Source organism: Aegilops tauschii, chromosome 7 (assembly GCF_002575655.3).
Source record: "Aegilops tauschii subsp. strangulata cultivar AL8/78 chromosome 7, Aet v6.0, whole genome shotgun sequence".
Taxonomy (NCBI): domain Eukaryota; kingdom Viridiplantae; phylum Streptophyta; class Magnoliopsida; order Poales; family Poaceae; genus Aegilops; species Aegilops tauschii.
The window spans coordinates 392,070,707-392,142,795 of record NC_053041.3 but is presented as its reverse complement, the minus strand read 5'-3'; positions in this window follow the sequence as shown (position 1 = coordinate 392,142,795).

Sequence of the window (72,089 nt, the reverse complement as noted above, 5' to 3'; positions counted from 1 at the left end):
TCGATATGTGCCCCACAACTAATTTAGAACTCAAGTTTGAACATCAATTTGGACCTGACTTGGAGTCTAAGAGATGAACACGACAATAAAGTAGCAGGTAATATTAAGCAATGCATAACATAAGAAGAAACAAAAGAGTGCGACCTCTCTTGTGGACCCGTGTACTCCTCAGGTTGATCTACTGAGTCGGTGATGGTGATGCTGTTGCGGTGGGTGTCGGCGACAGGGAAGGAGATCTGAGGCGGCGAAAGACGGTCAGGGGTCGTGATGTCTGGTTTGGTGGATGCTTTTGTCGATGGAGTAGCTCAGGTGAGGTGGACGACGTCGCGGCAGGATCAAGACAAACCACACAAAGTTTTCTTCGACACCTACCTATAACTGAAGTAATTCTGTAAGGGCTCATTAGGCTTGCATGATTCTAAAAATGCAGGGATAGGAGGAAAAACACTGGAATAGGATAGGAATGCACATGGGGAATAGAGCATATGTGAACACAGAATTTCTGTCAACTTGGGTGTTTGGTTCACAGGAAAAGGAGGAGCAGAGGAATGATACGTCTCCATCGTATCTACTTTTCCAAACACTTTTGCCCTTGTTTTGGACTCTGACTTGCATGATTTGAATGGAACTAACCCGGACTGACGCTGTTTTCAGCAGAATTGCCATGGTGTTATTTTTGTGCAGAAATAAAAGTTCTCGGAATGACCTGAAACTTCATGGAGAATATTTTTGGAATTAATAAAAAATACTGGCAAAAGAATCAAGGCCAGGGGCCCCACACCCTGTCCACGAGGGTGGGGGCGCGCCTACCCCCCTGGGCGTGCCCTCTACCTCGTGGGCCCCCTGGTGCTCCACCGACCTCAACTCCAACTCTATATATTCACGTTCGGGGAGAAAAAAATCAGAGAGAAGGATTCATCACGTTTTACGATACGGAGTCGCCGCCAAGTCCTAATCTCTCTCGGGAGGGCTGATCTGGAGTCCGTTCGGGGCTTCGGAGAGGGGAATCCGTCGCCATCGTCAACCTTCCTCCATCACCAATTTCATGATGCTCACCGCCGTGCGTGAGTAATTCCATCGTAGGCTTGCTGGATGGTGATGGGTTGGATGAGATTTACCATGTAATCAAGTTAGTTTTGTTAGGGTTTGATCCCTAGTATCCACTATGTTCTGAGATTGATGTTGCTATGACTTTGCTATGCTTAATGCTTGTCACTAGGGCCGAGTGCCATGATTTTAGATCTGAACCTATTATGTTTTCATGAATATATGTGAGTTCTTGATCCTATATTGCAAGTCTATAGTCACCTACTATGTGTTATGATCCGGCAACCCCGAAGTGACAATAATCGGGACCACTCCCGGTGATGACCTTAGTTTGAGGAGTTCATGTATTCACTAAGTGTTAATGCTTTGGTCCGGTACTCTATTAAAAGGAGGCCTTAATATCCCTTAGTTTCCAATAGGACCCCGCTGCCACGGGAGGGTAGGACAAAAGATGTCATGCAAGTTCTTTTCCATAAGCACGTATGACTATATTTGGAATACATGCCTACATTACATTGATGAATTGGAGCTAGTTCTGTGTCACCCTATGTTATAACTATTGCATGAGGAATCGCATTCGGCATAATTCTCCATCACCGATCCAATGCCTACGAGCTTTTCACATATTGCTCTTTGCTTAGTTACATTACCATTGCCACTATTACAATTGCTACAAAACTATTAATGTTACTTTTATCGCCATTACCGTTACTTCCATACTACTTTGCTACTAAATACTTTGCTGCAGATATTAAGTTATCCAGGTGTGGTTGAATTGAAAACTCAATTGCTAATACTTGAGAATATTCTTTGGCTCCCCTTGTGTCGAATCAATAAATTTGGGTTGAATACTCTACCCTCGAAAACTGTTGCGATCCCCTATACTTGTGGGTTATCAAGACTATTTTCTGGCGCCGTTGCCGGGGAGCATAGCTCTATTCTTTGAGTCACTTGGGATTTATATCTGTTGGTCACTATGTGGAACTTGAAAGACGAAAGAACTAAGATTTTTCCCTCAACTTTGAGGGGAGGTAAGGAACTGCCATCTAGCTCTGCACTTGATTCACCTTCTGTTTTGAGTAAGCTTGTGACACCTAAACCTGCTTCTGCTATTAATTCTGATATGTAGCATGTTATTGATGATGCCACTTCTGCTTTGCATGATACTTATGATGAAACTACTTCTATGCTTAATACTACTGTGCCACTAGGTGAATTTCTTGATGAACAACTTGCTAGGGCTAGAGAGAATGAAATTCTTGAAACTGATAATATTGATCAAAGTGATGATGAAGATTCTCCCCCTAGATATGAATTGCCTGTTGTGCCCGAGGGTTATGTTATGGACGAAGAAACTGCTAGAGACTTTCTTGCTTGCAATGATAGGAATGATCTTAAGAAATTATTAGTTAAGCTGAAAGAAAGATCTTTGAATGCTAGAATGAAATATGACCCTGCTTTTGCTACTTCACCTATCTGTGTTACTGATAAGGATTATGATTTCTCCGTTGATCCTGAGATAATTACTTTGGTTGAATCTGATCCTTTTTATGGCTATGAATCTGAAACTGTTGTGGCACATCTTACTAAATTAAATGATATAGCCACCCTATTCACTAATGATGAGAAAACTCGCTACTACTATATCCTTAAATTATTTCCATTCTCATTAAAGGGTGATGCTAAAACATGGTTTAATTCTCTTGATCCTGGTTGTGTGCGTAGTCCCCAGGATATGATTTATTACTTCTCTGCTAAATATTTCCCCGCTCATAAGAAACAAACTGCTTTAAGGGAAATATATAATTTTGTGCAAATTAAAGAAGAGAGTCTCCCACAAGCTTGGGGGAGGCTTCTCCAATTACTTAATGCTTTGCCTGATCATCCTCTCAAGAAAAATGAAATACTTGATATCTTTATAATGGACTAACCGATGCTTCCAGAGACCACCTGGATAGTTGTGCTGGTTGTGTTTTCAGGGAAAGAACAGTTGATCAAGCTGAATTGCTATTGAATAATATGTTGACTAATGAAAATAATTGGATACTTCCTGAACCAACTCCTAAGCCAACTCCGAAGAAAAGGGGTATTCTATTTCTCAGTCCTGAAGATATGCAACAGGCAAAGAAATCTATGAAAGAAAAAGGTATTAAAACTGAAGATGTTAAGAATTTATCGCCTATTGAAGAAATACATGGTCTTAATTTGCCGCCTGTTGAAGAAATACATGGTCTTGATAACCCGACACAGGTTGTAAAGGTAAATTCTCTCTATAGATTTGATGAAGGTGATATTCCCCGTTATAAGTCTGCTAGCCAATGCTTAGATGACTTTGATAATTTTATTGTTAAACAAGAGAACTTCAATGTTTATGTTGGTAGACAATTGAAACCTAATGCTTATATGATTGAACACTTGAGTGATTATATGTCTAGAGTTAAAGGTGAACTTAAACTCATTAGTAAACATGCTTCTATGGTTACCACTCAAGTAGAACAAGTGCTTAAAGCTCAGAATGATTTGCTCAATGAATTAAATAATAAGAAGAATGATAATGTTGTTAGAGTTATGACTAGAGGGGGTAAAATGACTCAGGAACCTTTGTATCCTGATGGTCACCCTAAGAGAATTGAGCAAGATTCTCAGAGAACTAATGTTGATGCACCTAGTCCTTCTAAAAAGAAGAAAAAGAAAAATGATAGGACTTTGCATGCTTCTACTGAACCTGTTGTAGACACACCTGAGAATCCCAATGATATTTCTATCTTTGATGCTGAAACACAATCTGGTGATGAACATGAACCTAGTGATAATGTTAATGATAATGTTCATGTTGATGCTCAACCTAGTAATGACAATGATGTAGAAATTGAACCTGCTGTTGATCTTGATAACCCACAATCAAAGAATCAATGTTATGATAAGAGAGACTTCGTTGCTAGGAAGCATGGTAAAGAAAGAGAACTATGGGTTCAGAAACCCATGCCCTTTCCTCTTAAACCATCCAAGAAAAAGGATGATGAGGATTTTGAGCGCTTTCCTGAAATGATTAGACCTATCTTCTTGCGTATGTGTTTGACTGATATGCTTAAAATGAATCCTTATGCTAAGTACATGAAAGATATTGTCACAAATAAAAGAAAGATACCGGAAGCTGAAATTTCCACCATGCTTGCTAATTATACTTTTAAAGGTGGAATACCTAAGAAACTAGGAGATCCAGGAGTACCAACTATACCATGCTCCATTAAAAGAAACAATGTTAAAACTGCTTTATGTGATCTTGGAGCCGGTGTTAGTGTTATGCATGTCTCTTTATATCGTAGACTTGATTTGAATAAGTTGACACCTACTGAAATATCTTTGCAAATGGTTGATAAATCAACTGATATACCTGTCGGTATTTGTGAGGATGTGCCTGTTGTGGTTGCAAATGTTACTATTTTAACGGACTTTGTTATTCTTGATATTCCCGAGGAAGATAGTATGTAAATTATCCTTGGTAGACCCTTTTTGAATACTGCAAGGGCTGTTATTGATTGCAACAAAGGCAATGTCACTTTTCATGTTAATGGTAATGAGCATACGGTACACTTTCCAAGGAAACAACCCCAAGTCCACAGTATCAGTTCTATTGGAAAATTTTCAATGATTACTATTGGAGGTTTTGAATTTCCTCTTCCTACTGTCAAGAAGAAATATGATATTCTTATTGTTGGGGGTGTGCATATCCCTGTTGAGGTAACCTAGTGCTATTCGAAATTTCTCCGGTTTCATGTTATTCGAAAAGAGTTTGTTAACAAGACTTGATAAACCTTGTTAGTGGATTCCTTTTGATGAGCATGAGATGGATGAAGTTAGAAAGCAAAACCTTTTGTACCCTCCTTTTACTTTCTGTTATTTAGATTAAATAAAGCAAAAATAGTATTATTCTGTCTGTTTTCTGAATTTTCTGTGCAATAAAAAATACCCCGAAAATAAAAGTTCTCCAAATGCCCTGAAAATGAAATATGATTTTTTCTAGAATATTTGAGAATATTTGGCACTGAGAACACATCAGGGGGAGCAAGCACCTGGCCACGAGGGTCCAGGGCGCGCCCACCCCCCTGGGCGCGCCCCCTGCCTCGTGGGCCCCTAGTGGCCCCCCTCCACTTATTCCAGCCACCACACACTCCTTCCTCCCAAAAAAATCACCAACCAGCTCAAGCACGAGTTCTAGCTCATTTTGCTGCCATTTTCGATCTCCTAGCTCAAAGCTCCACTCACAAAACTGCTTTGGGGGGTTGTTCTTCGGTATGTGACTCCTCCAATGGTCCGATTAGTTTTTGTTCTAGTGCTTTATTCATTGCAATTTTTTGCTGCCTAGGTGACCCTGTTCTTGAGCTTGCATGTCAAATTTATATGGTCCCAAGTAGTTCTAATGCATGATATAGTCTCTAGGCACTTGTGGGAGTAGTTGCTATCAATTTTGTTGAGTTTGGTTCACTTTTATTTTGAGTTACTAAAATTTTCAGAGGAAGAAATATGTTTAGGAAATTGTACCAAGGTGGTTCTTCAAGGAAGCAAGGACCCAGGCCCGCAATACGTGAGCCGGACCATGAACCACCAAGAGAAGCTCAAGCATTGTGAATGGCCGTTAGAAGATTTCATGGTTCGAGCAGGAATTAAGGAGGAATTTGACGCATATGTGCGTAATGCTGAACTTGAGGGCTTCATGCTAGATAAGTGCCCTCAATATTATTACCTAACTGATTCCTTTGTGAGAAGGTTCAAATTCTCATCTTCACGTAATTCTCACACTGTCCTATTTGATCTCTATGGTAAATCTTATACTATGGACTTAGAAGATTTTAATACTGCTTGTAAACTTCCACAATGGGGTAGTGCTAGTGAACCTCGCAAATCTGAGTTTAAAGATTTTCTTGCTAGTATTACTGTGGGGGAATCTAGAGAGATAACACAAGCCACCATAGGGAGCATTGATTTTCCTGCTATACATTATTTTGCTCTCTTTATAGGTAGATGCATAAACGGTAAGGATGAGGCATGTCACATGTGTGTTCCTGACCTTAGTGTTCTCAAGACTGCTATTTTAGGAGATAAACAATATACCTTGGGGGCCATTGTCGCACGAAGGTTGCATAGTAATGGTTTAAGTGGAGACTTGTTTGGTGGTATTTATGCAACCCGTGTAGCTAATTTTCTTGAGATACCCATACATGAAAATGATATGGAATTACCACCCACTTATCTAGATTATGATGCTATGGTTCGCCATCAATTTATTGAGAGGAATGAACAGCCTCTCCAGTACCGACTAATGTTTGACAGGCGCCGCACTTTCCATGTTGCTCTCCCTGCTCCTACTTTCTTTGACTTTCAGGCAAAAGGGAGATATATTATAACCAGGGAGGAGGCGAAGGAGTATAAGAGAAGGACGGAGGCAGCCCGCCTCCAAGCTGCAACTCACGAGGCAATAGCTGTTGCATCTCTGTACGACCCCATCTACAACTTTGATCCATGGGCATAGACCAACTTAGGCCAAAAGCCTAAGCTTGGGGGAGTACGTATTTCTCACTGACATTACATTCATGTTCACACACTCATTCTGGTTGTCGGTGCTCATACTTTTTCACTGTAATATCCATGCTAGTTTATTTCCTTTTTGCTTTCTTCTTGTGTGTTTGATAAACCTTAAGAAAAACCAAAAAAAATAGTTGCAACTTTTAGCTAGTTTACTTTCCATGTTTGTACTAGTAATAACTAAAAAGAAAACCCAAAAAGATTTCTCGTTCTTCTTTTGCCTGTTGGGAGCTTTCCCGTGTAAATAGTTTTATTTTATTTCTTTTCTTTGGGGGTCGAGAGGAGAAGACCATGAACAAAATGTTGTAGTGGCTCTTATATGCATTATTGTTGATTTAACAAAGAGCCCATGTTACCTTGTCTTCTCCTTTGTATTGAATATTTGCAGATTCCAACTTAGTTCAATGCACGTGCACTATTATTATTATCACACCGTTCGGTTGTGCAAGTGAAAGGCAATAATGACGATATATGATGGATTGATTGAGATGAGAAAAGCTGGTATGAACTCGACCTCTCGTGTTTTTGTAAATATGATTAGTTCATCGTTCCTGATTCAGCATATTATGAATGAAACATGTTTGCAATGACAATTAGAGATTATAGTTGCTTATGCCATGCTTAATTTGCTAGGAGTTTATAATGGTTTACCTTGCGTGCCAACATGCTATTAAAATGGTTGTGATGTGGTATGATGGGGTGGTATCCTCCTTTGAACGATTCGAGTGACTTGACTTGGCACATGTTCACGCATGTAGTTGAAACAAAATCAACATAGCCTCCATGATATTTATGTTCATGGCGGATTATATCCTACTCATGCTTGCACTCAATGTTAATTAATTTTAATGCATGTTCATGACTATTGTCGCTCTCCAGTTGGTCGCTTCCCAGTCTTTTTCTAGCCTGCACTTGTACTAAGCGGGAATACTGCTTGTGCATCCACTTCCATAAACCCCAAAGTTATTCCATATGAGTCCACTATACCCTCCTATATGAGGTATCTACCTACCGTTCCAAGTAAATTTGTATGTGCCAAACTCTAAACCTTCAAATGAAATTCTGTTTTGCGTGCTCGAATATCTCATGTATCAACTAGGGTTGTCTGTATCTTCCATGCTAGGCGGGTTATTCTCAAGAGGAGTGGACTCCGCTCCTCACTCACGAGAAAATGGCTGGTCACCGGGATGCCCAGTCCCATGCTCTAAGCAAATCAAATCGAAATAATTGCAAACAAAACTCCCCCAGGACTGTTGCTAGTTGGAGGCACTCGTTGTTTCGAGCCAGCCATGGATTGATGCTTGTTGGTGGTGGGGGAGTATAAACTTTACCATTCTGCTTGGGAACCGCCCATAATGTGTGTAGCATGGAAGATATCGAGATCTCTCGGTTGTTATGTTGACAATGAAAGTATGCCGCTCAAAATATTATTTATCTCTATTTCAAAATCGAGCTCTAGCACGTCTACAAATCCCTGCTTCCCTCTGTGAAGGGCCTATCTATTTACTTTTATGCTGAGTCATCACCCTCTTAATGAAAAGCACCAGCTGGAGAGCACCGCTGTCATTTGCGTCCATTACTATTAGTTTATATTGGGTATGACTATGACTGGATCTCTTTTACCATGAATTACAATGTTTAGTCAGTCCTTGATCTTCATAGGTGCTCTGCATTTATGTTTTGCGGTCTCAGAAAGGGCTAGCGAGATACCATCTTGTTATATCATATCATGATTGTTTTGAGAAAGTGTTGTCATCCGAGATTTATTATTATTGCTCGCTAGTTGATTATGCCATTGATATGAGTAAATATGAGACCTAAATGTTATTGTGAATATGGTTAGTTCATAATCTTTGCTGAAAACTTGAATGCTGGTTTTACATATTTGCAACAACAAGAGCAAACAGAGTTTGTAAAAAATTTCTTTATCACTTTCAGTTTATCAACTGAATTGCTTGAGGACAAGCAAAGGTTTAAGCTTGGGGGAGTTGATACGTCTCCATCGTATCTACTTTTCCAAACACTTTTGCCCTTGTTTTGGACTCTAACTTGCATGATTTGAATGGAACTAACCCGGACTGACGCTGTTTTCAACAGAATTGCCATGGTGTTATTTTTGTGCAGAAATAAAAGTTCTCAGAATGGCCTGAAACTTCACGGAGAATATTTTTGGAATTAATAAAAAATACTGGCGAGAGAATCAAGGCTAGGGGGCCCACCCCTTGTCCACGAGGGTGGGGGGCGCGCCCCCTGCCTCGTGGGCCCCCTGGTGCTCCACCGACCTCAACTCCAACTCTATATATTCACGTTCGGGGAGAAAAAAATCAGAGAGAAGGATTCATCACGTTTTACGATACGGAGCCACCTCCAAGCCCTAATCTCTCTCGGGAGAGCTGATCTGGAGTCCGTTCGGGGCTCCGAAGAGGGGAATCCGTCGCCATCGTCATCATCAACCTTCCTCCATCACCAATTTCATGATGCTCACCGCCGTGCGTGAGTAATTCCATCGTAGGCTTGCTGGACGGTGATGGGTTGGATGAGATTTACCATGTAATCGAGTTAGTTTTGTTAGGGTTTGATCCCTAGTATCCACTATGTTCTGAGATTGATGTTGCTATGACTTTGCCATGCTTAATGCTTCTCACTAGGGCCCGATTGCCATGATTTCAGATCTGAACCTATTATGTTTTCATGAATATATGTGAGTTCTTGATCCTATCTTGCAAGCCTATAGTCACCTACTATGTGTTATGAGCCGGCAACCCCGAAGTGACAATAATCGGGACCACTCCCGGTGATGACCGTAGTTTGACGAGTTCATGTATTCACTAAGTGTTAATGCTTTGGTCCGGTACTCTATTAAAAGGAGGCCTTAATATCCCTTAGTTTCCAATAGGACCCCGCTGCCACGGGAGGGTAGGACAAAAGATGTCATGCAAGTTCTTTTCCATAAGCACGTATGACTATATTCGGAATACATGCCTACATTACATTGATGAATCGGAGCTAGTTCTGTGTCACCCTATGTTATAACTATTGCATGAGGAATCGCATCCGGCATAATTCTCTATCACCGATCCAATGCCTACGAGCTTTTCACATATTGCTCTTTGCTTAGTTACTTAACCGTTGCCACTGTTACAATTGCTACAAAACTATTACTGTTACTTTTATCGCCGTTACCGTTACTTCCATACTACTTTGCTACTAAATACTTTGCTGCAGATATTAAGTTATCCAGGTGTGGTTGAATTGACAACTCAACTGCTAATACTTGAGAATATTCTTTGGCCCCCCTTGTGTCGAATCAATAAATTTGGGTTGAATACTCTACCCTCGAAAACTGTTGCGATCCCCTATACTTGTGGGTTATCAAGGAATGCAAAGAAACATGGCCAAAATAATGTGAAACCATATGAAAGCGTGTACAGTTAGAATGTTATTCTGCCACTAATGCACTTGGTCTTGTTTTCATGCATAGGATTTTGAAAAGTAGGTCCAGGTGGATGTTTTGCTCCATTCCTTTCAACAAAATGCATGAATAATTGAATAGTAGAGTGCCATAGGAAAATTTCCTATTGCTATGTTTTTCCGTTGAACCACAATAGCCCTAATGGATCGACATGAATTTAGAGTAATAAGTGAAGCGACAAGTGTACAACCTCTTTGCCATAGCCGTGTCGACCTCAGCATCATTGGGTTGATCGCTGAAGAAGTTGAGGCAGAGGTGGCTGTCGGAGTTGTGGAGGAAGATCTGAGGAATCTGTAGACGGCGTCCAGGGCGCTGCTCTGTTGTGATGGATCATTCCGTCCTTGGAGCAGCACCGGTGAGCCGTAAGACGTCAAGGCTGAAGCAGCACAAGACAGACATTGTTAATCTCAAGTGGGATTCTAATAGCATCTCCAATAGATGATATAAAATGCATTACCAAAAAGTGATAGATGTAAAATTTACATCACCAAAAACCACCTGACTACAACAGATGAGGTAAAAACTGTTGACTCTGAATTTAACTGTCGAAACTGAAATTTACTGTGGAATCTGAATGTTACTGTCGAAACTGAACGCAATGGTAGCAGAGAGGCACTTCACATGGGATAGTTTAGGGAGGGCCTGTAGTTCATCTTCAACCTGCACCCCCCTGAGCCGCCAGCCACCCGGCCGAACCCCGCACCACCTCGCCGCCCCGAAACAACTCCCCACCATCGCATCGCCGCCCCGAAACAACTCCCCACCGCCGGTCCGCCTCGCCGCCCCGAAACAACTCCCCACCGTCAGTCCCCCGCCGCCCCGGCCAACCCTCTAGCCCCCCACCCCCACCCCCACCCCTCTGCCAAGCTTTTTCTCAGGCAATCCCCACGCCACCACCCCACCATCGCCCCCCCACCGCCGGCGAGCAGCACCCCACCCAGAAGCCTAAGATAGATAGTGGGGTACCTCTATGGCGAGCCCCCCTCCCCGCCCCTGTGGTTTTTCCTTAACTCCGGCGAGACCCACGACCCCCTGAAAATCGACTGATCCAAAAGATGATTCAGTCGACTGAAGTGTAGCTAAATCAGAGCAGAGCAGCAACACGAGCGAGGGGGAGGGCAGCAACACAAGCGAGGGGGAGAGCAGCAGCGCGAGCGAGAGCCGGAGCAGCAGCAGCAACGCGAGCAAGCGAGCGAGAGCCGGAGCAGCAGCATCAGCGCGAGCGAGAGTCGGAGCAGCAGCAGATGGGCGAGCGAGCGAGAGCCAAAGCAGCAGCAGCGCGAGCGACCGAGCGACAGCCAGAGCAGCAGCAGCAGATCTGGCTGGTATGGACGCCGCCGCCGAAGGGCTTCGCACTGGGGAGAGCCGCCGTGGAGATGTCGCCCGCGGCGCCAGCTTCGAGGTAGCCGCTCCATGGGGGTGCGGGATGGAGCACCGTCGGCGCCAGGAGGTCGAGTTAAGGAGAAGGTGTGATGCAATGAGTGTACAACCTCTTTGGTGGCGCTGAGTAGGCCTCGGCTTCGTCCGAGGAGTCGGTGAGGATGCTGCGGTTCTGGTGGAGTAGGTTAAGACGACGCTGTGGGGATGGAGCAGCCGCGATAGACGAGGCGATCGTCGGAGCAGCTCCTTGGAGGTGGAGGACAGGGCGGCTGCACCGGCGGGACGATGGGATGGACGATGGATCCTCATCCAGGGAGGCGGATGAGGGACGTCGAGCTGTTGCGGTGGACGACGTCGTCGGGAAAGAGGCTCCGGCTGGGCAGCGGTGAGGTGGCGGACGGAGGAGGGTGGGGTTTCGCGGCTGGAGCGCAGATGTTATGGCGGCCAGATTTTGAATGGCGAAAAGGAGGCGATGGGAGGGGGAACCATGACTTAGGGACGCGCTTGTCCAAAATGTAGGGTGTGTTACAAAAGTACCCCCACCGATTTGAACTAGTGGCCCATTCGGCTCAGGGTTAGAAGGGGGATTTCGCGTGTCGGGATTTGGCAGCTGGAGGGAGTTTTCGCGCGCGTTGTAATTTCGGGATAGCAAGGCGCGGGTTGTGAAGGCGCCAGTTTTGGGAGCACGATATCTGAATTTTCGGGATATAACAAGGCACGGGTTGAATTTTATGGACAAGCCTAACGTGTAATATTGTATGTGTACGTACCAAATCAATTCGCACTTCCCTCAACGAAAAAAATTAAAAAAATAAAAACTATTCACACCACACAAAGAGAGAGAGTCTTGTCCTGTTTTACTATACAAATGCTATTCAAAGCTACACAAAGAGAGAGTATGAATCCATGTTATGTCCAATTAAATTTTTTCGCTGGCTATATAATGCATGTAACCTACTCATACCAACATTTTAGTGCATTCCAAATGTTTATACTACCGCTGCAATTCGAACTGAATTTGAATTTGTTTCTGTATTTCAATAAGAATCTACAATCATGATTGTTGCCAACTTCAACCATCATTCGTGTATTACCTTAACAACACACCACATGATTACTATAGAGATAGATATGAACTATGTGTACTATATGAACTCAAATTCAATCTTTTGAATACACTAGATGTTGATTCCAAATAATAGTACATTTGATGTACTAACTATATATTCATAATCTAAACCATGTTCCATACGTACACCGTGTTTATCACACAAAGTATAGTGCCCCGCCCCCTACATTATGACAAGTATTTAGCCCTGAGCTGCAAAAGCCACACATTAGCCCAAATTATAATCAATGTTCTACATTATGATATCTTCTTCAAGTATCCGTATCCACTTTTTTATAATGAATTATGATCTATGTTCGTCTTTAACACCTTCACAATCCTCTTCTCTTTGTAGCTAGCTAGCGCTAATTTTCTATCGTGCATGCACACGCCCGCCCCCCTCTCACCCTCCCTCAGCGTCCCCTCCATCGCGCACGTTCGTTATTTCTCTTTAGGTCGTTCACCCGCAGTGTGTGTAGGCCCCCCGACTCCTTCTTTCCGACACACACCAGTCGATATACCTCTCTAGCCAAGTGTGCCTACCACAAACACATACTTCTGCTCTTCTCTTCTCACCGTCCATGCCCCCTATGTCCAATACGGTTCCACGCAGGTGCACACTCCCGCCCCTCTTTTCATCGATCTCATAATCGCACACTCCTCCCCCCTCGACATAGTAGGCCTCTCGCACCACCTCCTAGCCGCACCCCTCTCCCCCTGTCTCTCTCTCCGGACCTTATTTGCTTCTAACACATGCATGCATGTATACGTACTGATCTCCCTACATATAGCTAGGTCGACTATAATTCTTTTGCCCACGCACCGATAGACTTACCTCACTAGTTATGTCTCTCCCTTTCTCGGACACAGGATAGTTGATCTTCCTATGTAGTTACGTATGCTTGCCACAACCATATCGTCTCCCGGTCCCTCATAATCCTTGCATGAGTCCCGACCCATCTCTCACACGCACGTGCATACACAGACAGACATCCCCACCCTCTCTTATTGATATTGCACTTGTACCCTCTGTTTGTCTAGCAGGCCTCTCCCACCATTTGTGAGACGCCACTCCACCACCAACCCTCCGACACTCTACCTTTGTCTTTCTCCCAACCTTATTCCTCTGCTACACATATCCATGGATGTCAATCGATCTCCCTCTATACATAGCTAGGTCTCTCTCCTTCTCCACACATATACTAGTCGATCTACCTCTCTATAGTTAGGTCTACCCCCTCCCCCCCCCCCCCCCGCCGATAGTCGAACGTTGTAGGTAGGTATCCATGCCATAGAGAAAAACTGCACCTCTGCCCTCTCAAATTCTAGTAGGCCGGCCGCCCTGTATCTTTGACGTGGGCAAACACAAATTCGATGGCACTCTTTATCGATCGCACAACCACACACTTCATCCCTATTTTTGATTCTATCGATATCTCATGCCGATGATCCCTCCACTCTCTTCTCGTGGATCGCTCCCTCTATATATGATATATCCATGACTCTGTTTCACACACATTGCATATGTTACATTTTTTTGAGATATCATCGACACATTGCCTCGGTTTCGCACAAACCATCTCTCTCACACCCACCCACGTACATACCTGCACCTAAAGAAGAGGTGCACGCAGGACGCACGTACTCACGTCTCGTTCCCGGCCACACCCACGCGGGTGCACGGTGGAGTTCGTTTCTGTACGAAAAGGCAGCCCACGTGATAATTTGACGCGTGTAGCGGTTGTTTACTCAAAGGAGGGTTGGGTACCACGCCTAGACAGAACAAAGTTCGACTTGAAGCATTTGTATTAAATAAAGTTATATATTCCTCCTCAATGGCACGTTGTAAGAATATAAAACGATTGCCGTGGGGAAAATGGAAAAATCCACTCCACTATATACAACGGAGCCTGCCTGCCGGGGTTTGTCTCTTGTCACACCATCTCACACAAGGCGGCGGTGGCCTCTCTCTCTCATCGTTGGTCAGTGATCTGGCCACATCCCGTCCGCCGGCGGAAAGAGAGGATGTGCATCGTTTCTCCGTTCGACGGTGTTGAGGCAGCACGTCCCGATCTGCGGTACCCGCCGTTCTCTCTGACCAAGCTCCGGCGTGGTAGGGCCTTCGCCACTTGCTCGCTGTCGTAGTATGGGCAGATCCCGACCGCCGGCGCCCTCCTAGTAACATCCCGACGACCCTCAGGTACAGCTTCCTCCGGCCTTGCTCCACCGCCCATCTTCCCACGTTGCTGCATGTGGATCTTCTTTAGTTTTTTTGCTTAAAACGTATCTCGGCCGGCGTACTTTCCATCTTGCAATCTCGTCCTCAAACCATTTTTGATAAACCACCATGCTGCTATCTTTCCCTTATTACATGGAATATGCTTCTTTTTGTCGGCGTATGTGTCTTCAACTCGTGTTATTCGCCAGTAATTGTTTCCTTTCTACCTCTTTTTTTGCAAACAGGGCTAGCCATTTCACCTCGTTGCTATTGCGACCTTTTGGTGAACTGCACAAATCACTTTTTTTTCTTAAGAGTGTTTTGTGCAGTTCTGCCAAAATGTCGCATGGGCAACGTTTTTACATTTCTGTGGGACTGCAGAAAGGGAGATTGGTTTTGCTATTCTCCTCATCCAACTCCTACGTAATCTTCTCCAACAAGTAGTTAGTCCTAAAGAGAGATCGCAGACGTGATCGGCTTCTATTTGTGTGTGTTATGTTTCATCATCTAGTTCCACTATTATTGTAATCACACTGACTGGATATCTTTGAAAATAGGGACGGTCAGCTCGATTTTAGTGGAGCTGCACAAAATGATCGGATTGTGGTGTCCTCCATACACCCCCTTTTTGGCTACAGCGCTGGGTGAAACTAGATGCCAAGCAATGAACACTGTGCCCAGGAAATGGACCCATGCCTACGAACAACATCGATCAATTTTATATTTTTCTTTATTTGTACACCTTCTCACAACTTTGTCTTCAGTTGTGATGTGAATATTGGCGCTGATCTGCGAACCATTGAGATGCATTAGCGGCCATGATAGTTTCATTTGTATTTGATGGAATGTTGTAACGAGATAATCTTGAGGCAAGAGGACACATGAATCCTAAGTTGAAACCTTTTTTTTTCTGTGGGAACCAAAGTTGTAACCTTCATATCATCACAGTACAGTTTCATTAAAATTATGCGTACATATAAACAAATCCTGAAGGATTGATAGCAATGCCCGAAACAATTCAACTTTGTTTCGCCGACATGTGGGACATCCTTCATCCGGCTCCACCTGCCGTGCAGCAATATTGAGTGCACAACTGCAGGGAAAGATTCACCCTGGTCGTTGCGCCGCATTAGTAATGACTAGTGAGCAGTCAAATCACAGAGCCCCACCTTCGCCACAGTAAGTTGCTCGGACGAAGCAACCATCATTTCTCTGTTCCTTGAATCCGCTGGTACTCCCATATTCCCAGAGTAATAAGTTGCTCGGGCGAAGCAACCATCACTTCACCTTTCCCACAGTAAGTACCTCCTTGGGCCCACTGAAAAATCACTTTTCTCTCTCCATCAAGTGCATTTATTCTCAATCTAACCCTGTCACCGAAACACCTCTTTGGCTACAGTTAGTTCAGGGTTAGTCATGAGTTAGTCTAACCTCTAGCTAAGTTAGAGTATCCAAACAGGAGCAGTATAGGACATGCAAGTTGCTCAAAGCATACAGTCAAATTCGTACGTGAAAGGATCTTTTTTCTTTTTGAAAACAGAACTGAAAGGATCTTCGAATGATATAATTTTCAAATTATATAAAGTCTTATCAATAGTCAAAGGCATCCTCGAAGAATACATTAGGCCCTACTCCCTCTGTCTAGGTGTATAAGTCACCTTACGAAAACCAAATAATCCCAAAATACTTAGGCGCGGTGCATTAAATCCCACCTCGTTTCTTGTTTCTTGACATATCCACCAATAAGAGATGTGGGGTGTGCATGTTTTCAATGACTTAGACTACCAAACACGACATGCAATGGTTAGTTCATTGCATGCAATGCTATTAATTAGCAAATAAATATTAATTTCTCTTGTTTTCCCCTCTTCCTTGGTCACGGTGCACAATCTAAGATGACTTATTCACTAGACGGAGGGAGTATATTAAATCTTACCAATGGTCAAAACCAAGTGTTACTACTACACCAAACAAGTTCAAAACGAGAAACTGGACCCACCCACGGCACGGCACGCCTGTCTCGTTTGGTCCGTCGGTAAAAGCGCTTCCTCTTCTTGGCATAACAATAGAGTACAGTAATTTTTTTAGAATGCTCTTGGCACGTCGCTAACATGTGATGAGTTAACCGACCTCAATAGACGGCAAAAACGCTAGCCCGCCGCACTTTGAGAGAGACGAGGAGTGCGGAGCGATACGGGCTGGTGGATTACTAGAGCTAGGTGTCGCACGGAGGCCAAGAAATATGGCGATAGCGTGGGTTGGCCACGTACAGTATGATGTAACTACACTGGGCTGCCGTGTTTCGTAAACTTCCGGTCTACTGTGGAGATGATTGGTTGATTTTATATCGCTAAATAATATAAAATACTATGAGTGCAGACGCTCCACCACGAGGTTCCTTGCTCCTTCTCGGTCGTCGGGAATCTATGTTCTTCCACTCTCTTTTTTGACATGAGCTTTCTTCATCCTTTTGCCAACACGCGGGACATCTAGCATCAAGGTGCACGTGTCATGCAAGAAAATGGAGATGAGTAGTGCGTAAGTGAGTCGTGCACTATGATGGCACCTAGTACTACGTAATATTTTTCCTCCTCGATGGCACGTGAATACTGCACGTACTCAATGACGGAGGACGGGATGGTAGCCATGGACTGATGGACATGGTCGGCCCTTTTTGGAGAGAGTACTGCATACGTATTAAATTTGATGTGTCCCGTCAACTCGCAGAACGACGAGAAGCACACACTAAATGACGGAGCATGGGATGGTAGCCATGGACATGGTCAACCCTTTTTGGAGACTAATGCACTACTTTTGATGTGTCCGGTCTAGTACTTGCAAACGAGGAGAAGCTTTGCTTAGGCTAGTCATAGTGGAGAGTAACTTAGACTAGTGTCATGCATATAACACTAGTCTTTGTTACTACCTTCATAGTGCAAAGTAACATACAAGTAGTATCATAGATGATTGCATTTATTACATTATAGACTCATTTTGCTTTGGGTTGCGTTATGTTACAGTAACATATTATGTTACTCCAAACACCTCTCTCCTCATTAACTACATGCCACATAAGCAAATTTGTCTTGAAATGCGTTATGTTGCTTGCTAAGTTACTCCCACTATGACCAGCCTTACTAGTATTACACTATCGACTGTAGTACCATCATCATTGTTCGACTTTTGGAAGAGATGAGAGAACTTAATATTTATTTGCTAATTAATAGCATCGCATGCAATGAACTAACCACTGCATGTCGTGTTTGCTAGTCTCAAGTCATTAAAAGCATGCAAACCCACATCTCTTTGGTTGATACTAAAAGTATGTCAAGAAACAAGAAATGAGGTAGAAGTTAATGCACCGCGCCTAAGTATTTTGGGATTATTTGGTTTTCGTAAGATGACACCTAGACGGAGGGAGTATTATACTTGAAGGCTAAAAGGTTGGCTATAGATGACGTGGCAGTGTCATGTAGCCATCAGCTGGTTATACTATTAACCATGCTCTTATAATACTCCTATATTTAGGAACAGAGGGAGTAGTTGGCATGCATGATACTACCTATAATACTCCCATTACAACCAGCCTGGTAGAATTAAAATACCTAGTTTAAATGGTCACTGCCCGATCTCTTTGTCCTCCTCCAGCATCCGGCAGAAGAAGAATCGAGCAAGACACCGGCCGTATTAGTCGGCGTCGCCTCGGCGGTGGCCTTCATGGGATACAATCGCCGGCGGCCTCCCGTGTTCTACTTTTCCTCGATGATGGCGGCGGGCGGGGACGTGCTGCCCGTCACCTCGTCCACATCCGCGTAGCCGCATCACCTCGTCGACATCCGCGACGGCTTCTTTCACTGCCTGCTTGTTGCGGCTACGCGCGCGTCGACGACGGATGGCGCAGTCGCAGACACTGGAGGCATTGTACGACGCGGCAGCGTCGAGGGCAGCGACGATGCCCATGCCGCCGTGCTCCCCGACAAGCCGGCGTGGAGCAAGTCGGCACTCTTCCTCGAGCTGTATTGGAGAGGCCAGCTGCGGAACCACGCGGTGGCTTAGTGCGGCAACTACCTCCGACGGGCTAGGCTAGGTAGGTGGAGAAGCGAGCTGCCGGGCTCGGCGGGCCACCCAAACGGCTTTTTGATATGTCCATTTTGCATCATGCTTCTATATCGATATTTATTGCATTATGGGTTTGTGACGCCCGGATAATTAAGCTACAGTGATCCCCCGCTAATGATGCCATGTCACCGCGGTTACTGTTGATAAACTCTCGATAGTTCAGAACTGAAACAAATTCAAAATTTAAATAAAAGCAAACAATAAAAGTTTTCAAATATTAAAACTAAAATGTTCGGAGTGAACCAAATATTCCATAACTAATTATGGAGGTGAACCAACATTTTTATAAAGTGGTTTAATGCCCTTGAATAATTAAAACAGTAGCTAAGACATTAATTAAATGCCTTTTATAAATATTAAATTGTTAAACTATTTTATCTTGGACCTAAGATAATTGTGGCAGTGGCATAATTGCTAATGCTAATTTAGGGGCTAATTAACTATTTTATAAAACTAAAATATAAAATGAAACTGATATAAAACAAAAAGGTTTTTAAAAGTAAGACAAAACAAATGGAGTTAAGTAAAAAAACAAAAACCCCCACTGCCCACCCGGGCCTTGGCCAACCGGCCCAACCCAGCTGGCCGGCCCAGCCGCCTCCCTTATCCCCACCACCCGCAAACCCTAACCGATCCACCCCCACTCCCACTCCCGCACGATCCCCTCGATCCCCCTCGCTCCTCTCTTCCCCCCCCCCGATCTGTTCTGGATCGGGCGAACCACCCTGACCCCTTCGCCCCACCGTTGTGCCCCCGTCGTCGTCGCTGCCTCACCTCGCCCCGACGACGCCACCGCCTGACGTCGTCGTCGTCGCCTCACCGCCTCGACCACGCCTCCTCGCCGGACCGCCACACCGTCGTCCTTCCCTGCGTCGCGCCGTCCTCGTCCCCCTCCTCGACACCCGCTGCCGTTGCCCTACGAACCGCCGTGAGCCCCGGCCTCCGCCTCTCCTCTTCCCCCACTTGCTCCAAGGCGACCCGCCATCACCACCGCGCCACTGGCCCGCTCCGGCACGCCCCGATGCGTGCACACCGCGCCCAAGCCGTGCCCCACACCGCGCCACCTGCACGCGCCCAAGGATGCCTAGCCCCTAGCCTCCCCTGCCTCTCGCTCCCGCTGCCGCACGCCGCGCTCCGCCCCTCCGCCGCGGCCACGGCCAGCACCGCCCTGCTCCCCTCGCCGTGCCACCGCTGCCCGTTCCCTGCATCCGGTCCAAGCCCGTGGCCTCGCCCCGCTGCTCCTTCGCCGCCCGGCGCCCGCTGCCGGCGCTCGCTCCCGCATCGGCGCCCGTTCGGGCTGGGCGACAGCGCCCCTGCGCCCGCACGCCCGTAACCGCTAAGGCCCCTAGGGCCAATGACAGTGGGGCCCGCCCACAAAACGTTTTGAAAAAAAATAAATAAATAAAAATAAAAGATAATAATAATAAAAATAATAAATTAATTAATAAACATTAATAAATATATAAATAAATAATAAAAATAAATAAATAATTAATTAATTAATTAGGATAATTAATTAACTTATTTAATCATGTTAATATTAATTAATTAAAGTTAATTAATCCTAATGAATTAATCTAATTAACCTGTTAGTTTAATTAAACAGAATTAGTTTAATTAAACCCTAATTAACCTAACAGAGTATGACACGTGGGTCCCACTGGACCCACACGATAATTTGACCCAGTCAACCCCTGTTGACTGCTGATGTCAGCATGACATCATGCTGATGACATAAATCCATTTTCGAATTAATTTAAATAATTAGTTAAATTCCAGAAATCAATAAAATCTTTAGCAAATCATATCTTTTAATCCGTAACTCGGATTAAAATATTTTCAACATGAAAGTTGCTCAGAAAGACGAGACGAATCCGAATACGCAGTCCGTTCGTCCACCACACCTCCCTAACCTATCGAACTAGCAACTTTCCCCCTCCGGTCCGTTTGTCTGAAAACGCGAAACATCGGGAATACCTCCCGGATGTTCCCCCCTTCGCCGGTACCACCTACTGTCGCGTTAGGACACACCTAGCACCGCTCATTGTCATGTCACGCATCGTCATGCTTATGTTTGCATTGTATTTACTGTTTCTTCCCCCTCTTCTCTCCGGTAGACTACGAGACCGACACTGCTGCTACCCAGTTCGACTACGGAGTCGACGACCCCTCCTACTTGCCAGAGCAACCAGGCAAGCCCCCCCCCCCTTGATCACCAGATATCGCCTATTCTTCTCTATACTGCTTGCATTAGACTAGTGTAGCATGTTACTGCTTTTCGATATCCTATCCTGATGCATAGCCTATCCTTGCTACTACTGTTGATACCTTTACCTGCAATCCTACATGCTTAGTATAGGATGCTAGTTTTCCATCAGTGGCCCTACATTCTTGTCCGTCTGCTGTGCTATACTATCGGGCCGTGATCACCTGGGCGGTGATCACGGGTATATACTTATATACTATATACATGACACATGTGATGACTAAAGTCGGGTCGGCTCGTAGGAGTACCCGCAAGTGGATCTTTGTGGCGGAGCGACAGGGCAGGTTGAGACCGCCTAGGTGAGAGGTGGGCCTGGACCTGGTCGGCGTTCGCGGTTACTTAACACGCTTAACGAGATCTTGGTATTTGATCTGAGTCTGGCCATTTGGTCTATACGCACTAGCCATCTACGCGGGAGTAGTTATGGGTATCCCGGCGTCGTGGTATCAGCCGAAGCCTTCGTGACGTCAGCGACTGAGTGGCGCGCGCCGTGTTGGACCGCTTTGACGCAACCGCCGTGATCGTGTGGGTTGCTAGGTCTGCTCGCGGCCGCGTTCGCAACGTGCAGGTGTGCATAGGGCGATGGGCCCAGACCCCTGCGCGCTTAGGATTAGACCGGCGTGCTGACCGCTCTGTTGTGCTTAGGTGGGGCTGCGACGCGTTGATCTTACGAGGCCGGGCATGACCCAGAAAAGTGTGTCCGGCCAAATGGGATCGAGCGTGTTGGGTTATGTGGTCCACCCCTGCAGGGAAGTTTATCTATTCGAATAGCCGTGTCCCTCGGTAAAAGGACGGCCCGGAGTTGTACCTTGACCTTATGACAACTAGAACTGGATACTGAATAAAATACACCCTTCCAAGTGCCAGATACAACCCGGTGATCGCTCTCTAACAGGGCGACGAGGAGGGGAACGCCGGGTAGGATTATGCTATGCGATGTTACTTGGAGGGCTTCAATCTACTCTCTCCTACATGCTGCAAGATGGAGATGGCCAGAAGCGTAGTCTTCGACAGGACTAGCTATCCCCCTTTTATTCTGGCATTCTGCAGTTCAGTCCACTGATATGCCCCTTTACACATATACCATGCATATGTAGTGTAGCTCCTTGCTTGCGAGTACTTTGGATGAGTACTCACGGTTGCTTCTCTCCCTCTTTTCCCCCTTTCCTTTCTATCTGGTTGTCGCAACCAGATGCTGGAGTCCAGGAGCCAGACGCCACCGTCGACGACGACTCCTACGACACTGGAGGTGCCTACTACTACGTGCAGGCCGCTGACGACGACCAGGAGTAGTTAGGAGGATCCCAGGCAGGAGGCCTGCACCTTGTTCGATCTGTATCCCAGTTTGTGCTAGCCTTCTTAAGGCAAACTTGTTTAACTTATGTCTGTACTCAGATATTGTTGCTTCCGCTGACTCGTCTATGATCGAGCACTTGTATTCGAGCCCTCGAGGCCCCTGGCTTGTATTATAATGCTTGTATGACTTATTTATGTTTTAGAGTTGTGTTGTGATATCTTCCCGTGAGTCCCTGATCTTGATCGTACACATTTGCGTGCATGATTAGTGTACGGTCAAATCGGGGGCGTCACAAGTTGGTATCAGAGCCAGGTTGCCTGTAGGAATCCCCCTTTCCAACTCCTTGGCCGAAGTCGAGTCTAGTCATTGAAAAACTTTTACTAACATGGCTGTGTGGCTTACGGGCACACGTCGCCATTGGGTGGTATTAGGATCTTTTATTCCTCGTCTATACTCTGGGACTCTGATCTCTCTTCTATTCGGGTTAAGTGAGTTTTGCTAAATCTAATATTAGGATCTCGTTATCGCTTTCACCCGGAGAGCCCCTTATTACTGATGATCGTCTGCTGCACGTGAAGACCCTGAAGATACTCTCCGCTGATAACCCGAGAACTTGTGTCCATCGCTTTTACAATTCCCTTTCATCGTTGAACTCCTATGGATAACCACGTATACTCGCAATTCATACAATGTTTCCCAGTTGATCTTGTTACTACAAGATACCCCGTAATGCTCTCTGTTGTTCCAAGAATCCTTTGAGCTTACTGCTATGCTGTTCTTTGACACCTGAATACCCCTACGGATAATTCTCGCACTTACCGAGTATCCGCTCATCCCCAGTTGAATTCAAGTATATCACAAAAGTGTTCAGAATACCATTCGATCTTCCGAAAATTCTCAGGAGCCTATTGCTCTTGAAATTCTTGCTTACTAGCATTATGATTAATCCCATAAGTCTCGAAATCTTATTGGCACCCTTTGTCATTACCTTTTTGAGTCCATTGATTCAATATGTTGCGAATGCTCGCAATCCTCAATCAGATCCTAGAATTCATTCTTCCGGCTCAGACATCTTTAACATGAGCTGGATCTCGACCAATCAAATCGTCATCGATTGTACCCCTAAGGCTATTCAACTTATCCTTAATCAGAGCATTGCTTCTAATCCCTTGTCTTGGAATTCATAATTCCTTTGCATTTGAGCTTTTGAGTTAGTCAGTTGTTTCTATAATCAGATCTCCTTGCATTCTTCTTCCTCTGGTTGAGTACCGATGCTCACATCAGATCCCTTGTGGACCATCGGTTCCTTTGTTGGATTTTATCCGACAGTGTCCTCCATATTCAAATAACCTTGTGAGCCTTTCCACGGATATATAAAGCCTTTGGTAAATTGTATCCTCTGCTTTCTCAACCATGCTCTATTTTCGAGCTGGTGATATTTACTATTGGAGCTTGTGGTATATGTTTTCACGATACCCCGATGGGTTGAACATATGCCTTCCTTAATATGTGAACTCGAAAGTTTTCACGAGTCATACTCTTCTGGTATTTTGCCAGATAAAATTTCAACACTACGACTTCTTTGAAAGTGAGAAGTGAATGAAAGGTTATGCATTGGAGAAGTGGGAGTCGACCTCGAACTTTGTGTTCATGCCCATGGACACGATGTAGATCTTATCATTAAAGCTTCTCTTAAATTAATTATTCCTTTGGTATAAGTTCATTTTATATCTGGGATCTGGCTTTTTGCAATCGTGGTTCCGACCATGCTCTCCTTTAAATACCATTTCCTGTGCAAGTTTAAGCACTTGTCTTCTCCAGAGCAATACCATAGTCCAACCTCTACTTTGATCTGTCGTCGAGTATTACCCCCTGGTATCTCGAGATCATCACGAAACAACATAACTTCTTATGAGTTCTTCATCAAGTACTACATTCTCACCGATTCCAATCCCCCTCGGGTTCTGAGTTATTAAACACTCAAAGACACTGATAACTAAACCGAGTCCGCACTACGGTTCAATAACTCTAAGTAATCTTCGTTGCTTATGAGTTTATTAATCCTTCAAGTCATTCCTAGCCTGATCGGCTATATCATTATCGTATTAAATTTTAACTGTGCTACCTGGCCCTTAACCCCGGAGCACAACTTTCGATGATGAGCTAAGCTTACGCCGATCATCCTCTCATACCATTTCACCTGGAACAACAAGCTTGATTTCAAGCGTGTGTCCTACCCATGGTTCCAATAACCGTCTGCTTCATCATTCCTTTGACTTGATGTCGTCGCTGATTGATTACATCTTCATGAAATCTCTCGACAAATGTGTCGTGATCATCATCAACCTTATGCGCTCTTCCAGGATATCGATTGAGTTCATGATGAGAAATACCATCCTTGCCCTCGATGATCTGTGTTATCATCGACCACTTTATTGCCTTCCCACCAACACAAGCTTGTTCGTGTTTGGTGTTATACCTTGAGTTCCTTGCTATCCAGCAATTGTTCTTCTTTACCTTGGAGTATTACCATCTTTTATGTCAAGTATGTCGTAAGAATTTCACCACCTCGCATGACATCTTGGTACAGTGATACTTCTCCCCATCACCATTCTTCTTGGTCCCCGTGTTGTTTCTAAAAGGAATACCAACAAATGGTCTGTGATGTGTAAATTCTATACTTCTAGCAACCCTATTGCTTTGAAGTTATTGGTCTATAGTTTCATTCTACGTCTATGGCTTAATGAATCATCATTCGAACATTGCTCGTGCTACCTAGCCCATATTTCGGGTGCACATTTCAACCAATGTTTAACTGTGTATGTTTTCCTCGAGCATACATCATTAAGTCATTCGATCTAGCTAATGTTATCTCCTTGTTCACATAGTGGTGGAAATCCATCTTTTGGAAATCTCAATGGATTGTCGCTGAGTCAAGCAGTCACCTCCTCACCTCTCCTTGATTTAATTATGAACCCTTGTTCGGAACTCGCTTCCATAGATCATCTCCCGAGAAACTTCGATGTCGTTTCAACAATTTGTGTTGCACCTTTTCTTCTTAGGCCTCCTAAGTCTGAGTTATCCTGACACCAATCAGATCTGAATCTCGGTCAGATATGATGGTTGGAACATATTTCCAAGAGTTATAACATTGGCCTATTTATGACCCGGTAAGGTGATGATACCCAGCACACCTGGCGAGACGCCCTATTGTTATAAGTTTTTTTTCCTTTTAGCAAGGTTAGCTGTTCTTCCATGAGGAAATTGTAAGACTTATTCTATAAGTTGTTCCTGATGGATCCTTTTTTTGTTTCCAAAGTCTGATCTTCCCCTGTTGACCATGTCAATGCTATCTCGAAGCATGTCTATGGTACTCCGATTTTCAACAGGAACATTTGAAGCCCAATGCTAAATGTTTCCTGCTCAATTATCCAAACACCGTTGTATGGGTAATGTCATGAAATTTCTCTCCCCTACCTAAAGAGTTTTCTACATTATATCCTGTCATGAATATCATGCTCAGCTTGTCCTTGGGAAGGATATAACCTTGAAATATGTGTTTAAACACATTTTCCTTTCCATTCTTCTGTTTAATCTGATAATCATATTTTCCTTTCCATTGTGTGGTTTAACCTTTCTGGTGAACTATATGATCTAAGAAGTAATATTCTCCTGCTTATGTAAACACCTCGGTGTACAACTCTGTCAGTAAGACCCTGTTATTATTGTTGGTGACATTTCGGTAACCACCGATGGACGAGAACTTTGCCTAATGGTCCGCCTCGTTTCAACGAGCAGGAAAATGGTTCTCTTCGTCCCTCGCCCTTGGTACCGACGATGTTGCTGACATATAACTGACAGGCTACCCTCTGCCATGCCTTGCTATCATGATCGTGCAAGATGTCACCGCCCTTCCTGCTTTTAACCCACATGGTGGGCCCATAACCCACAGTTCCACAGGATCGAAACCTGACTCTTATGTACACCCCCTGTTTCCAAGGTTGTTCCTCGCACCTGGCCTCGTATGTAATTCACGAGCCACCTTCAGGTCTGATATCGGACACAATACTTATTCCCGTTGCTTTGACCCTTTCACGCCCTATAACAGGCATCGAACGATTGCCTGCCCGCTCGAAACTTCCCAGGTTACCTCCTTACTTTGCTCTCGAAATTTTCTTAAGTTTCGATTCGAGGGTTACTTTTCGCCACCTTCCTCGATGTTGTCGACCCGATAGACAACCTTGTCGAGGCCCGTTCTCCCAGAATGCCCACCCCTTATTCTTTCGTAAGTACGATGGAGTTCCTGAAGAAAGGACGCCGACTTCATCATGATGACCGAAGCAGAGAAATGAAGACATCAATGTATTGGACCAACCTCTTCCAGAAGTGCAAGCCAGGATGAGAAGACCCGCTAGATTCGTTACCAAACCTTCCCCCCTTACTCCCCTCTTAGATCTCGGGACGAGATTTCTTGTAGTGGAGGAGAATTGTGACGCCCGGATAATTAAGCTACAGTGATCCCCCGCTAATGATGCCATGTCACCGCGGTTACTGTTGATAAACTCTCGATAGTTCAGAACTCAAACAAATTCAAAATTTAAATAAAAGCAAACAATAAAAGTTTTCAAATATTAAAACTAAAATGTTCGGAGTGAACCAAATATTCCATAACTAATTATGGAGGTGAACCAACATTTTTATAAAGTGGTTTAATGCCCTTGAATAATTAAAACAGTAGCTAAGACATTAATTAAATGCCTTTTATAAATATTAAATTGTTAAACTATTTTATCTTGGACCTAAGATAATTGTGGCAGTGGCATAATTGCTAATGCTAATTTAGGGGCTAATTAACTATTTTATAAAACTAAAATATAAAATGAAACTGATATAAAACAGAAAGGTTTTTAAAAGTAAGACAAAACAAATGGAGTTAAGTAAAAAAACAGAAACCCCCACTGCCCACCCGGGCCTTGGCCAACCGGCCCAACCCAGCTGGCCGGCCCAGCCGCCTCCCTTATCCCCACCACCCCCAAACCCCCACTCCCACTCCCGCACGATCCCCTCGATCCCCCTCGCTCCTCTCTTCCCCCCCCGATCTGTTCTGGATCGGGCGAACCGCCCTGACCCCTTCGCCCCACCGTTGTGCCCCGTCGCCGTCGCTGCCTCACCTCGCCCCGACGACGCCACCGCCCGACGTCGCCGTCGTCGCCTCACCGCCTCGACCACGCCTCCTCGCCGGACCGCCACACCGTCGTCCTTCCATGCGTCGCGCCGTCCTCGTCCCCCTCCTCGACACCCGCTGCCGTTGCCCTACGAACCGCCGTGAGCCCCGGCCTCCGCCTCTCCTCTTCCCCCACTTGCTCCAAGGCGACCCGCCATCACCACCGCGCCACTGGCCCGCTCCGGCACGCCCGATGCGTGCACACCGCGCCCAAGCCGTGCCCCACACCGCGCCACCTGCACGCGCCCAAGGATGCCTAGCCCCTGGCCTCCCCTGCCTCTCGCTCCCGCTGCCGCACGCCGCGCTCCGCCCCTCCGCCGCAGGCCAGCACCGCCCTGCTCCCCTCGCCGCCCACAACCGCGCAGGCCTCGCCGTGCCACCGCTGCCCGTTCCCTGCATCCGGTCCAAGCCCGTGGCCTCGCCCCGCTGCTCCTTCGCCGCCCGGCGCCCGCTGCCGGCGCTCGCTCCCGCATCGGCGCCCGTTCGGGCTGGGCGACAGCGCCCCTGCGCCCGCACGCCCGTAACCGCTAAGGCCCCTAGGGCCAATAACAGTGGGGCCCGCCCACAAAATGTATTGAAAATAAATAAATAAATATAAATAAAAGATAATAATAATAAAAATAATAAATTAATTAATAAACATTAATAAATATATAAATAAATAAGAATAAATAATAAAAATAAATAATTAATTAATTAATTAATTAAGATAATTAGTTAACTTATTTAATCATGTTAATATTAATTAATTAAAGTTAATTAATCCTAATGAATTAATCTAATTAACCTGTTATTTTAATTAAACAAAATTAGTTTAATTAAACCCTAATTAACCTAACAGAGTATGACACGTGGGTCCCACTGGACCCACACGATAGTTTGACCCAGTCAACCCCTGTTGACTGCTGATGTCAGCATGACATCATGCTGATGACATAAATCCATTTTCGAATTAATTTAAATAATTAGTTAAATTCCAGAAATTAATAAAATCTTTAGAAAATCATATCTTTTAATCCGTAACTCGGATTAAAATATTTTCAACATGAAAGTTGCTCAGAAAGACGAGACGAATCCGAATACGCAGTCCGTTCGTCCACCACACCTCCCTAACCTATCGAACTATCAACTTTCCCCCTCCGGTCCGTCTGTCCGAAAACGCGAAACATCGGGAATACCTCCCGGATGTTCCCCCCCTTCGCTGGTACCACCTACTGTCGCGTTAGGACACACCTAGCATCGCTCATTGTCATGTCACGCATCGTCATGCTTATGTTTGCATTGTATTTAGTGTTTCTTCCCCCTCTTCTCTCCGGTAGACTACGAGACCGACACTGCTGCTGCCCAGTTCGACTACGGAGTCGACGACCCCTCCTACTTGCCAGAGCAACCAGGCAAGCCCCCCCCCCTTGATCACCAAATATCGCCTATTCTTCTCTATACTGCTTGCATTAGACTAGTGTAGCATGTTACTGCTTTTCGATATCCTATCCTGATGCATAGCCTATCCTTGCTACTACTGTTGATACCTTTACCTGCAATCCTACATGCTTAGTATAGGATGCTAGTTTTCCATCAGTGGCCCTACATTCTTGTCCGTCTGCTGTGCTATACTATCGGGCCGTGATCACCTGGGCGGTCACGGGTATATACTTATATACTATATACATGACACATGTGATGACTAAAGTCGGGTCGGCTCGTAGGCGTACCCGCAAGTGGATCTTTGTGGCGGAGCGACAGGGCAGGTTGAGACCGCCTAGGTGAGAGGTGGGCCTGGCCTGGTCGGCGTTCGTGGTTACTTAACACGCTTAACGAGATCTTGGTATTTGATCTGAGTCTGGCCATTTGGTCTATACGCACTAGCCATCTACGCGGGAGTAGTTATGGGTATCCCGGCGTCGTGGTATCAGCCGAAGCCTTCGTGACGTCAGCGACTGAGTGGCGCGCGCCGTGTTGGACCGCTTTGACGCAACCGCCGTGATCGTGTGGGTTGCTAGGTCTGCTCGCGGCCGCGTTCGCAACGTGCAGGTGTGCATAGGGCGATGGGCCCAGACCCCTGCGCGCTTAGGATTAGACCGGCGTGCTGACCGCTCTGTTGTGCTTAGGTGGGGCTGCGACGCGTTGATCTTACGAGGCCGGGCATGACCCAGAAAAGTGTGTCTGGCCAAATGGGATCGAGCGTGTTGGGTTATGTGGTGCACCCCTGCAGGGAAGTTTATCTATTCGAATAGCCGTGTCCCTCGGTAAAAGGACGACCCGGAGTTGTACCTTGACCTTATGACAACTAGAACTGGATACTGAATAAAATACACCCTTCCAAGTGCCAGATACAACCCGGTGATCGCTCTCTAACAGGGCGATGAGGAGAGGATCGCCGGGTAGGATTATGCTATGCGATGCTACTTGGAGGGCTTCAATCTACTCTCTCCTACATGCTGCAAGATGGAGATGGCCAGAAGCGTAGTCTTCGACAGGACTAGCTATCCCCCTTTTATTCTGGCATTCTGCAGTTCAGTCCACTGATATGCCCCTTTACACATATACCATGCATATGTAGTGTAGCTCCTTGCTTGCGAGTACTTTGGATGAGTACTCGCGGTTGCTTCTCTCCCTCTTTTCCCCCTTTCCTTTCTATCTGGTTGTCGCAACCAGATGCTGGAGTCCAGGAGCCAGACGCCACCGTCGACGACAACTCCTACGACACTGCAGGTGCCTACTACTACGTGCAGGCCGCTGACGACGACCAGGAGTAGTTAGGAGGATCCCAGGCAGGAGGCCTGCGCCTCGTTCGATCTGTATCCCAGTTTGTGCTAGCCTTCTTAAGGCAAACTTGTTTAACTTATGTCTGTACTCAGATATTGTTGCTTCCGCTGACTCGTCTATGATCGAGCACTTGTATTCGAGCCCTCGAGGCCCCTGGCTTGTATTATAATGCTTGTATGACTTATTTATGTTTTAGAGTTGTGTTGTGATATCTTCCCATGAGTCCCTGATCTTGATCGTACACATTTGCGTGCATGATTAGTGTACGGTCAAATCGGGGGCGTCACAGGGTTGTTATTACACATTATGTTACAATACTTATGCCTATTCTCTCTCATTTTACAAGGTTTACATGAAGAGGGAGAATGCCGGCAGCTGGAATTCTGGGCTGGAAAAGGAGTAAATATTAGAGACCTATTCTACACAACTCCAAAAGTCCTGAAACTTCATGGAGGCAGTTTTTGGAATTAATAAAAAATACTGGCAAAAGAATCAACCAGAGGGGGGCCACCCACCATCCACGAGGGTGGGGGCGCGCCCTACCCCCCTGGGCGCGCCCCCCTGCCTCGTGGGCCCCCTGGCAGGCCTCCGGTGCCCATCTTCTGCTATATGAAGTCTTTTATCCTGGAAAAAATAATAAGCAAGCTTTCGGGACGAAACACTGCCGCCACGAGCCGGAACCAATCTAGGGCTCCGGCGGAGCTGTTCTGCCGGGGAAACATCCCTCTGGGAGGGGGAAATCATCACCATCGTCATCACCATCGATCCTCTCATCGGGAGTGGGTCAATCTCCATCAACATCTTCACCAGCACCATCTCCTCTAAAACCCTAGTTCATCTCCTGTATCCAATCTTTGTCCCAAAACCTCAGATTGGTACCTGTGGGTTGCTAGTAGTGTTGATTACTCCTTGTAGTTGATGCTAGTTGGTTTATTTGGTGGAAGATCATATGTTCAGATCCTTTATGCATATTAATACCCCTCTGATTATGAACATGAATATGATTTGTGAGTAGTTACGTTTGTTCCTGGGGACATGGGAGAAGTCTTGCTAACAGTAGTCATGTGAATTTGGTATTCGTTCGATATTTTGATGAGATGTATGTTGTCTTTCCTCTAGTGGTGTTATGTGAACGTCGACTACATGACACTTCACCATTGTTTGGGCCTAGAGGAAGGCATTGGGAAGTAATAAGTAGATGATGGGTTGCTAGAGTGACAGAAGCTTAAACCCTAGTTTATGCGTTGCTTCGCAAGGGGCTGATTTGGATCCATATGTTTCATGCTATGGTTAGGTTTACCTTAATACTTCTTTTGTAGTTGCAGATGCTTGCAATAGGGGTTAATCATAAGTGGGATGCTTGTCCATGGAAGGGCAGTACCCAAGCACCGGTCCACTCACATATCAAATTATCAAAGTAACGAACGTGAATCATATGAGCTGATGAAAACTAGCTTGACGGTAATCCCCATGTGTCCTCGGGAGCGTTTTCCTTCATATAAGAGTTTGTCCAGGCTTGTCCTTTGCTGCAAAAAGGATTGGGCCATCTTGCTGCACCTCATTTACTTTTGTTACTTGTTACTCGTTACAAATTACCTTATCACAAAACTATCTGTTACCGATAATTTCAGTGCTTGCAGAGAATACCTTACTGAAAACCGCTTGTCATTTCCTTCTGCTCCTCGTTGGGTTCGACACTCTTACTTATCGAAAGGACTACGATAGATCCCCTACACTTGTGGGTCATCAAGACTCTTTTCTGGCACCGTTGCCGGGGAGTGAAGCGCCTTTGGTAAGTGGAATTTGGTAAGGAAAAATTTATATAGTGTGCTGAAATTTACTGTCACTTGTTACTATGGAACATAATCCTTTGAGGGGCTTGTTTGGGGTATCTTCACCCCGACCAGTAGAGCAAAGAGTTGCTCCTCAACCTACTGAAAATGTTTACTTTGAAATTCCTTCGGGTATGATAGATAAACTGCTAGCTAATCCTTTCACAGGTGATGGAACATTACATCCCGATTTGCACCTAATCTATGTGGGTGAAGTTTATTGATTATTTAAGCTTGCAGGTATGCCTGAGGATGTTATCAAGAAGAAGGTCTTCCCTTTATATTTGAAGGGAAAGGCATTGACATGGTTTAATCTATGTGATGATATGGGATCATGGAACTACAACCAATTGAAATTGGAATTTGCATCTTGTTCATCGTGATCGCAATTATATATATATATATATATATATATATATATATATATATATATATATATATATATATATATAATTTTTGGCCTCGCAAAGGAGAAAGCATCGCTCATGCTTGGGGGAGGCTTAAGTCAATGTTATATTCATGCCCCAATCATGAGCTCTCAAGAGAAATTATTATTCAAAAAATTTATGCTCGGCTTTCTCTCAACAATCGCTCCATGCTCGATACTTCTTGTACTGGCTCATTTATGATGAAGACTATTGAATTCAAATGGGATTTATTGGAAAGAATTAAACACAACTCTGAAGATTGGGATCTCGACGAAGGTAAGGAGTCAGGTATAACACCTAAGTTTGATTGTGTTAAATCTTTTATGGATACCGATGTTTTCCGTGAATTTAGCACTAAATATGGACTTGACTCTCAGATAGTAGCTTCTTTCTGTGAATCCTTTGCTACTCATGTTGATCTCCCTAAGGAGAAGTGGTTTAAATATAATCCTCCCATTGAAGTAAAAGTAGTTGCACCTATTAAAGTTGAAGAAAAGACTATCGCTTATAATGTTGATCCTATTGTTCCTACCGCTTATATTGAGAAACCACCTTACCCTGTTAGAATAAAGGATCATACTAAAGCTTCAACTGTGATTCGTAAGAGTGATACTAGAACACCTACACCCCCTGAGCAAATTAAAGTTGAACCTAGTATTGCCATGGTTAAAGATCTCTTGGCTGATAATATTGATGGGCATGCTATTTACTTCTGTGATGAAGCTGCTAGAATTGCTAGACCAGATACTAAGAATAAACATAGACCTGTTGTAGGCATGCTTGTTATTTCTGTTAAAATAGGAGATCATTGTTATCATGGCTTGTGTGATATGGGTGCTAGTGCAAGTGCAATACCTCAGTCCTTATACAAAGAAATTATGCATGATATTGCACCTGCTGAGATAGAGGAAATTGATGTTACAATTAAGCTTGCCAATAGAGACACTATTTCACCAGTTGGGATTGTTAGAGATGTTGAAGTCTTGTGTGGGAAAGTTAAATATCCTGCTGATTTTCTTGTTCTTGGTTCTCCACAAGATAACTTTTGTCCCATTATATTTGGTAGACCCTTCTTGAATACTGTTAATGCTAGGATAGACTGCAAAAAGGATGTTGTTACTATTGGTTTGGGGGATATGTCTCATGAGTTTAGTTTTGCTAAATTTCGTAGACAACCCCATGATAAAGAATTACCTAGTAAAGATGAAATTATTGGTCTTGCCTCTATTGACGTGCCTCCTAATGATCCTTTAGAACAATATTTGCTCAACCATGAAAATGATATGTTTATGAATGAAAGAAGGGAAATAGATGAAGTATTCTTTAAATAGGGACCTATTTTGAAACACAACTTGCCTGTTGCAATCCTAGGGGATCCTCCTCCACCCAAGGGTGATCCCGTGTTTGAGCTTAAACTATTACCTGATACTCTTAAATATGCTTATCTTGATGAGAAAAAGATATATCATGTTATTATTAGTGCTAACCTTTCAGAGCATGAAGAAAACAAATTATGGAAAACTCTGAAGAAGCACCGTGCTGCTATTGGATATACTCTTGATGATCTTAAGGGCATTAGTCCCACTCTATGCCAGCACAAAATAAGATTGGAGAAAGACGCTAAACCGGTTGTTGATCACCAACGACGGTTAAATCCTAAGATGAAAGAAGCGGTAAGAAAAGAAATACTAAAGCTTTTGGAGGCAGGTATAATTTATCCCGTTGCTGATAGTCAGTGGGTAAGCCCTGTCCATTGTGTCCCTAAAAAGGGAGGTATTACTGTTGTTCCTAATGATAAAGATGAATTGATCCCACAAAGAATTGTTACAGGCTATAGAATGGTAATTGATTTCCGCAAATTAAATAAAGCTACTAAAAAGGATCATTACCCTTTACCTTTTATTGATCAAATGCTAGAAAGATTATCCAAACATACACATTTTTGCTTTCTAGATGGTTATTCCGGTTTCTCTCAAATACCTGTGTCAAAAGAGGATCAAGAAAAGACCACTTTTACTTGCCCTTTCGGTACCTTTGCTTATAGGCATATGCCTTTTAGTTTATGTAATGCACCTGCGACCTTTCAAAGATGTATGACTGTTATATTCTCTGACTTTTGTGAAAAGATTGTTGAGGTTTTCATGGATGATTTCTCCGTTTACAGAACTTTTTTTGATGATTGCTTAAGCAACCTTGATCGAGTTTTGCAGAGATGTGAAGAAACTAATCTTGTCTTGAATTGGGAGAAGTGCCACTTTATGGTTAATGAAGGTATTGTCTTGGGGCATAAAATTTCTGAAAGAGGTATTGAAGTTGATAAAGCTAAAGTTGATGCTATTGAAAAGATGTCGTGTCCTAAGGACATTAAAGGTATAAGAAGTTTTCTTGGTCATGCCGGTTTTTATAGGAGGTTCATTAAGGACTTCTCTAAAATTTCCAGGCCTCTGACTAATCTCTTACAAAAAGATGTTCCTTTTGTCTTTGATGATGATTGTGTAGAAGCATTTGAAATACTTAAGAAAGCCTTGATTTCTGCACCTATTGTTCAACCACCTGATTGTAATTTATCCTTTGAAATTATGTGTGATGCTAGTGATTATGCTGTAGGTGTTGTTCTAGGACAAAGAGTTGATAAGAAATTAAATGTTATCCAATATGCTAGTAAAACTCTAGACAGTGCCCAGAGAAATTATGCTACTACTGAAAAAGAATTTTTAGCAGTTGTATTTGCTTGTGATAAGTTGAGACCTTATATTGTTGATTCTAAAGTAACTGTTCACATTGATCATGCTGCTATTAAATATCTTATGGAAAAGAAAGATGCTAAACCTAGACTTATTAGATGGTTTCTCTTGCTACAAGAATTTGATTTGCATATTATTGATAGAAAGGGAGCTGAGAACCCCGTTGCAGACAACTTGTCTAGGTTAGAGAATGTTCTTGATGACCCACTACCTATTGATGATAGCTTTCCTGATGAACAATTAGCTATCATAAATGCTTCTCGTACTGCTCCATGGTATGTTGATTATGCTAATTACATTGTTGCTAAATTTATACCACCTAGTTTCACATACCAGCAAAAGAAAAAGTTTTTCTATGATTTAAGACATTACTTCTGGGATGACCCACACCTTTATAAAGAAGGAGTAGATGGTGTCATTAGACGTTGTGTATCTGAGCATGAACAGGAACAGATCCTACGCAAGTGTCACTCCAAAGCATATGGAGGACACCACGCTGGAGATAGAACCGCACATAAGGTATTGCAATCCGGTTTTTATTGGCCTACTCTCTTCAAAGATGCCCGTAAGTTTGTCTTGTCTTGTGATGAATGTCAAAGAATCGGTAATATTAGTAGACGTCAAGAAATACCTATGAACTATTCACTTGTTATTGAACCATTTGATGTTTGGGGCTTTCAGTATATGGGACCGTTTCCTTCCTCTAATGGGTATACACATATTTTAGTTGCTGTTGATTACGTTACTAAGTGGGTAGAAGCTATTCCAACTAGTAGTGCTGATCATAACACCTCTATTAAGATGCTTAAAGAAGTTACTTTTCCGAGGTTTGGAGTCCCTAGATATTTAATGACTGATGGTGGTTCACATTTTCCCTCTTCTTCACCACCAAAGGAGAATTGAGTATCGGGTATGGGCACTCCCCTTGGCAACTGCCAAGCTTGAGGGAGGTGCCCCGGTATCGTATCACCATCACACTCCTATCTTTACCATTTTTTCTAGTTCGATCCTTTTGGTAATATCATGATCTAGTAGAATAAAGTTTTAGTATGATCTAGTTTTGAGTTTTGCTTTATAATCCTTCTATGTAATCGAGTCCGTGATCTATATATAATAAAGATTAGTTTTGAGTCAAGGGCTTTGCTATCTTGCTATGATCTTGAGGGAATAAAAGAAAAGAATAAAAAGAAATAAAGAGATCATATTGATCTTATGGAGAGTAATGACTTCACATATAAAGAGTATGATGAATAAAAGTTGTTGAGAGTTGACAAACATAGTTTTGGTCATCGTTGCAATTAATAGGAAGCAATAAAGAAACAGAGGTTTTCACATATAAATATACTATCTTGGACATCTTTTATGATTGTGAGCACTCATTAAAATATGACATGTTAAAAATTTGATGTTGGACAAGGAAGACAATGTGATGGGTTATGTTTTCTTATATCTGAAATAAAGTATATTGTCATGGATCATCCAACATGTTGAGCTTGCCTTTCCCCCTCATGCTAGCCAAAATTCTTTGCACCAAGTAGAGATACTACTTGTGCTTCCAAATATCCTTAAACCTGGTTTTGCCATGAGAGTCCACCATATCTACCTATGGATTGAGTAAGATCCTTCAAGTAAGTTGTCATCGTTGCATGCAATAAAATTTGCTCTCTAAATATGTATGATTTATTAGTGTGGAGAAAATAAGCTTTATACGATCTTGTGATGTGGAAGCAATAAAAGCGACGGACTGCATAATAAAGGTCCATATCATAAGTGGAAATATAAAGTGACGTTCTTTTGCATTAAGATTTCGTGCATCCAACCATAAAAGCACATGAAAACCTCTGCTTCCCTCTGCAAAGGGCCTATATTTTATTCTTGTCTTATACCTTATACAAGAGTCATGGTGAACTTCACCTTTCCTTTTTACATTTTATCCTTTGGCAAGCACATTGTGTTGGAAAGATCCTGATATATATATATATATATATATATATATATATATATATATATATTTATATATATATATATATATATCCAATTGGATGTAAGTTAGCATGAACTATTATTGTTGACATTACCCTTGAGGTAAAAGGTTGGGAGGCAACACTATAAGCCCCTATCTTTCTCTCTGTCCGATTAAAACTCCATAACCATAAGCATTGCGTGAGTGTTAGCAATTGTGAAAGACTAAATGATAGTTGAGTATGTGGACTTACTGAAAAGCTCTTATATTGACTCTTCTAATGTTATGATAAATTGCAATTGCTTCAATGACCGAGATGATAGTTTGTTAATTCTCAATGAAGTTTCTGATTCATACTTTACATTGTGAATAGATTGTTACTTTAGCATAAGAAATCATATGACAATATATATATATATATATTATATATATATATATGTTGTTGTTATAAGAATGATCATGATGCCCTCATGTCCGTATTTTATTTTATCGACACCTCTATCTCTAAACTTGTGGACATATTTTTCGTTATCGGCTTTCGCTTGAGGATAAGCGAGGTCTAAGCTTGGGGGAGTTGATACGTCCATTTTGCATCATGCTTTTATATCGATATTTATTGCATTATGGGCTGTTATTACACATTATGTCACAATACTTATGTCTATTCTCTCTCATTTTACAAGGTTTACATGAAGAGGGGGAATGCCGGCAGCTGGAATTCTGGGCTGGAAAAGGAGTAAATATTAGAGACCTATTATGCACAGCTCCAAAAGTCCTGAAACTTCACGGAGGCAGTTTTTGGAATTAATAAAAAATACTGGCAAAAGAATCAACCAGAGGGGGCCCCCACCATCCACGAGGGTGGGGGCGCGCCCTACCCCCCTGGGCACGCCCCCTGCCTCGTGGGCCCCCTGGCAGGCCTCCGGTGCCCATCTTCTGCTATATGAAGTCTTTTACCCTGGAAAAAATGATAAGCAAGCTTTCAGGACGAAACACCGCCACCACGAGCCGGAACCAATCTAGGGCTCCGGCGGAGCTGTTCTGCCAGGGAAACATCCCTCCGGGAGGGGGAAATCATCACCATCGTCATCACCATCGATCCTCTCATTGGGAGGGGGTCAATCTCCATCAACATCTTCACCAGCACCATCTCCTCTAAAACCCTAGTTCATCTCTTGTATCCAATCTTTGTCCCAAAACCTCAGATTGGTACCTGTGGGTTGCTAGTAGTGTTGATTACTCCTTGTAATGATGCTAGTTGGTTTATTTGGTGGAAGATCATATGTTCAGATCCTTTATGCATATTAATACCCCTCTGATTATGAACATGAATATGATTTGTGAGTAGTTACGTTTGTTCCTGAGGACATGGGAGAAGTCTTGCTATTAGTAGTCATGTGAATTTGGTATTCGTTCGATATTTTGATGAGATGTATGTTGTCTTTCCTCTAGTGGTGTTATGTGAATGTCGACTACATGAAACTTCACCATTGTTTGGGACTAGAGGAAGGCATTGGGAAGTAATAAGTAGATGATGGGTTGCTAGAGTGACAGAAGCTTAAACCCTAGTTTATGCGTTGCTTCGTAAGGGGCTGATTTGGATCCATATGTTTCATGCTATGGTTAGGTTTACCTTGATACTTCTTTTGTAGTTGCGGATGCTTGCAATAGGGGTTAATCATAAGTGGGATGCTTGTCCAAGGAAGGGCAGTACCCAAGCACCGGTCCACCCACATATCAAATTATCAAAGTAACGAACGCGAATCATATGAGCTGATGAAAACTAGCTTGACGATAATTCCCATGTGTCCTCGGGAGCGTTTTCCTTCATATAAGAGTTTGTCCAGGCTTGTCCTTTGCTACAAAAAGGATTGGGCCATCTTGCTACACCTTATTTACTTTTTTTACTTGTTACTCATTACAAATTACCTTATCACAAAACTATCTGTTACCGATAATTTCAGTGCTTGCAGAGAATACCTTACTGAAAACCGCTTGTCATTTCCTTCTGCTCCTTGTTGGGTTCGCCACTCTTACTTATAGAAAGGACTACGATAGATCCCCTACACTTGTGGGTCATCACTTTTATGCCGGAGAACTGCTCTTCCTGCTCGTCGGATGCCGCCGAAAGAGTGGACAAAATGGTGGAAGGAGGAGCTTGGCCGGCGTCCTGCTCCTGAATGGACGTGTGTGGCCAGAGTTGGTTTCTCGCATTCCACGCGGGTTTCTATATCTATATCCATACTACTGTATAGTGTACCAATTTTAAGTAGGACTAAGAACATCAATCATAGTCGTTGATCTTCTAAATCCAACGGCCAATATCAGTAGGATTCACATGAACAGTACACTGCTGCTACCTCACCTGTGTTCTAGAACAATCAAGACGGAGGGATGTGATGGTTGCTTGTCCGTTTATTTTACCAGGCCACTTATTACTGAGAGTGGTTTGGTTTTGTGATATGACGGCTTTATTGCCGCGCCACAAGTGGGGTGAGACTCGCGTGCAGCGCCGCCCTCTACACTAGTACTACATTGGTCGTGGTTTATTAGTCCCCCATTGAATTGGACTGAAGATTTAACTGACATAATGTTAGTGCATGTCAACAAAAACTATATCGTTGGATTAGTATTTGAACATAGTTTTCAATGATATAATTTTAGGTGACATGCATCAGCATTTATCATACTATATATAATGTTAGTTCAATTTTTGGTCCTACTAATCTATAGTAAGGTGCCCGTGCGTTGCACGGAACAGTTATATTAAGACGTGCCTTGCACGTGCATACATACTAGCAAATGTAGGTTTTTTAATGCGGCGAGGAGGCGGGTATAGCTGGGAGTGCAGCGAGCAGCGCCTTGGGCTGGCGTGCCGCTTCAAATGGCGGATGCAATGAGAGGTCACGTCCGCCCTGACCCCCTTGATGGTGCACGTCACCTTGTGCCACGTGTACCAGATGAATGACTCCAAGCTCGACCACCGTGATGCAAGAGGTGCGAGCCGAGGAACGCTGTTGGAGACACCCTCCTCGTCATCATCTGAGTCCTAGAAGATCTCACCCACATCATCATTAGGCATGCAGCCGCCTTCATAGACAACGTGCGCATAAGGAGTAGAGGCGACTGGGGACGCACCACGTCGTGGGCACTCCATACATGGTCGTGTGCGTGCAGCGTGCGTGCTTTTCCATCGGTGCTAGCTCTAAGGCCGAGGCTGCGGTCGTCTTCGTCTCCGGCTAGTCGTTGAGCAACGACGGCAAAGAGGTGCTGCAAGAGATGCGTAGGCACCATTGTGTGCGAGCTTCGCCGTAGCACGACGAACCGGACGTCACCGCAGATGGCGCACGCCTCCATGCAGCCGAGTGTGTGTGCATGCATGTGTTATTCACGTGCATTCTGCGGCCGAGTGTGTGTGCATGCATGTGTTGTGTACGTGCGTTGTGTGATCCATGATGTGCGCATTTGTGCATGAGTTGGACCGGCATGAGTTAGTGTGTTGGCGTGTGTACATGCGTGGCTGCATGCGTCATGTACATGCGTGGCTTCTTGCGTGGTTATCAATATAAACTAATAAAATATCTTCAACTTAGCATCCCGATGTATCGTCTCTAGTGGTTAGCGAAGATTTCATGGTCTTTTATTTGTTTATAGGCGGGCAGGCGGCAAAAACAAGGGAAAATGCGCAAGGTTCCTTGCAGACGCTCCATCGCGAGGTTCCTTGCTCCTTCTCGGTCATCGGGAATCTATGTTCTTCCACTCTCTTTTTTACGTGAGCTTTGTTCATCCTTTTGCCAACACGCGAGACATCTAGCATCAAGGTGCACGTGTCATGCAAGAAAATGGAGATAATCAGATAAGCAGTGCGTAAGTGAGTCATGCACTTTGATGGCACCTACTCCTATACGCAATATTTTTTCTCCTCGATGGCACATGAATAGTGCACGTACTCAATGACGGAGCATGGGATGGTAGCCATGACATGGTCAGCCCTTTTTTGGAGAGAGTACATACTAAATAACTTTGATTTGTCCCGTCAACTCGCAGAACGACGAGAAGCTTGCTTACTACGCCTTCTCCCTCGCCAACACGTGCGCGGTGTCTCTTAGCATGAGGAGAAACTTTTGCTTACAAGTGGTGGATGTGCAGCAGTTCATTTGGTGTCAGATTGCCAGAAGTACTATTGTAGTACCACCATTATTGTTCGACTTCTGGAAGAGGCGAAGAGCCAAGCGCAAGTCTAGCCATAGTGGGAGTAACATAAGTAGGAGTACCTCCTTTTTTTATTCTAGAAACTACCACACGCGAATATTGGACGGTAGCAGCACAGCAACTGAATAAAAATTGAAACCTTCCCGCCCGGCGCCAGCTGAGCCCGCCGCTCCACATTGATGGCAAGTCAGGGCGACGCGAGCTCTCACTACTTCCGCCATTGAAGCGGCGCGCCGACCGAGGGCACCGCCCGCTGCACGCCCAGCATTTCAGACTACACATACTTTGTGAGACAAAAGGTGGGGCCATTATTAATGATATAGTATTATACTAAAGGGACTAACTATTGTAAGCAGGCTCCGTATTAGGTTGGTTCTAGATGATGTGTCAACTTCGTATAGCCGGATGTTGGCTATACTATTAACCATGCTCTAAGTGTGGTGTGAGTCGGAAAATTTACTAAGTCATTAATTAATAATTAACGGACGCCTTAATTACTCAGCCGTTTCTGATTCTTTTGGATAGTGGGGCTATTATTGACTTGGACGTGGGGTTTGGGCCAAAGGCCTACTATTATACTACTTGGTCTTACTCGCACGACCGACCTGACAGGCTCTACCCTAGCCGCCGATGTATCATATGGTTTCGCACCATTCCAAATCTTAGCACCGCGAGAAGGGACAACAGTCCTCCGAACCCCGCCTTTCGTGATCCTGTACGGGAGAAGGGCGATCAGGTTTTTGGGGAGCACACTCCTGTGACTGCTGCCAGCGACGACTTCCTCAACGACAGCCTTCTTCCCCGACCTCGGTAACCTCTTCGTCAACGACATGAGTGACAACATCAACCACAGCGGTTCTGCTCCTGCTGTACAGTATGTGATTCTGTCCTCCTGGTTTAGTCTGCATCATTACTTTGATCTTTGCAATTGTCATCATGATCTATTTACTGTTCATTCGGATTACATCTCATAGTAAATTGCTCATATATTCAACAATCCAATCCAAAAACCTGATTATAGGCAATTTACTCCGAGTGGTTTTGCTGCGCTTTTGAAGCCGCCTACTTTTAAGGGGGTGCAACATAAAAGGTGGCGCACAAGAGTAGTATATTGGTTTCAGAACATGTACTGCTATGACACCACTAAGGGTAAGCCTGAGGGCGACCTTAATCCTACACAGCAGGAAGCTTTTGAGAACATGGATACCCTCTTCAAAGCCGCCCTGCTGAGTGTTCTTGACGATTCCATTGTGGATTCATATATGTCGTTTGACAGCGGCAAAGACATGTGGGCTGCGCTCGAGGCCACGTTTGGGGCCTCGGGTGCTGGCAACGAGTTGTACGTCATGGAGCAATTCTGTGACTACAAGATGACTGGTGAGCGCTCTGTTGTTCAGCAGACTCATGAGATACTGTCACTGGCTAAGGAACTTGAGTACTTCAAGTGTGTGTTGCTAGACAAATTTGTTGTTGGGACCATCATTGCCAAGCTTCCACCTTCGTGGAACGATTTTGCTACTTCTCTGAAAAACAAGAGACATGAGTTTTCCGTTTTGGATCTCATTAGCACTCTTCATTTTGAAGAGAAGGCGAGAGCAAAAGACACACGTGCTTGGGTAACTGAGGGAGCTTCTAGTGCCCACATGGTACACGAGAAGAACTTCCAGCCCAAGCAGACCCAAAACATTAAGAACAAATCTCATGGGAAAGGCAAGTTTGGTGCAAAGAACAAGCCATCACATTCTACCAACTTCAAGAAAAATTCTCATAACGGGAAGGGATACAAACCTCAATTTTGGTAGCACCACACAAAACTTATATGGCTGCATCTACCTACTGTCAGCTAACCTCATGGTGCTCCAGGTATTCCTACATTCGTAACTAGGTACAATCACCACCGCAAGATGAAATAAGCTTATTCGTACGTTGACTTGCTGATTGCAGTGCGGAATGATCCTATAATGTGTGGAGTAGAAAACAAGCAGTGCAACCGAAGGTGGAAATCAACCAAGGACTTATGAAATTATATATAATCTTCCTCAAGCAGGCCAGTATCCCCTTCGTTCAGATTATCATGTTTTGTCATGCCGAGCTATTGATATGTGCTACTGTTTTGCAACACCGTTTAAGTATAGCTATTTTTTCGTATCTTTTCAGATTCAGGACAATGAAGATGATTTCAGGGGAACTACACAATATGGACTCATGTTGAGTCATCTCTATTGCCTCATGTGTTTGCTGCAAATGTGTCAGCATCAATTGCAAGATGACGCAGCTAGCTAGCTGTGGAGTTGCCAACATGCTCGAAGTGCTCGCAACATTGAGAAGAAACAAGCATGCCCAGGAAATTAAGGAAATTAATGCATGCGCAGGGAGGCCCTTTGCTCAGAGAAGCATCGACCGATTTTCTTTATTTCCACACCTTCTCACAGCTTTGTATTGGTTATAGTATGGTGAATCATTGAGATGCATAAAAATGCTGAACTATTGTTCTTCTGAATGTTAGTATGCATACTGTATCTTCTAAAGCTTAGTTTAATGTAAATGTTGACTAGCATGTGAACCTTCACAATCTAGTAAGTATATTGTAGGCCTGTTATTTGACACCTCACTTTGCCGCGCTACGCGACCAGTGTGAGTGTCTGCATCCAGTACCGCATCCTCTAATTTGGTGGATGCCAAGTTGAAAAAGGTTACCGATGAGTAGCCATAAGCTGGAGGCGTCACTTTTTTTCTTTCGAATGGGCAATAAGCTGGAGAGTGTCTCGGGCTGCCTCTAGTGTTACGAAACACGGGCAGCCGACTGGGCCATTACAAAAGCCTATCCATCTTAAAGCCCATTTGTTTTTGTTTTTTGCGAGGAGAAGCCCATATTTCTTGAAGAGGGGGCGATCCCAGAAAAACCCTCCTTCCTCCTCGCTTCCACTTATACTACAGCTCGCTGGACTCTCCCGCTTCTGTCGCCCCCCAATTCCCCCCGCTCCCCATCTTCCTCACTCGTCCAGAAAACCCCCGCTCACCTTCTTCCTCACTAGTACAGAAAACGCCTGCTCCTCTTCTTCCACTCCAACAGAAAACCCCAGCCCTCCTTCTTCCCCACTCGCACTGCCACTAGGCTCGTCTCTGGCTACTCTGCTCAAACCCGTGAGCTCAGCGCGACGCCCACAAGGAAAATAGAATCGGCTGGCCCCAGCGCCAAGAAGATGAGGCTCCCGCCAGCGGCAATGCCGGTTGTAGATCCCGCACCCGGCAGCGCGGGGAGAAGCGGCGAGCCCCCCTACCCGGATCTAAGGAACCGGTAGAATCTCCGGTGGACTACATCAGCGATCTCCCGGACATCATCCTTGAGGAGATCATCTCGCTTCTCCCCACCAAGGATTGCTGCCGCACACAAGTCCTCTCAACTTGGTGGCGCCCTGTATGGCGCACCGCGCCCCTCAATCTCGATTGTCGTCAGATATTTGTCCTTCCTGAATTTGATCTCCTCAGAGCCATCGTATCTTGTCGCCAGCAGGGCCCCGTTCAATGCCTCTGCATCCCGACATGCTACCTGCTGTCCATACCCGGCACGGTGTACGCTTGGCTGACATCCCCTGAATTCGGAAAACTCCAGCAGTTTGAGTTCTACCATTACCACGAAAGTTTCATACCACGAACACGCCAAGATTTCGTGCCCACACCACCGTTGTCCATCTCGCGGTTTTCCTCCTCTCTCCACACCGCCACCTTTGCCCGGTGCCATCTACCAAACGATCTGGTACAAATGCTTCGACTCCCACTGCTAAAAAAACTTCTGCTTGTCGTGGTTTATCTGTCGGAGGCCTCACTGCATAGCATCATCCACTCCAGTTGCCCTGCCCTGGAGCGCTTGTTGATTGTTTTGGGAATAGAAATCCCTATCAGTTGTCTCAAAATAAAGTCGCCTCACCTTAAAAGCATTGGAATTTGTTTTGAAGGATAGCAGCTCATCATCGAAGATGACCCTTCACTTCAAAGGGTGCTCCTTCATAATTGTTATAGACCTTCGCAAATAACGGTTGTCTCTGCGCCCAAACTGGAGACCTTGGGTGTAATTTGTGATCTGTTTAATGATCACAACAAGTTGGTGTTTGGCTCCACACTTTTTCAGGTACCGTATATTATCATCTACACATTTGTAATCATAAGCTGCATTTTTCATTTGTGCGCATAAGTTTTTTATCATCTTGGAGTACACTTTGGGTACTAATATTATGTTATATGCTCAATGAAGAGTTCGTCCATGGATAGCCTATCAATGTTGCTGGATTCTGTCAAGATCTTATATATCGGAATGTTTAGTTTTGATCTGAACATAATTATTGGCTTGCTGCGATGCTTTCGGTCTCTGGAGAATTCATATATAAAGGTGATGATTTCATGCACATTGAAAGACTGTATATATTGTAGTAGAATTAATCGTTCAGCTGTTGCTCTTTCGACATACTCTTTTTTCAGACCTTAACTATTTTCAAATCTTCATGTCTACTTAGGTACTACAACCACATGGAGAAAATGTATAACCAATCGGTGGCGTTATAAGCACCAGGATTTTCTCAGTTCTCATGACATTCGTTTGAGGATAATAATGATGGAAAGATATGCATCCAACCAGGCAAACAGAAGCTTTGTCACATTCTTCCTGTTGAATGCGAGGTTACTATTGTCCATGAGGCTTAAGTTTTACAGCAAGAGATTTCTCATGGACGAACACGTTGAACAGCAAAAAAAGAAGTTTCAGGTGGACAAATGGGCTTCTAAACGTGCTCGGCTTCTATTTACAACAAGTTGTAGTCATCCTGAAATAATTTTTTTTGCACAGGATGTTGATTTTATGGATCAGACTGATCCATTTGTTTGTGACTGCGAAAAAGAGTGGTTGGGTTAGATGTTACTGCCATGTTCAATCTGGGTTTTGTCTAAAAAATTGATGAACAATTAATCCTTGGGCTTTTTGTACCGTTTGTAAGCTTAAGTTGCATGTTGTTGCCCTCGTACTGCCCTCCACCTGCCACTACACTGCCGCATCTTCCACGGCTGCTGTTCATTCCCGTCTGAGGCCTCGCCGTCGTTCTCCGCCTTGGTTCGCTCGTTGTGCCCGCCACCGTCTGGTCTTGTCAACATGGTCAACAACCAAGAGGAATCGGGAGATGACTGTACGTGGAGAGGCTGACAGTTGGGACCCACCAGGGCCATTGCATTACGCAAGCAGGTGCCTCGTTATTACAAGCCAAAAAAATACTTCCTCCTAATTGTTTGACAACTAGGTCCCACGCCATTGTCAATGTAGTCAATAAACAAGAAAATTACACAACGAGCGGATAACACCAGGGACCTAGTAGCTTGCCTAGTTGTTTTTTAGTTTCAGAGACGGAGCTCAACTGCGCGCTGTGCGGGGGCTGTGGCTCGTCTAGCCCACGCTTACGCTTTTATTTAAGCACATGACGAGCCTAGTTGATATCTTTTTTCTTTCTAAAAATGGCTAGCCCAGTTCTTTTTTTTTTGGAGAATACCAAAATCGAGGCCTACTTGCTTTTCTCAGCCCTACTGGGCTGCAAATCTTTCAAGACGAGGAGGGATGTAAGTAGTAAGAAATGGGCTTCCCCAGAAAAATGGGCTATAAGTTGTAAGAAATGGGCTGTAAATTTTTAAACCAAAGCCAACCGGCAATTACATTAAAATATCATATATTTTTTCTGGATTTCTCTACTCTCTACTCTTATAGAAACCAAAGCCAACTGCAATTACATTAAAATATCGTCTTTTCTCCCACAAGATAAACTACTCATACAAATGCATCCTCATGTTCTGTGCAACGCACGGGCATCTTGCTAGTTAAGATTTTAAATTTCATTCATTTTTCTGTGGAGAATTGTTTTTTGAATTTTATTTTGATATAATTTTTTAAAAATTATTTTTAACGTGACTCGAAATTTCGTGATTAAAAGAGTTCAGTCCCCACCGAAATATGCAAAATTTTGTTGAATTTTTTAGCAGTGCCCAGAATATATGGTCTGTAATGCTAATAAAAAGAATATGGGCCTCAAATATCCTTAAGTATTAGCAAATGGGTTGTAAATTATTGAAAATAATGGCAAATGGGTTGTATGTTGTTTTCCACATATTTGGAGGCTAACTTCTGGGCCTACTAGGTTGACAATGATGTTGTCCTAATTTTTTTGACGCATACGCAAGGCTTTGTCAACTTAGTCAACATAGAGCAGTGATTGTTGGATGTCCATCCAACGGCCGCCGTGCTTCTTCAATCTCTGATCTTGCTGCTCCAGCCGCCCAAACCAGCGCCGGCGGGACTGCCTGCTCCCTCCTCCCGTGGCTAGTTGTGCTGCCGCCATGCCATCCCTCTACCCACCCGCACATCCTATTATTTTCCGGCGACGTCAGCCTCACCCCGTAGCCGACCAGTCAGCGCTAGTACTCCCCTCAGCGTGGGCATCCATTGCGGTGGCTTCGCCGGCTCCGGGTCGTTCCCTTCCTGGGCCTCCCACTCGTCCACCATGTTTGTGCTCTCGGCGCGGCGAGGTCAACATACAACAGCCATAGGAAGAGGCTGACAGTAGGGGCCCACACAAGGAAATGCCTCCTTATTACACGCAAAATAATGATTCCTCCACCTGACAGCTGGGACCCACCGGAAGGGCCTCTATATTTCACAAATAAAAACATTCCCCCCGCTGACAGCTCGGTCCCGCAAGCTATATCTTCGCACGCAAGGAAGTGCCTCCTTATTACGCACAAAAAAATAAATATTCCCCCTGCTAGCTGGGACCCACCATAGTGTGAGGCTGACTTGTGGGCCTACTAAGTTGACGGGGACGGAGGGCTTTGTCAACTTAGTCAATATGAACGATTCTAGCTCCAGTGACCGTACGATGTCCATCCAACGGACGTAGTGCTTCTTCAACCTCTAGTCTTCTTGCTCTAGCCGCCCTGAGCAGCGCCGGTCGTGCCGCCTGCTCCTGCCTCCCATGGCCGGTTGTGCTGCCGCGGAGGCCTCACTCCCCCTACTACTCCCACCGCTGGCCAGGCCCTGCGGCGACGGCAGCCTCACACCGCAGCCGAACCAGTGAACCCTCTTACTCCTCTCCGCGTGGGCTTCCACTGCCGCGTCTTCCCCGGCTCTGCGTCGTCCCCTTCCTAGGCCTCATCGTCGTCCACCGCCCTGGTGCTCTCGGCGCGGCGTGGTCAACATAGTCAAGGAACGACTTCCATCAGAAGAGTACTGTACGTGCAGAGGCTGACAGCTGGGTCCACGGCCGCAGCAAGGCAGTGCCTCCTTATTACGCGCAAAATAATGGTTCCTCCACCTGTCAGCAGGGACCCACCGGACGGGCCACCGTATTTCGCGAAAAAAAACATTTCCCCCCTGACTGCTGGGACCCACCAGTTATATCTTCGCACGCAAGGAAGTGCGTCCATATTACGGGAAAAAAATTTGATTCGCCCCCTGACTCTTGGGACCCACCAGCTACATCTTCGCACGCAAGGAAGTGCCTGACAGTCGGGACCCACCTGGTCGAAGCGTACGTAGCGTTGTCATTCTGGTCGCGAACATGTACGTACATACTGGTCGATGTAGAGGCACGCACGTGTGGTAGTAGAGGCGTGCACGTGTGGTAGTAGAGGCGCGCACGTAGCATGTACACATACGTACAGCGGCCAGGGTGCAAGAAAGAAAATACGGCCACATACGTACATACGGGCGGGGTCTCGAACGCCTACTCGAGCATACGTACGGCTAGGGCTCGTGTACATGGCTGGGTCGAAACGGAGAAACTGCGTCGTCGTCATGTTCATGGGGAGGCAACGGAATGCATCGTGTTCATCGGGAGGCAACGGAACGCGTGATGTTCATCGGGAGCCAACCGGCTTGGACGGAACAGGCGATGGAAACGAGGCCTGGCGTACCGCAGAACGGATGAAACGGCCTTGTGTTCGACCGGCCACGGTGGAAACGGGATCCTATTCATCAGGAGGGGTCTGGCGTACCGCAAAACGGAGGAAACGGACCTCCTACGGTCAAAATGGGGTCTTGTTGATTGGGAGGGGTGTGGCGTACTGCAAAACAGAGGAAACAGACTTGTGTTGGAGCGCTACGGTCGAAACGAGGGTCCTGTTCATCGGGAGGGGTGTGGTGTACCGCAAAACGGGACTCCACGGGATATTGTTCATCTCCACCGTCGACCTCCTCCAGCGTCCACGGGCTACCGTTCATCAACCATCGACCTCCTCCAGCCTCCACCTGCGACTGTTCATCCAGCCTCCACCGCTCCTCCACCGGCTACTCTTCAACCAGCCCTCTCCACGGGGTCCTGTTCAACCACCCCTCCATGGGCTACTGTTCATCCAGCCCTCCACCGGCTACTGTTCAACCAGCCCTCCACCGGCTACTGTTCAACCAGCCCCCCACGGGGTCCTGTTCATCCATCCCTCCACGGGGTCCTGTTCATCCACCGGCTCGATCAATCGGGGTACTGTTCATCCAGCGGCAACGGCCTCTACTACCACGGGGTCCTGTTCATCCAAGCCCCCACCGGGGAGTGTTCATCCAAACCCCCTCAACAACGCTCACTGTTCATCCAGGGAAGGAGGCAGCAGTGTTCGATCAGCTTCAGTTAGCAGCAGTAGCGAAGGAATCACTCGGGTTCAATTAACAGAAAGGGATCGATCGATCGCTCGGGTTCAGTAATGCGTAGCCTGCAGTGCAATCGCTCGGGTTCAGTTAGAGCTTGCAGTGCAATCGCTCGGGTTCAGTTAGAGCCCAATGCCTCACACACACGCGCGTACGTACGAGAGAAACGCGCATCGCTCGGCCCCGACCACCCACCGTACCCGGGAACTCCCCGATATTTTCCTCGCCCTCGCTTCTACCATGTTTTTTCTGTCATGGACGGCCCAAAGAATGTCATACAGCTGCGTCTCCGGCCCGCCTGGGACAAAAAGCCCATTTTGTGTCATGATTTTTTGTCATAGAAGTAGGACCCCACCACATCTATGATGATACCGGGTTTTGTCACAATTATCGTCATAGAAGTGTCATAAGTATGACAGAAAAAATTCGTTCGGCCCAAAATATCACGGATGTGTTTTTTTGTAGTGCGTGGTGCCATGGTATGGCCTCACCATGCCCTAGTAAAAATTGGAGAATGTTTTCCTTATTTCGTGATGCGCGCCTTTCCTAAATCGAACCATCACCGAGGAAGATTCATGGTTTCAAGGGGGAATTCACCAAGATTGAAGGGGGTCCAAATTTCCTTTGTCCTTTGTCCACGTGTTTTTTTCTACGTTGAACATACAACCTGCAAATCACCGTGTTCAAATTTTGCACTTTTCCGGGTTCATTTGCCATATTTAGGGGATTATGTGCATTTCCTAGGCATTAATGTGCATAATTCAAGTACAAACAATCGATGCATGAAAGGGTCCACAAGAACGGCCTAGAAAACCATGCTCGTGCCATTTAGTAAATTGTCATGCCTTTTACAAGGAATGGACAGATATTTCGATGAAATGTGTGGCAATAGTCAACCACAAATGTCTGTTTGTTGGGTTTTCAACTATAGAAAAAATGAAATAAATGCTTAAAAAACATGACGCCTGGCATGGTGCCATGGTATGACCTCACCATGCCTTGGTAAAAATTTGAGAAGGTTTGGCTTATGTTGTCATGCACGCCCTTCATAAATTGAACCATCACCGAGGAAGTTCCATGCTTTCGAAAGGGAAATCCTCAAGATTGAAGGGGAATCCAAATTTTCTTCGTTCTTTGCCCTGGAGTTTTTTTCTACGACGAACATACACCCTACAAATCACCGTGTTCAAATTTGGCATTTTTCCGGGCTCATTTACCATATTTAGGGAATTATGTGCATTTTCTAGGCATTTAGCGCATATAAATCCAATCCAGCTACAGGTGCACGGGTGTGATGTGAGGGACGTGGATTGTCATTCGATCGCGGTGCATACAACGGTGCACACGCGCGATCCGCGTGGCTGGGGTTCCGGCCAATCATAACGCAACACACAATAGGCTCAGCGCACACTGTTTCCGGAAGCGACGGAGATGAACCTTGTGCGATAATGAACGAGCAAAATTATAAGGGAAGCCAAATTTCTGTTGTCGTTTATGGTTGAGCTCTTGAATACCATCGCACTGTACGGCTGCCCGGCCCCTCCGTCCCAGAGCTCTCTCCAGGCGTCGTCCATGGCACCGCGGCGCACAGTAACTGGTAAGGAAGCGATGGCATCCCGCCGTGCCACGTTCCTCGCCGCCCGCGACCGCACACATGGTAAGGAAGCGATGGCATCTCGCCGCGCCGAGTTCATCACCGTCGGCGGACAAACAGTTACATGGGCGGACTTTGAGGCTGCCATGACCGAATGGGTGGTGGATCTAGAGGCGGCCAAAGACACACAGAAGGAGCGGAAAAGGCAGAAAGCAGTCAAGAAAAGAGAGTCCCGCCGCTGCAAGAAAAAAGAGGCCACACGCTGTGGTGAGGAGAGCTTGGCGGAGATCGAAGCACGGTGGGCTGCCGCCTACAAGGCCGGGAAGGAGAACGCCGGCGTCTGGCCAGCATGCCCTGTTGGCAGCATGTGAGAAGTAGTTTAAGTTTGTAGTATTAGAGCAAATTACCAGTAGTACTTTAAGTTTGTAGTATTAACGTAAAATGTTGGTAAGAGCATCCTTTGAGGGATTTGAGCGTTGATTAGCATGTGTGCACGTGTGCGTTTTTGTGTGTTAATCATTAGAAGATGACAAAACACACGGTTTCTATGTCGTACCCTTCTGCGTTTTTTGCGTTAATGACCCATAAGTCAGTTACCTGTGCGATATTTCCTAATAAACCAGGCGTACCATTGACCGAAAAAAATCAAGTACACGTGTACATTTTTTTGGAGACGGTATCTGCCAACTTTCTTTTTTCCCGCACACGAGTATTTTACGCGCTTCGTCTGTGTTGTGTGTTTCCCCCGCCCAAGTTTTAAATTTCACACAAAAATTTTCATTAGGCGTGTGATTTCATAATTTATTCCTCCAACCACATCCCCTTCCCCTCAGTATCCCCCTCCCTCGCGCCTCTCCCTACCGGAATCTCAAACCGCCGCCGCCGCAACCACAACTTCAACCACATCTACGTTCTGCTCGGATCCAGTCAGGTAACCCACCGATCTCTATCACAACCCCGACCTGATTGCTTAAATGGCGCCTACGAAACATCCTCATGCCTCCAAATCCCCCCCACTAGAACCTGATGGCGGTCCATGGCGCGATGGCCGTTGTGCGTGTTGACCCGGTGGAACACCTCGCCTCCGCCGCCGCCGCCGACATGGTGCAGGCTCTGGCCTAGATGAAGTCCCCAAGCGACTACCCCCCAGGACTTAACAGGTAATTAAGATCTGACCAGCTAAATATTACCAATACCACTTGCAACAGCTTTACATATTTACAACAACAAGAGCAAATAGAGTTTGTAAAAGTTTTTCTTTATCACTTTCGGTTTATCAACTGAATTGCTTGAGGACAAGCAAAGGTTTAAGCTTGGGGGAGTTGATACGTCTCCGTCGTATCTACTTTTCCAAACACTTTTGCCCTTGTTTTGGACTCTAACTTGCATGATTTGAATGGAACTAACCCGGACTGACGTTGTTTTTAGCAGACTTTCCATGGTGTTATTTATGTGCATAAACAAAAGTTCTCGGAATGACCTGAAACTCCACGGAACATCTATTTGGAAAATAAGAAAAATACTAGTAGAAAAAGCCACGTCAGGGGGCCCTCACCCTGTCCATGAGGGTGGAGGGCGCGCCCTCTACCTCGTGGGCCCCCTGACGCTCCACCGACCTCAACTCGAACTCCATATATTCACTTTCGGGGAGAAAAAAATCAGAGAGAAGGATTCTTCATCGCGTTTTACGATACGGAGCCGCCGCCAAGCCCTAAAACCTCTTGGGAGGGCTGATCTGGAGTCCGTTCGGGGCTCCGGAGAGGAGGATTCGTCGTCGTCATCATCATCAACCATCCTCCATCACCAATTTCATGATGCTCACCGCCGTGCATGAGTAATTCCATCGTAGGCTTGCTGGACGGTGATGGGTTGGATGAGATCTATCATGTAATCGAGTTAGTTTTGTTAGGGTTTGATCCCTAGTATTCACTATGTTCTGAGATTGATGTTGCTATGACTTTGCTATGCTTAATGCTTGTCACTAGGGCCCGAGTGCCATGATTTCAGATCTGAACCTATTATGTTTTCATCAATATATGTGAGTTCTTGATCCTATCTTGCAAGTCTATAGTCACCTACTATGTGTTATGATCCGACAACCCCGAAGTGACAATAATCGGGACCACTCCCGGTGATGACCATAGTTTGAGGAGTTCCTGTATACACTATGTGTTAATGCTTTGTTCCGGTACTCTATTAAAAGGAGGCCTTAATATCCCTTAGTTTCCATTAGGACTCCGTTGCCACGGGAGGGTAGGATAAAAGATGTCATGCAAGTTCTTTTCCATAAGCATGTATGACTATATTCGGAATACATGCCTACATTACATTGATGAATTGGAGCTAGTTCTGTGTCACCCTATGTTATGACTGTTACATGATGAACCGCATCCGGCATAATTCTCCATCACCGATCCAATACCTACGGGCTTTTCATATATTGTTCTTCGCTTATTTACTTTTCCGTTGCTACTGTTACAATCACTACAAAACCCAAAAATATTACTTTTGCTATTGTTACCGTTACTTCCATATTACTTTGCTACTAAATACTTTGCTGCAGATATTAAGTTATCCAGGTGTGGCTGAATTGACAACTTAGTTGCTAATACTTGAGAATATTCTTTGGCTCCCCTTGTGTCGAATCAATAAATTTGGGTTGAATACTCTACCCTCGAAAACTGTTGCGATCCCCTATACTTGTGGGTTATCAAGACTATTTTCTGGTACCGTTGCCGGGGAGCATAGCTCTATTCTTTGAGTCACTTGAGATTTGTATCTGCTGGTCACTATGAAGAACTTGAAAGACGCAAAAACAACAATTTATCCCTCAACTACGAGGGGAGATAAGGAACTGCCATCTAGCTCTGCACTTGATTCACCTTCTGTTCTGAGTAAGCTTGCGACACCTAAACCTGCTTGTGCTATTCGTTCTGATATGTCGCATGTTATTGATGATGCCACTTCTGCTATGCATGATACTTATGATGAAACTACTTCTATGCTTGATACTACTGTGCCACTTGGTGAATTTCTTGATGAACAACTTGCTAGGGTTAGAGAGAATGAAATTATTGATAATATTGATGAAAGTGATGATGAAGACTCTTCTCCTAATAAATATGAATTGCCTGTTGTGCCTGAGGGCTATGTTATGGATGAAGCGATTGCTAAAGAAATTTTCGCTTGCAATGATAGAAGTGATCTTAAGAAGTTATTAGCTAAATGGAAGCAGCAATCTCTTAATGCTAGAATGAAACATGACCCTGCTTTTGCTAATTCGCATATCTGTGTTACTAATAAGGATTATGAATTCTCTGTTGATCCTGATATAATTACTTTGGTTGAATCTGATCCTTTTCATGGCTATGAATCTGAAACTGTTGTGGCACATCTTACTAAATTAAATGATATAGCCACCCTGTTCACTAATGATGAGAGAACCCGCTACCTTTATATCCTTAAAATATTTCCGTTCTCATTAAAGGGTGATGCTAAGAGATGGTTTAATTCCCTTGATCCTGGTTGTGTGCGTAGTCCCCAGGATATGATTTATTACTTCTCTGCTAAATATTTCCCTGCTCATAAGAAACAAGCTGCTTTAAGGGATATATACAACTTTGTGCAAATTGAAGAAGAGAGTCTCCCACAAGCTTGGGGGAGGCTTCTCCAGTTACTTAATGCTTTGCCTGATCATCCTCTTAAGAAAAATGAAATACTTGATATCTTTTATAATGGACTAACCAACGCTTCCAGAGATTACCTGGATAGTTGTGCTGGTTGTGTTTTCAGGGAAAGAACACCAGATGAAGCTGAAATTCTATTGAATAATATGTTGACAAATGAAAATAATTGGACACTTCCGGAGCCAGCTCCTGAGCCAACTCCTGAGCCTATTCCTAAACCAACTCCAAAGAAAAGAGGTGTTCTATTTCTCAGTCCTGAAGATATGCAAGAGGCAAAGAAATCTATGAAAGAAAAGGGTATTAAAGCTGAAGATGTTAAGAATTTACCTCCTATTGAAGAAATACATGGTCTTAATTTACCGCCTGTTGAAGAAGCTTGTGATCTTAATCCTCCACCTATTGAAGAAACTCATGGTCTGGATAACCCAACACAGGTAGTAAAGGTAAATTCTCTCTATAGATATGATAAAGCTGAAATCCCTCCTACTAAAATTGCTAGCCAATGCTTTGATGCGTTTGATAACTTCATGGTTAGGCAAGAAGATTTTAATGCTTATTTTGGTAGACAATTAAAACAAAATGCTTATACGCTTGAACACTTGGGTGATTATATGTCTAGAGTTAAAGGTGAACTTAAACTCATTAGTAAACATGCTTCTATGGTCACCACTCAAGTAGAACAAGTGCTTAAAGCTCAGAATGATTTGCTCAATGAATTAAATAGTAAGAATAATGACTATGCTGTTAGAGTGGCTACTAGAACTGGTAAGATGACTCGGGAACCTTTGTATCCTGAAGGCCACCCCAAGAGAATTAAACAAGATTTTCGGAGAAAGAATATTGATGCACCTAGTTCTTCTAAAAAGAAGAAAAAGAAAAATGATAGGACTTTGCATGCTTCTAGTGAACCTATTGCTGAACCATCTGAGAATCCAAATGATATATCTATTTCTGATGCTGAAACACAATCTAGTAATGAACATGAACCTAATGAAAATGTTAATGATGATGTTCATGATGATGCTCAACCTAGTAATGGTAATGATGTAGAAATTGAACCTGTTGTTGATCTTGATAACCCACAATCAAAGAATCAACGTTATGATAAGAGAGACTTGGTTGCTAGGAAACATGGTAAAGAAAGAGAACCATGGGTTCAGAAACCCATGCCTTTTCCTCCCAAACCATCCAAGAAAATGGATGATGAGGATTTTGAGCGCTTTGCTGAAATGATTAGACCTATCTTTTTGCGTATGCGTTTGACTGATATGCTTAAAATGAATCCTTATGCTAAGTATATGAAAGATATTCTTACAAATAAAAGAAAGATACCAGAAGCTGAAATTTCCACCATGCTTGCTAATTACACTTTTAAGGGTGGAATACCAAAGAAACTTGGAGATCCAGGAGTACCCACTATACCATGCTCCATTAAAAGAAACTATGTTAAAACTGCTTTATGTGATCTTGGAGCCGGTGTTAGTGTTATGCCTCTCTCTTTATATCATAGACTTGATTTGAATAAGTTGACACCTACTGAAATATCTTTGCAAATGGCTGATAAATCAACTGCTATACCTGTCGGTATTTGTGAGGATGTGCATGTTGTGGTTGCACACGTTACTATTTTAACGGACCTTGTTATTCTTGATATTCCCGAGGACGATAGTATGTCTATTATTCTTGGAAGACCTTTTTTGAATACTGCAGGGGCTGTTATTGATTGCAACAAAGGCAATGTCATTTTTCATGTTAGTGGTAATGAGCATACGGTACACTTTCCGAGGAAACAACCTCAAGTCCACAGTATCAATTCTATTGGAAAAATTCCATCGATTATTTTTGGAGGTTTTGAATTTCCTCTTCCTACTGTCAAGAAGAAATATGATATTCTTATTATTGGGGATGTGCATATCCCCGTTGAGGTAACATAGTGTTATTCGAAATTTCTCCGGTTCCATGTTATTCGGAATGAGTTTGTTAACAAGACTTGATCAACCTTGTTAGTGGATTCCTTTTGATGAGCATGAGATGGATGAAACTAGAAGGCACAACCTTCTGTACCCTCTTTCTACTTTCTGTTATTCAGTTGAAATAAAGTAAAAATAGTATTTTTCTGTCTGTTTTCTGATTTATCCGTGCAATATAAAAATACCCCGAAAATAAAAGTTCTCCAAATGCCCTGAAAATGGAATATGATTTTTTCTGGAATATTTGAGAATATCTGGCACTGAGAACACAGCAGGAGGGGCAAGCACCTGGCCACGAGGGTGGAGGGCGCGCCCTACCCCTCTGGGCGCGCCTCCCTGCCTCGTGGGCCCACAGTGGCTCCCCTCCACTTATTCCTGCACCCACACACTTCTTCTTCCTCCCAAAAAAATCACCATCCAGCTCAAGCACGAGTTCTAGCTCATTTTGATGCGATTTTCGATCTCCTTGCTCAAAGCACCTCTCACAAAACTGCTTGGGGGGATTGTTCCTTGGTATGTGACTCCTCCATTGGTCCAATTAGTTCTTGTTCTAGTGCTTTATTCATTGCAAATTTGTGCTGCCTAGGTGACCATGTTCTTGAGCTTGCATGTCAAATTTATATGGTTCCAAGTAGTTCTAATGCATGATATAGGCTCTAGGCAATTGTAGGAGTAGTTGCTATCAATTTTATTGAGTTTGGTTCATTTTTATTTGAAGTTACTAAAAATTTCAGAAATTTTTCAGAGGAGGAAATATGCTTAGGAAAATGTTCCAAGGTGGTTCTTCAAGGAAGCAAGGACCTAGGCTTGCAATGCGTGATGCTGACGATGAGCCACCAAGGGATGCTCCAGTGCGGCCTTGTGAATGGCCTTCAGAAAACTTTATGGATCGAGTGGGAATCAAGGAAGAATTTAACGCATATTTGCGTAACGCTGATCTTGTGAGCTTCGAGGCAGAGAAGTGCCGCCAATACCACTATCTCACTAGTTCATTTGTGAGGAGGTTTGAATTTAACGCATATTTGCTTAACGTTGATCTTGTGAGCTTCGAGGCAGAGAAGTGCCGCCAATACCACTATCTCACTAGTTCATTTGTGAGGAGGTTTGAATTTTCATCTTCACATAATTCTCCAACTGTCCTATTTGATCTTTATGAAAAATCTTATACAATGGACTTAGAGGATTTTACCACTGCTTGCAAACTTCCACAATGAGGTAGTGCTAGTGAACCCCGCAAATCCGAATTAAGAAATTTTCTTGCTAGTATAACTGTGGGGGAATCTAGAGACATAGCACAAGCTACCATAGGGAGCATTCATTTTCCTGCTATACATTATTTTGCTCTCTTCATAGGTAGGTGCATAAATGGTAAAGATTAAGCATGTCACATGTGTGTCCCTGATCTCAGTATTCTTAGGAGTGCTGTGTTAGGAGACAAATCTTATAATTTGGGAGCCATTGTTGCACGTAGGTTGCATCATAATAGATTTAATGGAGATTTCTTTGGAGGAATTTATGCAACCCGCTTAGCTGATTTTCTTGGTGTGGACATACATGAGGATGATATTGAGTTGCCTCCTACTTATTTAGACTTTAGTGCTATGGTTCACCACCAGTTTGTCGAGAGGAATGAATCACCTCTCCGGTATCGCTTAATCTTTGACAGACGTCGTGCTGTCTGTATTACTCTCCCTGCTCCTGCCTTCTTTGATTATTAGGCAAAAGGAAGATATGTTATTACCAGAGAGGAGGCAGATGAGTACGAGAGGAGGGCGGAGGCAGCTCGCCGCCACGCTGCAGCCCAGGAGGCAATAACTGCCGCAGCTCAGTACGACCCCGGCTACAACTATGGATATCTGCCAGGCCATCCGTGGCAATAAACCAACTTAGGCCAAAAGCCTAAGCTTGGGGGAGTACGTATCTCTCACCGACATTACATTTATGTTCACACACTCATTGCTAAATGTAGGTGCTCATACTTTTTCACTGTAATATCCATGCTAGTTTATTTTCTTTTTCTTGCTTTCTTCTTGTGTGTTTAAAAAACCTTAAGAAAACCAAAAAAATTAGTTGTAGCTTTTAGCTAGTTTACTTTCTTGCTGTAGTAGTAATAATTAAAAAGAAAACCCAAAAAGATTTCCTGTTCTTCTTTTGCTTGTTGGGAGCTTTCCCCTGTAAATAGTTTTATTTCTTTTCTTTTCTTTGGGGGTCGATAGGAGAAGACCATGATTAAATTGTTGAAGTGGCTCTTATATGCATTATTGTTGATTTAACCAAGAGCCCATATTGCCTTGTCTTCTCCTGTTTATTGAATGCTCGCAGATTCCAGCTTAGTCCAATGCACGTGCACTCTTATTATTTTCACATCGTTCGGTCGTGCAAGTGAAAGGCAATTATGACGATATATGATGGACTGGTTGAGATGAGAGAAGCTGGTATGAACTCGACCTCTCTTGTTTTTGTAAATATGATTAGTCCATCGTTCCTGATTCAGCCTATTATGGATAAACATGTTTGCAATGACAATTAGAGATCATAGTTGCTTATGCCATGCTTGATTAGCTATGAGTTATAATGGTTTACCCTGTGTGCCAACATGCTATTAAAATGGTTGTGATGTGGTATAGTGGGGTGGTATCCTCCTTTGAATGATTTAAGTGACTCGACTTGGCACATGTTCACACATGTAGTTGAAAAAAATCAACATAGCCTTCACGATATTTATGTTCATGATGGATTATATCCTACTCATGCTCGTACTCAATTTCTATTAATTTTAATGCATGTTCATGACTGTTGTCGCTCTCTAGTTGGTCGCTTCCCAGTCTTTTGCTAGCCTTCACTTGTACTAAGCGGGGATACTGCTTGTGCATCCAATCCATTAAACCCCAAAGTTATTCCATATGAGTTCACTATACCTTCCTATATGTGGTATCTACCTGCCGTTCCAAGTAAATTTGTATGTGCCAAACTCTAAACCTTCAAATGAAATTCTGTTTTGTATGCTCGAATAGCTCATGTATCAACTAGGGATGTCCGTATCTTCCATGCTAGGCGGGTTATTCTCAAGAGGAGTGGACTCCGCTCCTCACTCACGAGAAAATGGCCGGTCACCGGGATGCCCAGTCCCATGCTTTATGCAAACTAAATCAAAATAATTGCAAACAAAACTCCCCCTGGGACTGTTGCTGGTTGGAGGCACTCGTTGTTTCGAGTAAGCCATGGATTGATGCTTGTTGGTGGAGGGGGAGTATAAACTTTACCATCCTGTTTGGGAACCGTCTATAATGTGTGTAGCATGGAAGATATCGCCATCTCTTGGTTGTTATGTTGACAATGAAAGTATGTCGCTCAAAATATTATTTATCTCTATTTCAAAACCGAGCTCTGGCACCTCTACAAATCCCTGCTTCCCTCTGCGAAGGGCCTATCTATTTACTTTTATGTTGAGTCATCACCTTCTTATTAAAAAGCACTAGCTGGAGAGCACTGCTGTCATTTGCATCCATTACTATTAATTTATATTGGGTATGACTATGACTGGATCTCTTTTACCATGAATTACAATGTCTAGTCAGTCCTTGATCTTTAAAGGTGCTCTGCATTTATGTTTTGCGGTCTCAGAAAGGGCTAGCGAGATACCATCATGTTATATCATATCATGATTGTTTTGCGAAAGTGTTGTCATCAGAGATTTATTATTATTGCTCGCTAGTTGATTATGCCATTGATATGAGTAAACATGAGACCTAAGAGTTATTGTGAATGTGGTTAGTCATAATCTTTGCTGAAAACTTGAATGCTGGCTTTACATATTTACAACAACAAGAGCAAACAGAGTTTGTAAAAGTTTTTCTTTATCACTTTCAGTTTATCAACTGAATTGCTTGAGGACAAGCAAAGGTTTAAGCTTGGGGGAGTTGATACGTCTCCGTCGTATCTACTTTTCCAAACACTTTTGCCCTTGTTTTGGACTCTAACTTGCATGATTTGAATGGAACTAACCTGGACTGACGCTGTTTTCAGCAGACTTTCCATGGTGTTATTTATGTGCAGAAACAAAAGTTCTCGGACTGACCTGAAACTCCACGGAACATCTATTTGGAAAATAACAAAAATACTGGTAGAAAAAGCCACGTCAGGGGGCCCACACCATGTCCACGAGGGTGGAGGGCGCGCCTGCCCCCCTAGGGCGTGCCCCCCTACCTCGTGGGCCCCCTGACGCTCCACCGACCTCAACTCCAACTCCATATATTCACTTTCGGGGAGAAAAAAATCAGAGAGAAGGACTCATCGCGTTTTACGATATGGAGCCGCCGCCAAGCCCTAAAACCTCCCGGAAGGGCTGATCTGGAGTCCGTTCGGGGCTCCGGAGAGGGGGATTCGTCACCGTCGTCATCATCAACCATCCTCCATCACCAATTTCATGATGCTCACCGCCGTGCATGAGTAATTCCATCGTAGGCTTGCTGGACGGTGATGGGTTGGATGAGATCTACCATGTAATCGAGTTAGTTTTGTTAGGGTTTGATCCCTAATATTCACTATGTTCTGAGATTGATGTTGCTATGACTTTGCTATGCTTAATGCTTGTCACTAGGGCCTGAGTGCCATGATTTCAGATCTGAACCTATTATGTTTTCATCAATATATGTGAGTTCTTGATCCTATCTTGCAAGTCTATAGTCACCTACTATGTGTTATGATCCGGCAACCCCAAAGTGACAATAATCGGGACCACTCCCGGTGATGACCATAGTTTGAGGAGTTCCTGTATTCACTATGTGTTAATGCTTTGTTCCGGTACTCTATTAAAAGGAGGCCTTAATATCCCTTAGTTTCCATTAGGACCCCGCTGCCACGGGAGGGTAGGAAAAAAGATGTCATGCAAGTTCTTTTCCATAAGCACGTATGACTATATTCGGAATACATGCCTACATTACATTGATGAATTGGAGCTAGTTCTGTGTCACCCTATGTTATGACTGTTACATGATGAACCGCATCCGGCATAATTTTCCATCACCGATCCAATGCCTACAAGCTTTTCATATATTGTTATTCGCTTATTTACTTTTCCGTTGCTACTGTTACAATCACTACAAAACCCAAAAATATTACTTTTGCTACCGTTACCGTTACTTCCATATTACTTTGCTACTAAATACTTTGCTGCAGATATTAAGTTATCCAGGTGTGGCTGAATTGACAACTCAGTTGCTAATACTTGAGAATATTCTTTGGCTCCCCTTGTGTCGAATCAATAAATTTGGGTTGAATACTCTACCCTCGAAAACTGTTGCGATCCCCTATACTTGTGGGTTATCAGTGCCTTGTTTATTTTAGTACTACACACTATGTGATGTTCAAATATTACCGTGTCCAGCTCAATTTCACCAATACCAGCAACAAACTTACAATACATGACTCAGGATATCACTAGAGATGCTGCCCATTTGCTATTTTTAGTGGATGCTAACCCTGTTGCACTTAACATGCATGTCCATGTACTTACGCAGGGTCATAACGGCCGATGCTTTTGTTTGCCGTCGAGGTGGGCTGCATCCCATGTCTTACAGTATTTCACATAATTTGTGCAATTGCGGTTTAACTTCTAACCATTTACTGGTTGCCTGTAGGTACACATGTTAGTGGCACTGATCCACGCTTCGACCCGTAGGAACAGCTCGCCTCCGCCGTCGCTGACTTTGGGCGAGCTCTGGCCAAGATGAAGTGCCCCAGCAACTACCTCTCGGGACTTACCAAGTATGTACTCACCAGTTCAATCTTACCAATACCAGTTGCAATTAATGGCTATGTTATGTACGGTCGATGTATTAAGCATGTTCTAGTAAACATGCCTAACACGTTTTTGCTACTTTCCCTACCTTTTTATAGACATCTGGGCCATTCTTGTGATGTTTAACTATGCCAATTGCATTTTTATCAGTACCGGTTTCAATGTCTATTAAGCCTGTTGCAATTAACAGTTGAATCCATTTTTAAACAGTTGCATTTCAATGGCTACAAACTTACAAAACATGACTTAGGATGTTGTTAAGGCTGTTGCAATTAACAGTTGTATCCATTTTTTAATCTGTCCATTTGCTACCATGCTACTCTCCGCAATGAAGATGTACTAGAGATGCTGCCCCATTTGCTATTTTTGGTGGATGCTAACCCTGTTGTACTTAACATGCTTGTCCATGTACTTACGCAGGGTCATAACGGCCGATGCTGTTGTTTGCCGTCATGGTTAGCTGCATCCCATGTCTTACAGTATTTCACATCATTTGTGCAATTGTAGTTTAACTTCTACCATTTACTGGTTGCCTGTAGGTACACATGTCAGTGGCACTGATCCACGCTTCGACCCGGAGGAACAGCTCGCCTCCGCCGCCGCTGACTTTGGGCGAGCTCTGGCCAAGATGAAGTACCCCAGCAACTACCTCTAAGGACTTACCAAGTATGTACCCACCAGTTCAATCTTACCAATACCAGTTGCAATTAATGGCTATGTTTTGTACTGTCGATGTATTAAGCATGTTGTAGTAAACATGCCTAACACGTTTGAGCTATTTTCCCTACCTTTTTATAGACAAGTGGGCCATTATCTGCTCTGGCAGCACCTGCCCTATGATGTTTAACTCTGCCAATTGCATTTTTATCAGTACCGGTTTCAATGGCCATTAAGCCTGTTGCAATTAACAGTTGTACTCATTTTTAAAGAGTTGTATTTCAATGGCTACAAACTTACAAAACATGAATTAGGATGTTGTTAAGCCTATTGAAATTAACAGTTGTATCCATTTTTTAATCCGTCCCTTTGCTACCGTGCTACTCTTTCAAAATGAAGATATCACTACAGATGCTGCCGTTTTATTACCATTTGCTATTTTTGGTGGATGTTAACCCTGTTGTAGTTAACATTGGCTTTCCATGTACTTACACAGGGCTATAATGGGCGATGCTGTTGTTTGCCGTCGAGGTTAGCTGCATCCCATGTCTTATACACCATCTATTCCTAAATATAAGTATTTTTAGAGATTCCAATATAGACTACATAAGGAGCAAAATGAGTGAATCTAGATTCTAATCTAAACTATATCTATAATTCTATATACATCCGTACGTAGTTCATATTGAAATCTAAAAAAAATACTTGTACTTAGGAACATAGGTAGTTGTATTTTACATCTTTTGTGCAATTTCAGTTTAGCTTCTAACATTTACTGGTTGCTTGTAGGTACATATATGAGGGGTACTGATCCACGCTTCGATCCCTTTTGCGTATGGGGCAATGAGATATTCATGAACAAGCGTCAAGTGAGGAAACTAAGAAAGATTGTTAGACGAAAGAAACGGGTGATTGGAATTAAGCTCTTTATTTACACTTTGTCGAAGACAACAGTGAACTTTAGGATGGTAAGTAATGTGTTTCCTTTTCTCCCTGACCACAACAAGTTACTCTATTAGACCTCAGTATCTGATATTTTTCTCTTTTCAGTGGTTTCCGAAGCTATTTACTGATGATTACCTTGCAAACTACATGACCGGAGTGGAGGCAACTAAGGTTAAAGTATATAATTCATGCTACCATGATAATGCTCTAGAAGTCTTCCTGAAGGTGGTGAAGGATGGGCGGGCGATCGTCACAAGGGGTTGGACAAAATTGGTTCGTGCCTATGGCATGCAGGAAGGCACATTATGGGCATTCCACTTCTTCAACACCATCGGCAGTCAAAATGATTTACACTTGTCTCTTCACCTTTACCGCCTTTAAATACTGCGGATCATCATAGTTAATTGCTGCCTAATCCTGTAATTACTGAACATATTGTATTGGCAATTTTATTTATGGATTCGTTGTTAAACCATTGTGCCGAGAATTTGAATTGCAGATTTCGTATTTCAAAATTTCCAAGTAGAATAATAAATTACAGGCAAAAATAAAAATAGAACAGACAGTCATGGACCTTTGCAAACGGTTCTAGCAGTAAAAGCGCTTGCGATGGATAGCCCAATGCCACACAGTTTTCTACATCAAATCGTGTGTGATGTAGTTAATGAAAGCAAACAGTTAACCAAGGCAGAGCGTGTGTGATAGTTACACCTTTCACACACGAGCGTATACATAAAACCGTGTGGGATGTACATCTGAACGGAAACGTTTTCCCTGGATTGACTGTGTGGGATGTACATAAGAACGGAAACGTATTCCTTGGATTGACGGTGTGTGATATACATACGAACGGAAATGTTTTTCTGGGATTCACCGTGTGGGATGTACATACCTACAGAAATGATTTTCTCGGAGTACCGTGTGGGATGTGCATACCTACGGAAATGATTTTCTCGGATTACCGTGTGGGATGTACACACCTACGGAAATGATTGGGTTTCGATGGCTCGCCCGATCGCACATGGCCCCAGCCTGGGTCCCAGGAGGGCCTATCCCCGACGATTTCTGGGTCGAGTGGGAAGGACACCCTATCGCACACACTCAGTTGGCGACGGTTCCAAATGCCGTCGCAGAAAGGGGTCAAAAACCGTTTGTTTAGGACCGACGCGCACCGGTGGCTCATGGAGCGACAGGGGGTGGTCAGTATCTTCCATCCTAAGAGGGTTATTCTCATGATGAGTGTTTAAATAAAACACTGCAAATAATTAAATAAAACTCCCCCAGGACTATTGTTGGTATGGACGGCACCCGTGGATTCGGCTAGCCATGGCTTGTGTTTGTTGGTGGAGGGGGAGTAAACCTTTACTTTTACCGCATGGGAACCACCGCTAATGTGTTTAGCATGGAAGATATTGATAACTCTTCATCGTGACGTTGACAGGAAGGGTGCACCTCCCAAAATTATATTTATCTCTGATTTAAGCCTTGAGCTCTGACACCTCTGCAAATCCCTGCTTCCCTCTGCGGAGGGGCTATCTATTTACTTTTATGTTGAGTCATGACCTTCTCAAACAAGCACCGGACCAGAGAGCACTTTTGTCATCCTCATGCATTGTGTATAGTTAATGTTGAATGCATCATGACTGGATCTCTTCTACCATGAATTGCAATGTTTAGTCGCTAAATGAACTTTGGAGGTGCTCTGCATTTATGTTTTGCGGTCTCAAAAAGGGCTAGAGAGATACCACTGTTGTCATATTATATCATGATTGTTTAGACAAAGTTTTGGCATTTGAGAAATCTTATTATTGCTCGCTAGCTGATTATGCCATTGATATGAGCTAATATAATTTCTAAGAATTATTGCTTGCAAGGTTAGTCATGATCTTTGCTGAAAACCTGGATGCTATTTAAGCATATATATGTACACAAAAGAGTTTGTAAAAGTTTTTCTTTACCACTTTCAGTTTGTCAACTGAATTGCTTGAGGACAGGCAATGGGTTAAGCTTGGGGAGTTGATACGTCTCCATTGCCTCTACTTTTCCTAACGCTTTTGCTCTTGTTTCGGACTCTAATTTGCATGATTTGAAAGATACTAACCCGGACTGACGTTGTTTTCAGCAGAATTACCATGGTCTTGTTTTTGTGCAGAAATAAAAGTTCTCGGATTTGGACGAAACTTTTTGGAGAATTATTTTTGCAATAAATAAAAAATACTGGAACCAAGACCCACTAGAGGGGGCCTGGCTGTCCACAACACACCAGGGCGGGCCACCCCCCTCTGGCGCACCCTAGTGGGTGGTGGGGCCCTTGAGGCCCCGCTGACCCTAATTCCGACGCTATAAAATCCTATTTTTCCAAAAAAATAGGAGAGGAAGTTTCATCGCGTTTTACTATACGGAGCTGCCGCCACCTCCTGTTCTTCATCAGGAGGCCAAATCTGGAGCCCGTTCGGGGCGCCGGAGAGGGGGATCTTCGGTCTTCGTCATCGCCAACCATCCCACATCACCAATTTCATGATACGCGCCGCCGAGAGTGAGTAATTTCTTCGTGGGCTCGCTGGTCGGTGAGCAGTTGGATGAGATTCATCATGTAATCGAGTTAGTTTTGTTAGGGCTTGATCCCTAGTATCCACTATGTTCTGAGATTGATGTTGCTATGACTTTGTTATGCTTAATGCTTATCACTAGGCCCGAGTGTTGTGATTTCAGATCTGAACCGTTTATGTTTTCACCATTGTATTTATGTTCTAGATCTGATCTTGCAAGCCATATGCACCTATTATGTGTTATGATCTGTAAACCCCAAGGTGACAATAATTGGGATACTTTCCGGTGATGACCGTAGTATGAGGAGTTCATGTATTGACTATGTGTTAATGCTTTGCGGTTCTCTATTAAAAGGAGGCCTTAATATCCCTTAGTTTCCTTATGGACCCCGCTGCCACGGGAGGGTAGGACAAAAGATTTCATGCAAGTTCTTTTCCATAAGCACATATGACTATTTACGAAATACATGCCTACATTCTTTTTATGATCTGGAGTTAGTTCTGTGTCGCCCTAGGTTATGACTGATATATGATGAATATCATCCAACGAATTCACCGATCCAATGCCTACCGAGTTTTTCACATATTGTTCTTGTTGCGTTACTATTGCTATTGCTACTGTTACAACTGCTACAAAATTGTTACTGCTGTTATTATTACCACTGCTATCATTACTACTACTATCAAACTATCAAATTACTGTGCTACTGATCACTTTGCTGCAGATATTTAATCTCTAGTTGTGGTTGAATTGACACAACGTTTTTGAAACAGTTGCCACAGCAACAAAATATTAGCTGTCACAACACTTCAATGGAAGATTGAAGATGGCCATGGAGGATTCCCTACACCCAATACCATATCATGCTTTTATGAACTACTTGAGATGTGTATCCCTTTGTTGTTTGCACCCTTTGATTGTGCAGTAGTCAATTATTTGGGTGATCTCTCGCAGTAAATATCAAGTTAAAAGGTGCTCTTCCTAGTGTTTCAACCATCTATAACATGTGGCTTTCCGGCGTACGTCATGTCCACATAAGTACAAACGGATCATGAAGTATAAAACGAACGAGCTCAGACCGAGCAAGCAGATAACACTCGGTTGTCCTGAAGTTCTGGCAGAATCGTTCTGAGCTCGGAGCACAAAGCATCGAAAGATGACCAAGAATCATATGGTGATATGATTGGCAAAAGATTGCATGTCGGTCAAAATTCATGTCATCATTGATGTCCACATCAATGGCTATGAACGAGATCAGGGTCTTGAATCACTCACCTTCAATTATGAGAGATATTGATTTGAGTGGGAGTGTTAAATTTTTTTAAACACTAGTGCAACGTTAATTATGAATAAATGTTTAAATGAATATTGTGTCTATCCTTGTAGATCAATGTCTCGCAATATGTTCAACTTAGCCCCTATGTTAGAGAAAGAAAAGTTGGCTGCTAATGGTGGAAACTATGCGGATTGGATCCGGAACCTGAGATTTGTTCTCAGGAGTGCTAAGGAGTACGTGTTGGATTAGCCTCTAGGTGATGCTCCTGGAAAGGATGCAACACCAGAAGAAGTTGCTGCTTACGCTGCTCGTAGTGATGACTATGATTTAGTCCAGTGCCTCATGATGACTTGCATGGATCCTGAACTACAGAAGCATTTTGAACAATCTGCTACTCAATTTATAATTGGGTCACTGGAAGTTCTGTACAAGAAATAGGCAAGGACCGAACATTTTGAATTAACCAAGGCCTTGATTGAATGCAAGATGAAAGAGGGTTCCTCAATGAGTGAGCATGTAGTAAAGCTTGCTGGCTATGCTGACAGACTGACTTCTCTGGAATTTGGAATTCCTCCAACACTCATATTGTGCTTGCTTCACTCCCCCCATCTTACGATGACTTTATCATGAATTACAACATGAATGGGACAGAGAAAAATGCAAACGAGTTGTTTGCTATGCTCAAAACTGTGGAAACTGGAATGCGGAAGAACAAAATAGTGTTGATGGTCAACAAGACCACTAGTTTCAAGAAGAAGGGCAAGTCCAAGAAGAAGAAATCTACTGAAGCCGATAAGACCGAGTCTCGGAAGAAGAACAAGGGTGGAGCCTCTAAAGAGACTAAATGTTTCTACTGCAAGAAGAAAGGACACTGGAAGCATAACTGCAAGAAGTATTTGGTGGATAAAAAGAACGGTTCTTCCGGTAAAGGTATAATCCTTATACAAAGTTAATGTTATTCCATTTGTAAAATTTATGTATTTGATAGTGATTGGTTGCTCTTGTTTTGCAAACCGATATAGGGACTACAGAGATCTCACAAGGAGAGAAGAAATGAAGCCATGATACAAGTTGGGAATGGTGATGGGGTCGCAGCTCAAAGACCGTTAAAGTCACCGCTTTGCTTAAAGATCTACTCAATTGGTGAGATGAATTGCTTATCTTGATCCAAAGAGCTCATTTGCTAAATTTGATGAAGACAAACTTGTTCAACTTGTTGATGGCTTCTCCATATATGAGATTTCTTTTGTCCTTGGAAACCAACTTGAAAACTTCATTGCTGATGAGAGCTGATTCAAGTTTTGTTAGTTGTAATGACCTTGGTAGTCTTGCAGTGAAGATGGTTCAGACTGATAGACACATGGTCTTTCCTTTGGTATATCGTCTTATTGAGTTGGCATTGATATTTCCTGTTGCAAGCGCATCAGTGGAAAGAGCTTTCTCAACTATGAGTATTATCAAGACCGAGTTAAGGAATAAGATGGGTGATGATTGGTTGAATTATTCCATGGTTGCAATATTGAGCGAGAAATATTTGCAAAGGTTGATGATGATGCTATTATATATCGCTTTCAATCCTATAGATCTCGTAAAAGAATTTTGCCTCGTCATAGTAGTAAGTTTTCAACTTTGTACAATGTTAACTGTTTCACTTGATGTTTATGTCTTCTCTTATGAAATTTTGCTTTTGATTTCTCTAAGGTGCTGGCTCTTCTTTCAGCGTTGATCAAATTATGGAAGACACTTATGAAGCAAGCCATTGATTTGGTACTCTTTTTACTGCACGTATTGTTCGTAGTTTTAGTCATCTGTTTATCTATTTTGCTGTATCTTTAAGCATTGAGTTTAAATTCTAAATTTTGGGTGCAATTGAACCATATTTGAGGTATTCTTTTGTGGTAGCTATAGCCTGATGGACGTCAATTTTTTTCTCTCGCGATGAAAAAAAATTGGACCCAAGGCTTGCTCCAATCCTGGATCCGCCAGTGCACCACGCCACCATGGTCCTAAGAGCATCTCCAGCCGTTGCCCCCCCCCCCAGGATGCATAAAAGAAAATCGTCCCCTGGGGGCGAGCCGGCGATACAATCGGCGCTGGGGGCGGTTTTGCGCCCAGTCGTCGCCCCCAGGCGCCGAAATTGGCCCACTTTTCAGCCCCATTCGGCGAATAAAGGGCCCATGTGGGCGAGAATAGGCCCATATTCGGCGTGGTTCGCCGTGTCTCGGCGTTCAATTATGAACACAACTTTTTTCTTATCACATATTTCATCAAAGAAAAATCAAATACTTCAACAAAATAGTACAACAACAAATAGTTCAATACAAATTGTATAGTTCAAAAAATAAAAACTCATATTTCATCACACGTCGCGCCCGGCATCCCCCTTGAGCCTCCATAGGTGCTCAATCAGATCTTTCTGCAGTTGATGATGCACTTGTGGGTCTCAGATCTCCTGACGCATACTGAGATAGGCAGTCCAGGTTGCCGGTAGCTGGTGATCAACTTCGGCTAGAGGACCCTCGTTGTAGTATGGTTCAGTGTCAAACACTGGGTCTTCTTGCTCGCTCTCGATGATCATGTTGTGCAAGATGACACAGCAAGTCTTAATCTCCCACATTTGATCTTTGGACCAGGTCTGAGCGGGGTACCGGACAACAGCAAATCGAGATTGGAGCACACCAAATGCCCGCTCGACATCCTTCCTGCAAGCCTCCTGAATCTTCGCAAACCAGGCGTTCTTGCCTCCTGGCACAGGGTTTGAGATCGTCTTCACAAATGTCGACCATCTCGGATAGATGCCATCAGCTAGATAGTACCCCTTGTTGTAGTGCCGCCCATTGATCTCGAAGTTCACCGGAGGAGAATGACCTTCAACAAGCTTGGCAAAGACAGGAGAGCACTGCAGCACGTTGATGTCATTGTGAGTTCCTGGTATACCAAAGAAGGAGTGCCAAATCCAGAGGTCCTGTGTGGCCACCGCCTCAAGTACCACACTGCAACCGCCTTTGGCGCCTTTGTACATCCCATGTCAAGCAAATGGGCAATTCTTGCATTTCCAATGCATGCAGTCGATGCTTCCAAGCATCCCAGGAAATCCTCTTGCTGCATTCTATGCTAGGATCCGAGCAGTGTCTTCCGCATTGGGTGTTCTCAAGTATTGCGGTCCAAACACTGCCACCACTGCCCGACAGAACTTGTAGAAACACTCTATGCTGGTGGACTCGGCCATGTGCCCATAGTCGTCGAGTGAATCACCGGGAGCTCCGTATGCAAGCATCCTCATC